The 72,089-nt window shown below is 39.5% G+C and overlaps 4 protein-coding genes and 1 pseudogene across 4 annotated transcripts; 1 reads left to right on the plus strand and 4 right to left on the minus strand.

The window, feature by feature from the left end:
- Nucleotides 1–6,558: 6,558 nt before the first annotated feature.
- On the minus strand, nucleotides 6,559–7,537 carry LOC110556165 (putative olfactory receptor 2W6). Its single transcript, XM_021649818.2, has one exon. It carries the CDS (start codon nucleotides 7,499–7,501, stop codon nucleotides 6,575–6,577), a length of 927 nt encoding a protein of 308 aa, XP_021505493.1. The 5' UTR covers nucleotides 7,502–7,537; the 3' UTR covers nucleotides 6,559–6,574.
- Nucleotides 7,538–35,781: 28,244 nt separating this feature from the next.
- On the minus strand, nucleotides 35,782–36,723 carry LOC110556169 (olfactory receptor 2B6). Its single transcript, XM_021649824.1, has one exon. The coding sequence runs from the start codon at nucleotides 36,721–36,723 to the stop codon at nucleotides 35,782–35,784; it is 942 nt and encodes a 313-aa protein (XP_021505499.1).
- A 9,250-nt stretch (nucleotides 36,724–45,973) lies between these two features.
- On the minus strand, nucleotides 45,974–46,925 carry LOC110556162 (putative olfactory receptor 2W6). Its single transcript, XM_021649815.2, has one exon. The coding sequence runs from the start codon at nucleotides 46,910–46,912 to the stop codon at nucleotides 45,974–45,976; it is 939 nt and encodes a 312-aa protein (XP_021505490.1). The 5' UTR covers nucleotides 46,913–46,925.
- An 11,905-nt stretch (nucleotides 46,926–58,830) lies between these two features.
- LOC110556170 (proteasome maturation protein-like) lies at nucleotides 58,831–59,250 on the plus strand (annotated as a pseudogene).
- Nucleotides 59,251–62,759: 3,509 nt separating this feature from the next.
- LOC110556164 (olfactory receptor 2B2-like) lies at nucleotides 62,760–63,701 on the minus strand. The gene has a single exon (XM_021649817.1). The coding sequence runs from the start codon at nucleotides 63,699–63,701 to the stop codon at nucleotides 62,760–62,762; it is 942 nt and encodes a 313-aa protein (XP_021505492.1).
- Between the last annotated feature and the right edge of the window lie 8,388 nt (nucleotides 63,702–72,089).

Below are 72,089 nucleotides of genomic sequence, written 5' to 3' on the forward strand. Positions count from 1 at the left end.
ATACCGCAACCAAGAAAATTTATAAAATAATTCATTGAATTTGAGTTTCACGGATGCAGAGGGTAGTGGAACCCATGGCCATCATGGCTGGGAGCATGGAAACAGGCAGGAAGACATCACACTAGAGCAGTAGCTGAGAGGCTGCATGTCGAGACAGGGCAGAGAGATGGAGGCAGAGAGAGGGAAAAGCCAAGAATAGAGTGGGCATTTAAAGACCTCAAATCCACCTGTCCGAAAAGGCCATGACTCCTTCTACAAGGCCACAACTTCTAATCTTTCCCACCAAATGGGGACCAACTGTTCAAACACATGAATCTATGAAGTCATTCTTATTCAAACCACCACAAGCCAATGAACTCAGCTATGCTTAATCTATAGTTTTGTACAATTAGCTAAGAAACTACCAAACATCTTCCCCATATACCATCTGAGTGCCCACCAGCAACACAGGAGTTTAAAGTCCTGCAGAGTTCTATCATGTGATATTGTCAGTGCTTGGAGTTTCAGTCACTGTATGTAGTGAGGTTTTATTACAATTAGGAAATATACATTTCTTGAAAAAACTAGGTGGACTGCCTGCTGATCTTTGATTCTCCTGCTGTTCCCCCAGATTCAACCCCCATCCCCATCATTCTCATCCCCAGCACTGCAGCAGAAAGAACACTTGTGGCAGGCTTTCCTGCCTCCCATTCCAAACTCCTCTGGATCCCACTGATCATCCCCTTCTAACCTCCCCCCACCATTTGCCCCAGTTCCTAACCCAAGCAGGCACCCCTGCTAACCCAAGGGCCTTTCTATCCACACTTCTCTTTCTGTTCTTTCTGTTTCAACCCCACTGAAAACCCACTGTTGTCCTCCTTCATCTCCCTCTCTATAACTTCATCCTCAGTGGATCACAAAGATCTCCAACCATCCTTTCCTTAGCTCATGTAATTATCCAAGCTTCCAACACCAGCAGGCACAACCTGAGAGCACACCAGCTGAGCATGCCAGGGCCACAGAAAATTTCTTACCAGGCAGTACATAGCTGCCACAGTCTCTTAAAGTTCAGGGAGGAAGCAGAAACCAAGGAACAAAGCATTCATCAGAGACAAAACTAGATATCATAACCCAGACCTATAATCATCCCAATGCCTAAGCACCAGCATAAAAACAATCAGTAACAGACAGGAGGCCAGCAACACTACCACAAGAGGCACTGAGTATTCCAACATAGCTAAAGACCAAGAAAAGACCTTAAAATAGCCTGTATAAAAATGATGGAGTTTCTAAAAGAGGAAATGAATAAATTCCTTAAAGAAATACAGGAAAACATAAACAAAGAGTTTCAATACCTGAAAATGGAAATACATCAATGAAGAAAACCCAAACTGAAGCAGATATAAAAAATTTGGGAAATTTGGACAGGAATCAAATAAGAAAGCTTGACCAACAACAACAACAAAAAGTAGAAGAAAGAATACAGGACAGCCTAGCTTTGGCAGTGAAGGAAGCCTAAACAGAAAGCTGGTGATTGAATATGGGGTCTATATTCCAGCCTCAGCGAGCAACAGAACGTGGCAGCTTCAGCCATGTGGCTCTGGCTTTAGAGTCAAGTTTAGAAGACAGGGCATTTCTCTTCCCTGTCTCCCTCTATGACCAAGGACTCTTTTGAAGCCAGGTGTGTGTAAGGTCCCTGCATCGAGGCCTATAGAGGCCATTGTGTGAAACTGTGAAGGTGAAGCCTGGAATGCCTTGCAGACTCCCAGGTGTTGGAGATGCCAGAGTTCTGGTATACCTACCAAGAGAAGCTCCTAACAGGAAGTGGATCCAGCCTAAGAGAAAGAAATGCATTGCAGTCAACAAAGCTGAAAGGAGTTGGAGATCTGAGGAGTGTTTTGACATAAGGCACAGAGATGAAAAGTTTAGTTTTCGTAGCTGTTTTTTGGTCTTTGGTCCAGTATTTCCTCACCATGCTCCCTTTTCTCTGTTTTGGGACAGTAATGTATATCCTGTGCCATTGTATGTTGGAAATATGTGATCTGCTTTTCATTTTGATTTTATAGGGGATTATAGTTAAGAGATTTCATGAACCTTGTAAGAGACTTTGAATTTTGGACTTTTAAACAAGTGAGACTGTTATAGATTATGGGGACTTTTGGAGTTGGACTGAATCCATTTCTGAATTATGTTATGGCTACAAACTTATGGGGGCCAGGGAGCAAAATGTGGTGGCTTGGATAGGAATGGCCCCCGTAGACTCACGTGTTTGAATGCTTAGTTCATAGGGAGTGACACTATTAGGAGGTGTGGGCTTATTGGAGCAGATGTGGTTTGTAGAGGAAGTGTGTCACCATGGAGTGGGCTTTGTAGTCTCAGGTGTATCTCAGTTCTCTTCTTGCCTGCTGATCCAGATGTAGAATTCTCAACCTTCTCCACCACCATGTCTTCCTGCACACCGACATGCTTTCCACCACGAAGATAATGAACTAAACTTCTGAAATTGCTCCAGTTAAGTGCTTTCCTTTATAAGAGCTGGCATGGTCCTGGTGTCTCTTCACCGCAATAAAATCCAACCTAAGACACCAAGCAAGAGTACTGACTTGAGAACGTTTTCATATTTACTAGCTATGTGTGAATGTGTGTGTGTGTGTGTGTGTGTGTGTGAGAGAGAGAGAGAGAGAGAGAGAGAGAGAGAGAGAGAGAGAGAGAGAGAGAATTATTTTTCAAGTTATTATTTCCTTGACAATTTTTGTTATTTTTATCATGTTATTTTATTGGTTCTTACAGTTCGGTGGTATGAGTCTTTTTAAAAAATCTAGTGCATGAAATTTCTGTTCCATAGGTTTGAGTATTCTGTGTTGTCATTTTCATTCAATTCTAGGATGTCTTTAGTTTTCTTTTTGATTTTTATCTTGACCTGATTTCCATTTAGTAGTGAGATTTTAGCTTTCATGAGTTTGTATACTTTCTGCCAGTTCTATTGTTAATATCCAGCTTAGTTCATGGTTGTCATATATGACTCAGTGTTATTTCAATTTTTAACAGCTGCTGAGACTTTCTTTGTGTTCTAACATGTGGTTAATTTTTGAGAAAATTCCTTGGATTACTGAGAAAAAAGTATATTTGAAGAAAGGGGTTTCCTATACCTGTGTTTTTCACCCTCACTCTTGTTCCCAGAAATAAAGACTCTGAGACATAAATATATTTATGAAAGCCTAGGACAATATATCTAGCATATTGCCTGACTTGCTCATAACTAATATCCCATTTATTCTATTCTAAGTTCTATCATGTGGCTGGTTACCTTTGTTCAGGTTTCATGCATTTGTCCTCCACAGTATCCTTGGGTGAATGCCCATGTGCTTCACTTTATCCCAGTATTCACTTTCTCTACTGGAACTCCTCACTCCTATTTCCTGCCTCAGCTATAGGCAATCAGCTGTTTACTGAAGGTGAAGAATCTATACAGTACACAAGACATTGTACCTACACATATCCTTTTGTGTTTGGATGGAAAGTTTTATAGATGTCTGTTGAACCATTTGATTCATGGGGTTATTTAGCTTCAAAATTTCTCTGTTTAGTTATTGTTCATATGATCTATTGGAAATACTGAGGTATTAAAGTCACTGACACTATGATAAAATAAATATGTGATTTTTAATTGCAGTGATGTTTGTGATGTTTCTTTTATGAACTCGGGTGCCCTTGTGTTTGATGCATAAAAGTTTAGAATTGCAATATCCTCTTGTTGGATTTTTTCTTTAATAAGTATGTTGTGTCCTTCCATATCTTTTCTGATTAGCTTTGGTTTGAATTCCATTTTGTCAGACATAATATAACTGCACTTGTTTGCTTCCTGGTTACATTTGCTTGGAATACCTTTTCCCCATCCTTTTACCCTGTGTTGATGTCTGTCCTTGAGGTGAGGTATATTTGTTAGATGCAGCAGAAAAATAAATCCTGTTGTTTTTTTTCTTTTATCCAAGCTATTGATCTATATCTTTATGTCTGTTTTATTAGAGAATTGAGATCATCCATATTGAGAATTATTAACAAGCAGTGTTTATTAATTCCTGTTATTTTGTTATTATTTCATGCCCTTATCCCAATTAATTGTTCTGAAATAGTTTATACTTTGTATCCTCTTGGGTTTAGTTAACTTTATCTTCAGACTGAAGGTTTTCTTCTAGTGCTCTGTATAGAGCTGGATTGACAAACATAAATTGCATAAATTTATTTTTAGCATGAAATGTTTTTCTTTCTCCTATGATTATGATTGATAGTTTTGCTGGGTATGGTAGTCTGGGATGGCATCTCTGATTTCTTAGTGGTTGTAAAATACTCTGTCTAGACCTGTCTGTCTTTCAGAGCCTTCATTGAAAAGCTGGATATTATTCTAATGGGCCTGCCTCTTATGTGCTTGTTGCTATATTCATAATAGCCAAAGATCAGAAACAGCCTAGATGTCCATTAATGGACTGATGAATGGATAGTGAAAATTTAGTACATGTACATAATGGAATACTATTCAGTTATTAAGAAAAATGAAATCATAGAATTTTCAGGTAAATAGATTGAGCTAGACACAGTCATACTGAGTGAGGTAAACCAGACCCCTGGAGACAAATATTTTATTTTCTCTTATACGTGGATAATACCTCTTAAGCTTTATATATGTGTGTTTGAATTTGTATAATCACAGAGGTTATGCAGCTGGTAAGGAATCATGGAGGAGGAGGAAATAAAGTATAGTGTTATAAAGAGATCAAGAGGAAAGTAGACTATGAGGATTAAGTGGGGAGGGGAAGGGAGTAGATAGGGTAAGGAAGAGAATATGGGGAAGGACATTTAACATTAAAGGCCACTTGAAAAGCTGTTTGAAGACCCAGCACTGTAGAAGCTTCTTAAAACATATAGGAAATGACAAGAATTGAAGTGGAGTCACCAGATAAGGGGGAGACAATGTTCCAGCAAGACATCTTATGCTAACAAACCAAAGCTTAAGTGCCAAGAGTGGGCTACACCTCGTTGAGTCATTAGGTAAAGGGTGTCCCATGGACCACTCCCTAAACATCTCAGACTACTGCCATGGCTATTAGCTACTCACCCCAACCTAGCAGTAAGGCTCTCTTGCTGAAGATGCAATATACTTATGTTATCAAATGTGGACAAACCGAGCTGATGGTCAATGGAAATCTCAATCCCCATTGACTAGCATTCACAGTGCTGGAAGATACGTTGCACAGCACCAGAGGAGTAAGGTAGTCATCAGTTTCTACCAGCTATGAATTTTGTGACCTGCAAGACATAGTGGTGTGCTAGTGGCACAGATGTCACAGGAGTAATCAATCCCTTTTTGATAGCTGTAAGACCTACTCCATGAGATGGAATTCATACATGACACTGATAAAATTGCCAAGAACCTGAGACAATGCAATTCATAGAACTACGGGAAACCTACTACTATTATTGTGCTAAATGAACGTAGCAATGAAATGACTCCTGCTGACGTAGCACTGTACTCATAGAGTACAGCATCACTTAGTCCTCTTCAGATAAGCTTCTTTTTGCAGTGGATGGTCCTTAACAGAGAGACTCATGATTGGACAATGTGCAGATAATGAGAAACTTTGGACTCAGCCCTAAATGGGATGTCTTTATCAACCCCTTCTCCTCCAAGTTGGGTGATTGTAAGAGCCAGAGGTAGAAGATGACTCTGAGGAAACAAAGTCTTCCAGACACAACAGGACTGGTGCACATCATATGAAGTTACTAAGACTGTACCAGCACACACAAGAACCTAGACAGGTTCAAACCAGACAAGACCACAGCACTGAGAGAGGAAGTGGCAAGAGCTACCACCTTAACCAAGAAGCTATTTGCAATTTACACCTTCTGGAAGAGGGAAAATCAGTTTTCTTCCTATTCCCAAGAGTAGCTGGCCAACAAAAACTGACTCTATGGTTGTGTGTGTGTGTGTGTTTTGTGTGTATGTGCTTTTGTTTTGCTTTGATATTTTTTGCTTTATTGATTTTCTTTTTTTTTTAAAGTTTGCTTGTATACTTTGATTTTTTGTTTTTATTGTTTTTCCAGTTTTCTTTTTTTTTGAGAGAAAAAAAGGAAGAGAGACAACATGAAGTTAGGTGAGAAGTTAGTTAGAGAGGATCTAGGAAGAGGCGGGGAATGTGAAAAAAATATAATAAAATAGTTTAAATAATTTTTTAAAAATCAGGTGTATGTATGGCATGAAGAGAACTTGCAGATGTTGTCTCTTACCTTTGACGTTCTCAGCATTATCTCTTACTGTAAACGTTTCAAATTTTGATGCAGCTAACTTCATCATTTTGTCTATGTATTCTTAGTATATTTTATCTCCTGTAACCAGATGTAAAGTAAATTAATTAATGAATGAATGAAAAGTATACAAGAGTCAGCTTGCATACTGGCACATGCACTCCCAGCATTGGGGAGACATGAAATTGTCTCAACCAAACCATAACCAAAAGAGTACTTCAGAGTGTCTAATACATTAGCTTAATTTATTATAAGCAAACAATAAATGTATTTGAAAAGTGCTTCCTTCTGTCCATCAGTGCCTCCCAAAAACCTTCTTCAGTGCCCCTTTCACTTCCTTGTTCCTTAAAGTATAGATGAGAGGGTTCAGCATTGGCGTCACCAAGTTATAGAAGAGAGTGAGGAATTTCCCTTGGTCCTGGGAAGAGCTATTTCCGGGCTGCATATACATGTAAATGATACTTCCGTAGAACAGGGAGACCACGGTGAGGTGGGAGCTGCAGGTGTTGAAGGCTTTCCGCCGCCCCGCAGCCGACTTGATCCTCAGCACAGCCGCGGCGATGTAGCCATAGGAGACAAGAATCAGCGTGAGGGGCAGCAGGACAATAAGGATGGCGAAGGTGAAGGCCAGCATCTCCACCGCGCGAGCGTCCACACAGGCCATCTTGATCAAAGCTGGCATTTCGCAAAGGAAATGATTAACTCTGCGACGGCCACATCTGGACAGGGTCATTGTTAGTGGTGACATGACGATGGCATTGATGAGTCCACTCCCCCAGGCCACACCCACCAGCCTCACACACAGCTGTGGGTGCATAATGACCATGTAGTGCAAAGGTTTGCAGACAGCGACGTAGCGGTCGTACGCCATGACGGCCAGGAGGATGCACTCTATACCCCCGACCGACAGGAAGGAGAAAAGTTGGACCACACAACCCGCATAGCTGATGGTTTTGTCTGGGCCCCAGAGGTTTACCAGCATTTGTGGGATGCAACTGGTACTGAAGCAGAGATCCAGAAATGAAAGATTTGCCAGAAAGAAGTACATCGGCGTGTGAAGCCGAGGGTCCAGTATACACACAAGGATAATGGTTGTATTCCCCAGCACAGCCACCGAATATAGAGTAAAATTCACTATGAAGAGTATCATCTCCAGGCGAGGGCGATCAGAGAAGCCTACTAAGATGAAACCGTACTCGGAGCTGTCATTGGACTTCTCCATTGCCTTTCTGACACATCATCGGATCTGTGCACCTGGTAGGAACCAAACGAGGAACAGTCAATCTCTATCTCCTGAGAACAAACAAACAACAATAAAACCACGGAGCACGAGGATCCAGACAGGAACATTTAGCCCCTGAGTCTAACCTTCCCATCGTTCCTGACAACTCTCCAGCAGGAAGTAAGGACTGTTCATCATTGATTCAAATTACTTCATGTTGGGAAATTTTGACCTAATCTTTCAATTTGAATGAATTAATTTTTTTATTTTTATTTTTAAAGGCAGGGTCTCATGTAGCTCACGTTGGCCTCATACTTCCTATGTAGAGAATTGACATTGAACTCTTGGCCTTCCTGTCTTCACCTCCTGAGTACTGAGATTATAGGCAAGTACCACAATATCCAGCTATAACCTTTTTGTTAAAGAGAAAATTTCTCCCAATGATTCATAAGACAAAGTATTTTAACTTTAATATCGTATCCTTGTTTGTTAGATCTTTGTAAGCAGTTACCCCAAGTCAACTCATTTTTCTTTACACCCAGGCAGACAGTCCCCTTTCTTCCACTCTCCATTTAAAAGAACAAGCAGGTGTGTTCTGATTCCAGCCATTGTCTTCTACATGCCTTAAATGAAGACCTCTAAACACAGACCTTTAAAAAGATGACACCCAAGGCTAAATTATCAACCCAAGCTTTTGAAAAACACACAATAATCAACTCTCAGAAGCTATGCCCATCTTATTACTGTGGTGTAAACAGGCATTTGTTTTACAGTGTCTGTGTTATACTTTGTGGTATAATTACATCTGCTAAGTGTTTCAGACCTGCCAAATGATGTCTCTACCGTTCACTTTTTGGTGAGTAACAGCATCTTGGAAACCAAGTTGTTAAAGTGAGGGAATATAGTCTGTCCAGAAATGAAACAGCCACTTGTTTAAGTTTTGTCTTCTATTAGCCTTTTAGGAATATCACCACGATTGTAGAAGTGAGATGAAAAGCAAGGGAGAAAAACTGGGAGAATGTGAGAAATAAAATGCAATTTTAAAACACATTATTCTAATATGCCTTAAAAATAAAACAAAGAGAGCTTGATTCATAAATAACACAGTCAGGATAGTAAGAGACAGAGTCAGGCAAGAGTGAAGACATCTGCTGTCACAGAAGGAAACACGGCTCACGAGAGCCTGTTAGCTTTTAGGTAACCAGAAAGAATGGCGCAGCGAGGAATCCTCTGTGGACACCACAGCATACCCACACTGCTGTCTAAGCGTGAGTGCTCCCCACCACCAATCAGTAAACCAGGAACAAGATAGTAGCAGAACTTGATGGCTATTTGTTGGACATTTTGATTTTTTTAAATAACACATATCTTTGGAGAAGACTTCTAAAATTGATGGTATTATCATAAATTATTTTTTTTCCACAGATAAATATACCAAAGTAAAAACCAAAAACAACATCCCCATTCTTTAGTCCTTTAGGCTCACCTGTTTTCAGCTTCCCCCAACTATTCAGGAATAAAACAAATTAATGTTTTTTTTTCTTATAGCTTATCTTGTTATCTAGGATTTTTGTGCCTATTTGTCCATTTCCTTTAGGTAGAAAGTAATATGATTATGAAGTTAAAGCACTCTAGCAGTAGTTGCAAAGGTCTTAACTTGTCAAATGACAGACTGAAAATCAAGTCCCTAGGTCTTCTGTGCATCATGTTCTAGTCTCTTTTGAAGATGTGTAAAGGCCATTTGTTTCTTTTTCTTACAGTCTGACTAAGTGATAAGACAAATGACATAGCCCTTCATCAGAGAAAAGGTACAACGAGGCAATCACTCAGGCTAGTTAAGTCATGGAGTAAAGAGGCAAGTACAAGAGAGCAGCAGTAACCTTTGTCCTCTGGCTAGGTGCCATTTGGACCAAACACCCAGCCTTCCATGGGCCTTCTGGAGCTGTCAACCAAAGCCCTGCAGGAAAGACTTCCTGAACACCCCTGAAAGTAGGCAAGGTGGATGGGGATGCTCTTATAGCTCTGAGCAGGGAAAACAGAACCAATCTTTTAGCATGAAAGATGGTGCCTATAAGCCGGTGTAACCTGCTTTCTTGAAAACACCATGGGGGCCACTGACTCCTTTGGGTAATTAGCTGGAACTGCAAAGGAGAACAGAAGAGTGAATTCTTGTGGGGAAATGATGAAATAAGATCTGATGAGAGTCAAACAGTTTTGTTGTGGTTGTTATTGTTAATGTCCATTTGGGATCAGAGGTGCTCACCTCTCAAGACTTGACTACTCTTATGGTAAAACATTCTTGTTGACTGGTGGAGCAAAGCCATCATTAGCAACTAGGGATCTGGCATACCTCTAAAACCTTGCATTGGAATATTGAGATTATCCAGTGTTCTGAGGAAAGAATTTTAAATTCACATTTATTTCTAATTTAGTATGGTTTTCAAAAGGTAACCCAAGAGTAGGCTCTTTCCATTGTTCCTGAATGTCTTAGTTTTAGATCTGTTTAGATTGGCACAGTTACCCAAATGCAACAAATGAAAAAGGAATATAGATGATTTGCTTAATTGAAATTCTATCTACATTTAAAGATTTGTTATTTAGATGATGATGATTTGTGTGTGGGTGGGGGGGGCAGGTGGCCCCATGAGGCCGGAAGAGGATGTTGCTGGATCCTATGGAAAGGCAGTTATATCTGTTTGCAAGCTGCTGAATGTGGGTGCTGGAAACTGAACTCTGGTCCCTTGGAAGAGCAACAAACATTCTTTTTTTTTAATTAATTTTTTATTTTTTATATTAATTACAGTTTATATACTTTGTATCCCAGCCGTAGCCCCCTCCCTCATTCCCTCCCAATCACACCTCCCTCCCTCATCTCCTCTCATGCCCCTCTCTAAGTCCACTGATAGGGAGGTCCTCCTCCCCTTCCATCTGACCCTAGCTTATCAGGTTGCATCAAGACTGGCTGCAATGTCCTCCTCTGTGGCCTGGCAAGGATGCTCCTCCCTCAGGGGGAGAGGGGGAGTGTCAAAGAGCCAGCCACTGAGTTCATGTCAGAGACAGTCCCTGTTCCCCTTACTAGGGAACCCACTTAGATACTGAGCTGCCATGGACTACATCTGAGCAGGGGTTCGAGGTTATATCCAAACATGGTCCTTGGTTGGAGAATCAGTCTCAGAAAAGACCCCTGTGCCCAGATATATTTGGTTCTTGTGGAGCTCCTGTCCTCTCCAGGTCTTACTAACTCCCCCTTCTTTCATATGATTCCCTGCACTCTGCCGAAGGTTTCTCTTTATGAGTCTCAGCATCTACTTTGATACACTGCTAGGTAGAGTCTTTCAGAGGCCCTCTATGGTAGGCTCCTGTCCTGTTTCTTGTTTTCTCCTACTTCCAATGTCCATCCTATTTGTCTTTCTAAGTGAGGATTGATCATTTTACCTGGGGACTCCTTCTTGTTTAGCTTCTTTAGGTGTACAGATTTTAGTATGTTTATCCTATCTTATAGGTCTAGTATCCACTTATAAGTGAGTATATATTGGGTGTGTCTTTCTGCTTCTGGGATAACTCACTCAGGATGATCTTTTCTAGATCCCACCATTTGCCTGCAAATTTCATAATTTCCTTGTTTTTAATTGTTGAGTAGTATTCCATTGTGTAAGCAAACATTCTTAAACTGCTGAATCATTTCTCTAGATCTTTAATTTACATAAAAAAAAACTTATTCACCCTTTGGAGGCAAAACATTGATTACTCCTTGAAGGAGGTAAAATTGTCTTTTTGAAGTCATTCAGAATAGCTGTGTCAAGTGAATCCTTGAGGTTGGCACATAGCCTAACAGTGAACAGGATGCATCCTCACTGATACACAATGTTAGTGTTTGCTGGTTTCTTTTAAGCTGATGCTATCTGAAACTCAGGACAGGACCAGCAACCTCATTTCAGAAGTAGAATATGTTTACAAATCATCCGTTGTTAAAATATTATGGTTGTTGAAAAATATATAAGAATCAAGTATGTTTGCCAGTGAGCAAATTGCAATAGCTTAAAAAATTCTGGTAAGTCCCAATAGTTTTTGAAAACATTAAAAATTATTACAACAAACATGTATAACAGAAAATATTTTTAATAATCAAGGAATTTTTCTAATTTCTTCCTTCCTTCCCTCCCTCCCTCCCTCCCTCCATCTCTTCCTCCCTCTCTCTCTCCTTCGCTCCCTCATTCCATCCTTCCTTCCTTCGTTCTCAGAAGCGTACCTGCCTGGGTTTGATTCTAGCACAGTATAAACAGGTGTGGTGAGCACACCAGTCCGAAGCACTCAGGAAGTGGAGGCAGGGGAATCAGAAGTTCAAGGTCACTCTTAGCTACAAAGGTCAGCCTGGGCTACATTAAACTCCATTTCAACACAAGGCAAAGGCAAGACCAAAGAAAAACTGCCTTGGTTTCCATAAATATGTTAAGTTAACTGGAGTTGGAAAAAAGTGGGTTTCGAAATTACATTTATTTATGGTTGTGAGCCTAGCCTTTAATGGCTGAGCCATAATAGCGGAGAACTCCCTTTTTCAGTGGACATGGGGAAGAGGTTTGGGGGAAGAGGGAGGGAAGGTGGAATGGGAGGAGTTGAGGGAGGGAGCTTCAATATAATTAATAAATTGTGAAGAAAAATAAAATATTAGTTATATAAAAATTACATTTATTATTATTATTTGTGTGTGTGTATGTATATGTCAGAGGACAACATGGAGGCATCACTTCTCATCTTCTACAACTTAGTTCCCAGAGCTTGAATTCAAATCATCAGGCTTGACGGCAAATATCTTCACCCTCTGAGCCATCTGGCCACCCCCAAGAAATGGATTTCTAATTTCTAGCTAACATTTTTCTATTAAAAAATGCTAGTATATTGCCACACAAGCATGTAATATATAATCATTACTTGATATTATTTCAATCCTTAAAAATAAATAAAAATTTGAAAATAAATACAAATAATTTAGCTTAGAGTTTAGATTTGATTCTGAACTCATCATATCTTTGCGTGTTGTTCCTAAAGCCAAGGAGCTATTTCAATTGGTTCAGTCATGTTCACTAGATACCATGATTCTATGTTTGAGCAGGAGACAGGCTTATATAGAGTCAGAGTTGTGATTCACAGAAGCACACCCCATACTGAAAGGGATAGCTCAATTATCTCAGAGCACCTAGGAACTTCATAGTGCTGCTGTTTTCACAGATTGTCAGGTGGAGAAAAAGTCAAAGAAAAAGTCAAATCAGAAAAATTGTGGAGCTGAGACTCATCAGCTTTCCATAAAAACAAACAGAAAAAAACACACACACAGATTCTGTTAGGTCTATACAAAGCTTTACTTTTATAGGCTCAAGTGTAGTTCATAAATACAGCACTCTCAACTATTTTTTATACAAGCCACTTGCTTATCAATGAAGTGGCTTAAGATTCCTCTTGTCATTTGTCAAAGCAATGATGTGGACAAATTTGGAAGAAGATATAACAATGCATTGTTTTCTACTTTAAATAACATATAGGTGTTTTTAAATTTTATTTATTTTTTATTTTTTTATAAACCAAACCAAACCAAACCAAGAATCTTTATTTATAGATAAAGTCATATATGTGATCATTAAAAGAATATAAAAAAATTACAAAAATATTTATGATCTTTGAATGTTAAACTCATAAAAAGAAATTGCTGTAATCTTTGTAAATCATATTTAAGCCTCACTGAAGACAGAGTTCTAACTTGTGTTAATCGCTATTTTTACCCTCCTGGAATATTTCCTTTCTTGTAAGTCTTTACATCAAAAAAAAAAAAAAAAAAAAAAAAAAAAAGATGCGAGAGATGGTAATGATGGAACCCATAACCTACATTTCTAACAGAGAAAACCAGGCACACCAAGCAGACACCCTCATTAGCATATCACTGCTGCAACTCTGGGAGTATTTATGCTGCTCGGTTCTTGGAAGGAGTCAGGGAAGGTTAGAATAACAACCGTTCTCTCCATCTGGCTTCTCTGAACTTAGTAGAGGATGGGTATGTATGTTTCTGAAGACATGTGAAATGGCCCCACTAATTCTGAACCTGATCCAGTTACTTTGTCTGAGAAAAAGCATCAGTGTCATTATGCAATGATGCTATGTATACTTAGGCAAAAATGCAAGAGAGCATTTAAGCACTGGGTAGAGTAGCTATTTGGCCTATAGTACCAGGCTTTGCAGTTCCTCAACATCTTCTGCAGTATATAGTGATCAAAGATTTTGTGTTATATGTAAACAAAACACAATATATGTGTGTGTGGATACTTATACTGTTTATATACTTCAAAATATACGCATATATACATTATGCATATATGCAATATGCTGCAAGTATGTAACATATGTGTGTACATGCATATAAATTCACATATGCATTATATATTAAAATCTACATGTATACTGTACTAACTGTACATATAGTATACTTAGTATTTTTATTTTAATGTATTTATTTGTATTTCACATAAAAACAAAAGAAAATCATAATCTTATTCATGTTCCAACTGGTAGTTTGTTTTCCTCTTTCTCTCTTTCTCTATATATATGTGTTTGTGTGTTCAAGCATGCTTGCATGCAGGTGTTCCTTGTTCTGGCACATAAGAACATAATAAATATTAGAAAAGTAAACTGAAGTCATTGTTAACTCCCCATGCTGACAGTTTATTTTTTATTATTTAAAATTTATTTATTTTTATTTTAAAATTTTATTTATTTTTTTATTAATTACAGTTTATTCACTTTGTATCCCAGCTGTAGCCCCCTCCCTCATCTCCTCTTAATATCACCCTCCATCCCTCCTTCATGTTCTCCCATGCCCCTCCCCAAGTCCACTGATAGGGGAGGTCCTCCTCCCTTTCCATCTGACCCTAGCTTATCAGGTCTTATCAGGACTGACTGCATTGTCTTTCTCTGTGGCCTGGTAAGGCTGCTCCCTGCTCAGGGGGGAGGTGATCAAAGAGCAGGCACTGAGTTCATGTCAGAGACAGTCCCTGTTCCCCTTACTAGGAAACCCACTTGGATACTGAGTGGCCATGAGCTACATCTGTGCATGGGTTCTAGGTTATCTCCATGCCATGTGATAGTTTAAATCAAAGTTAAGCCTCTACCAATTGAAAGGCTGGGAAAATGGCTTATCAGGTAAGAATGCCAGTTACAAAGCAGGGAACCCGAGTTCAAACCCCCAGCAATGAGGTTAAAGACTCGGGCATGAGCACACACAGATTTCTACAATGCTCTTGGGATAAGAACAGGAGGTTTTGGGGGTCATGCTGAGCCTGTTCAGCCCCAGGTTCAGCGAGAGATCCTGGTGCAAGGGAATAAGCTGGGGAATAATAAAAAAGACTCCCAGCATCCTCCTCTGGCCTCCAAATAAATAGAAATGAGAGAAGTTCATTTTTGTTGTTGTTTGTTATTTTTTTTTATTATCACAAAATTAACAAATCCAAATCCAAGTCACTGTGAAGAAAAACCCAGGGATCTAAGTCATTTGTTTTCCCTTTTTCTCTAAGTGAAAAGAAAGTATAGTCACCCTGTAATCACACTGAATTGTGGGCTTATTTATTGGTAGATATGCTCTGAAGTGGGCAAAAGGGAAGTTAGAAAAGCAAAGAACGGGAAATGTTTGTGATGGAGTAAGCTTTTCTCAGATCCTCTCCACTTCTACAGAACAGAAACCCAGTTTCATTTACTCATGTGTTTTCCTCTAAGCATCTCGGAAACCTTCAGGGACCCTAGGTGCTGAAGTCGATGGGTAATATTTAAAATGAGAGCAGGAGGGGTGGGAGAGAGTGATTTTCAACTTCTGCAGTTCTTTATAGAAGTTGCAAAGAATGAGCCCTGGGGGATCTTGTTAGGAGGATCGTTAGAGCAGGTAGCGACAATTTTGTTTCCCTGAGTCCACAGGGATCTAGCTCCTGGAAGAGTGAAACTTGTTAGCACATTCTTTCCTAATGCGTGCAACTATTAAAAAGTTTCAGAAGAGTTTCATGATAATTCACAAAGTGAAGCTGTCTCCAGGGTCATCTTAGGAGAAGCAGGCAATTATTCAGAGAACTCAAGTGAGTTGGCTCCTGTCAGCATTTTCCCTTCAGTTACCTCTCCACTGCTCAGCAGCCCTGGAGACTTCCTTAGGAGCAGCTGTGGCACTAAAGCACAAACATAACCGGAATAAACACTTCCTCTCTTGCAGGGGGAATTTCATTACTTACTGTAAGTACCTAAGAGAGCTATTCTCATAGTGACCTTACTTCTTCTATATTTCCCTTCAGAAATAATTCCCTTTGAAAACTTGAAATGTAGTATTACCCTGTGCATGCAGTAATTGTTCATCCACCACATTTTCAGTGAAAAACACTTGGTCCGTATATGCTATTTATCTACCCTTAAAGATGTCAGAGTCCAAAGGAAGGTAAAAATTAAGATGTTACAACGTTGTGTCAAAATGAATATCCTGCTCCCAATAGACAAAAAGATAAACTTATGCTATCGAGTTTGTTAACTACTTATTGTTTTTCCGCTTTGATGTTTTCACACTCTATTAATAGCGTTTACTGATGCATTTCTAATGTTCATCAAAATGTTAACACCCAGTAATTCCTCAAAAATTGCTGATTCCATTATTATAAAAAGTGATTTAAAAGTAATAACATATATATATGTGATTGATTTCATTTTATTTTGTAAAAGTTTGGATAATTTTTTTTTTATTATAGCAGATAATATAGCTCAGTCCCCTGAGCTAACTCCCTGGATGAAGTAGATTTTAAGGCAACTATTACAGCACCAGCTTGACATTGTCACCATATGGTAATGATCTATATCTTATGTTTTCTTTATGTATCTCCATTGCTCATAAGCAAATATTTTTCAGTTTACTTTGGCTGTTATGTGACTGTAGCTTTGTAAGTGAACATATACATATAGGTGAAGATGTATGTCATATAGTAAAAAGAAGACTCACATTTAGTAATGTTTCATGATCACAGAAGAACATATAGCCAAGAAAAATACAGAAGGTTGGGTATGATGCTACACATCCATAATCCTAGTCCATGGAAGACTATTGGTATAACTGTTGATGTAACGTTCTTGTGGAGTGTATTCAATTTACCCTTGTTCATTCAAATGCTGATTTCTCTACCGCACTATCTGGTTTCAATCCATTGCATTGTGGTGTTTATTCTAAGCATCCCCTGTCTCATGGTTGTATAAACATGCCACCATTTGTTTTCTGTAATTGTCAATTAAACAACCAGCCAGTGTTGTGCAATGGAGAGAATAGGGTGGGACATCCTGGTCCGGAGGGGAGGAGAAGGAAGCGAGTGGGAAGAGTTGGAAGCGCAGAGATCAGTATGAGGGGACTTGAAACCACAAGGAGAGATGAATCAGACCTAACATATAACTAAAAGCAAGTATAATGGATGAAATCTGAATGGGGGTGCAACTATGTGGGCTTGGAGGTTTTGGATGGGGTAATTATTGCCCAGCGTTGTGCTCTAGGTTAATTAAGTAAATCCTAGTCCCTGTGGGGTGAACTGGTTATACAGCTGGTTTAGAAATAACTACTGTTTAACTAAAAGATACACCAATATTAAATATTAATCACCAACAACAGAAGATAGAGCAAGAGGACTAGGACTTAAAGGTCAGCTTTCCCTACATGTTGAATTTGAGGCCAGTTTAAACTACATAAGACCTCAGTGATATATAGCTTTGGTTGTCAACTTGACAGGATCTAGAATTATTTTAGAGACAAGCCATTTGTCTCTTAAATAGGAATTTATCTAGAGTTGGTTAAGTAATGTGAGAAGACTCATCTTAAATGTAGGTCGTACCATCCTTGTGTGCTGTGGTCCTGGACTGAATGAAAAGGAAGAAAGGAGCCAAGTACAAACATTCATTGTTCTCTGCTCCTTAGTTGTGGACACAAATGGCTGCTCCTGCAACCATGACTTCCTCCCACCATGGAGGAAATAATTTCCTTTGTCAGGTATTTATCACAGAAACAGGGAAAGTAGCTAAGCTACCCTGTGCCAAGATAGAAAAAAGTAGAGAATATGGATAACAACTTCATAATAGCAGAAATTTTAACACACTTAGAAGAATATACGCATCAGACTCTATTGACTACCATCAACAGTCCATATAAAGAAATACACTACACAGCACATAAACTGAGTTGAGATGAATGACTGTCACATGACAATCAGTGAAAAGTGGGGAAATTTTTGTATTGGTAGCATGAAACATTGCAATGGAGCTGTGGGAGTTTGCGGATAGGGCAAGTTACTGATGAGGTTTGAGCTGGAGAACACCATAAAAATTGATGTTGCAGTCTTAAGGCTTGTGAGGAGAGGAAGTCTAGCAGTTAAGAGACAGCCTGGGTCTTTACCTGTGGTAATAGATCAGAGTCAGAGGTAGAAAACAATAAAAATTTAATAAACGTAGATATTGAGGAGAAAAGTGTCATGAGATTATACATTTGATGCCAACAGTTAGAATACTGGCCCACAGAAGATGCCTGTGTTATTAAGCCAGGCCTGTTTACAGTGATGCCACGTATTCAACCACAAAGTAAGGAATTAACAAAGGAAAAAGGGATTTTTTTTCATGCTATAGACAAATGAGGAGACAAGACAGCAAGTCTCAAATCAGCCCTGTTGAAGACAGAGTTTAGGGACGTTTATGGGTTGAAGTGGATTACCTAAAGCCTGACGAAATGAGTAGAAGTATGACAAAAGCAAAGTAAGTCAGTAGCCCAGGCACACTCAGTCAATCCTCAGGAATCTTTATGAGTTGCCTGTTGAAAAGATGATGGTCTTAGTATGCTGCCAGGACAGGGTTTTGACCTTATAGAATCAAGAGTTCACCCATCAGGTATTGTTTTTCCTGCTAATTAGGGTCGATTCTTGCTGATAGTATACAAGACAGCACTTACTGGCTGCTGTGGAACAAATCACCCTAAAGTTTAGCAGCTTAAAACAAACTGCATGCATTATTTCATAGTTTCTTTAAGGTGGGGCATCTGGGCACTGACCTGCAGTGTTCCTTTGGCTCAGAGTCTCTTACAAGGCTACAATCAAGGGTTTGTTTTCTTAACACTAACTGAGCTTCCAAGCCCACTAGCTGCCCCATGTCAGGCTCCAGAAGACTTGCTGTAAGCTGATCCATTACAGCATGTATCCAGAACTCTTCTACGACACAGCACCTGGATTTCTCCATAGCGGATGATTCATGAGTGAACATTCAATAAGAAATTCAGTCTGTTTGGAAGGTAACACCTATTTTATTTATTGGAATGATGGGAGCCTCTGGTCTGCTTTGATATTTAGATCTCAGCAGAAAGACTGCTTTCATCCTGGCCTTCACTGGAATCAGTGATAAATTTCCAAATCTATCTCCTTTTGTTTGAGACAGCAGGTGGGATATCCTGTCAAAGTCACACCCTTTGCTTGACTTCCTTGTGAATTTACTCATCATGCTGAGGTGCTTTTGTTCTGGTTTAAAAGGAGTCTGGAGTAAAGCAAGGCGTCTAGCTTCCATTAGTGCCTCTCAGAAAGGTTCCATGTGTTGTGTGTTGGTTTATTAATTTCAATCCTCAGTCCCGACTCAAGAACTGTTTGCCTCTGCCAGTGGGCTCCGGCACTGGAAATAAGTCAGTAAGCTGACCTCATATTCAAAGGACAATTACACAGGGAGTGATAACCAAGAATATGTGTCATATCAGAGAATGCCTGTCACATGCAGTGGCTTTTCTTCTCACCTGCTGATTCTGGCCACAAGAAATCTCAGAAGCCTGGCAGCAGTCACAGCTTATACTTTCATTAAGACACCTTTTCTTTTCTTTTCTTTTCTTTTCTTTTCTTTTCTTTTCTTTTCTTTTCTTTTCTTTTCTTTTCTTTTCTTTTCTTTTCTTTTCTCTTCTCTTCTCTTCTCTTCTCTTCTCTTCTCTTCTCTTCTCTTCTCTTCTCTTCTCTTCTCTTCTCTTCTCTCCTCTCCTCTCCTCTCCTCTCCTCTCCTCTCCTCTCCTCTCCTCTCCTCTCCTCTCCTCTCCTCTCCTCTCCTCTCCTCTCCTCTCCTCTCCTTCTTTAATTTTTTTTTCCAGGCAGGGTTTTTCTGCATAGCCTTTGCTGTCCTGGACTCACTTTGTAGACCAGTTTGGCCTCGAAGAGATTGGCCTGTAGGTAGTCATGTGGGGCATGACTGGTGTGAATTGGCCCAGCCCACTGAACGCTCTGCTACCTATGAGCCTGTGGTACTACTGGATGGTGTGAGAAAACAGATTGAACAAGCTATAAGGATCAAGCCAGTAAGCAGCATCTCTCCATGGATTCTGTTTTGGTTTTTGTTTGCAGGTTTCTGTCTTTAGTACCTGTACTGAATTCCCTTCATGGTGGACTACAACTGCAAGCTGAAATAAGCCCTTTGCTTCCCAAGGAAAGGTCATGTTTTTTTAGCAAAACAATAGAAATCACAACTAAGACACTTTGCAATAGCATGCCATAGACACAACAAATCAATGTGATGCTTGTTCTGTAGGAATTTTGACAACCCAGATACATTAATGTAGCACTAAGATAAATGAACATATTGTTTCTCAAAAAAACCAAGCTGTTTCAGGACTACAGATTTTAGTGTGATTATCCTATATTATATGTCTAATATCCACCTATAAGTATGTCTTTCTGTTTCTGAGATACCTCACTGAAGATGATCTTTTTTCTTCCCACCATTTGCCTGCAAATTTCATGCCTTCCTTGTTTTTAATAGCTGAGTAGTATCCCATTGTGTAAATGTACCACAATTTCTGTATCCATTCCTCAACTGAGGGACATCTAAGTTGTTTCCAGATTCTGGCTATTACAAATAGAGCTGCTACAAACATGGCTGAGCAAATGTCCTTGTTCTGTACTTGAGACTCTTTTGGATATATGCCTAGGGGTGGTATAGCTGGATCTTGAGGTAGCACTATTCCTAATTGTCTGAGCACCAGATTAATTTCCAAAGTGGTTGTACAAGTTTACATTCCCACCAGCAATGGAGGAGGGTTTCCCTTTCTCCACATCCTCTCCAGCATGTCTTGTTACTTGAGTTTTTGATCTTAGCCATTCTGATGGGTGTTAGGTGAAATCTCTGGGGTGTTTTAATTTGCATCTCCCTGATGACTAATTATGTTGAACATTTCTTTAAGTGTTTCTCTGCCATTCGGTAATCCTCTATTGAGAATTCTCTGTTTAAGAGTAGGGAAGATGTTCAATCCTCATTCAGAAGAGCAAATGTGATGGACATCAGAAGCAGGAGAAGACAGGGAACAGGACAGGAGCCTACCACAGAGGGCCTCTGAAAGGCTCTACTGATAGAGTTATCGAAGCAGAGGCTGAGACTCATAACCAAACTTGGGCAGAGTGCATGGAATTTTATGAAAGAAGTGGGAGATAGAAAGACCTGGAGGGGACAGGAGTTCCAAAAGGAGACCAACAGAGCCAAAAACAAAAACAAACAAAGAAAACAAACCAACAAACAAACAAACAAAAAATTGAGCCCTGGGGGGCCTGCTGAGACTGATACCACAACCAAGGACCATGCATGGAGAGGACCTAAATCCCCTGTTCAGATGTAGCCATAGACTCAGTCTTCAAGTGGGTTCCCTAGTAAGGGGATCAGGGGCTGTCTTTGGCATGAATTCAGTGGCAGGCTCTCTGATCACCTCCCCCTGGGGAGAGCAGCCTTGCCAGGCCATAGAGGAAGACAATGTAGTCAGCCCTAATGAGACCTGATAGGCTAGGGTCAGATAGAAGGGAAGGAGGACCTCCCCTATCAGTGGACTAGGGGAGGGGCATAGGAGGAAAAGAGGGATAGAAGGATGAAATTGTGAGGAGATGAAGGAGGAGGCCACAGCCAGAATACAAAGTAAATAAATTGTAATAAATAATTAATAAACAATTTAAAAAACCCAAGCTGTTATTATGGAAAAGTATAGATGCTTAATGAAAGCTGAATATTCTACAATCTTTTACTCTCTCTATCTTGGCCAGATATGGGTCTCTGTATTAGTCACCATCCACTGCCAATAGAAGCTTCCCTGATGAGCATTGAGAGATGCATTAATCTGTAGATATGACAAGTCACCAGGAGTCAGATTGATAATAGTAATAGATTTTCTTCTCCTCAAGTCTTACAACCTCTCTAGGCACAATAATAGTGTCAAGTATGGGTTTTATAATGTGGAGTGGTATCTAAATTCAATCAAAAACTAGTTGGCTTATTGCAATGATGTTTGTGCTGTGATTGCACCAGTATGTATGTATTGCCAGGACAGACATTGTTCTAGCTTTCAGGGTTCATGGCTGATGAATTTGGAAGCATACACAGTACCCTCAGCAACATGAAAGCTAACTAGTAAGGGTGAAGCTTCTTGGTCAATATTAACTTAATATATCTCCATACTACGTGACTCAAATATGTGGAGTCTTTAGTGACAGAGTAGCATTAAAGTGGTAAAACAGTAGCATTGTCAATAACATCATTCCCTCCTCAAACTCAAAGTTCATTGGGGAAGAGGAGTTGGAAAGACTGTAGGAGCCAGAGGAAGTGAGTGAATACAAGGAAATAATGCATTCTGGACACAACTGAGCAATTGTTCATATGAACCCGTAGAGGTTATGACATCATGTAAAAGCTCTATGTGAGCTCAAGCCAGAAAAATCTCAGCCCTGAAGGGGAGATGGACATAATGTCCTGCTCCTCCCAAGCAACTACTGGCAACTGATAGCTTTCTGGGAGAGGGAAAATCAATGTTCTCTAAGAGTTTTGCCACTGCTCTCTCCAGAGTTTCCCTTAGTCCTGCAGCTTGCCTGCCTAAGCCTCTCCTCCTAGCCCAATTCCATCTTCTTGGGACTTGACCTCCTTGTATGGATCCAGGTTCATCTCCCTTCATTTGTGACTCCTCACTGACCTGCATAACCCACTCTACCAGGGACGCCATTCTATCACAATTTCCTGGGAACCAGAACTGCTTACTGTCAGACTCCACAGTCACCACACTTGGCTGGGATTTAGGGACCCCACAGACACCATACATGGCTAGGACCCATGGGCAATAGTAACCATAGACTGGAACAACCACCCAAGAAAGATGAGAAGAGATATCTATACAAAGAAACAAATCAAACGTAACTCCATCTGCCTAGATTCCAGCACATTAACATCAACAAGACTATATGCCTCTTCCAGAAGCCAACAACTCTTTCTAAATAGGCCCTGAGAAAAGAAATTTAGCTGAAGTACAAACCAAAGATTTAAAAATAGCAATTATAAATATGTTCAAAGACCTTAGAGACGCTATGAATGTCGCCTTAATGGCGACCATGAAAACACAAACTGCTGAATGAAATAAAAACAACAAGTCAAGTAATCCAATTAAAAAATGGGGAACAGAGCTAAACAGAGAATTCTCTGTAGAGGATTGTAGAATGGCAGGAAAACACTTAAAGAAATGTTCAACGTCCTTAGCCGTCAGGGAGAGGAAAAGCAAAAGGACACTGAGATTTCACCTTACACCCATCAGAATGGCTAAGACCAAAAACTCAAGTGAGAACACATACTACAGAGGTTGTGGAGAAAGGGGAACCCTTCTCCATTGCTGGTGGAAATGCAAACTTGTACAACCACTTTGGAAATCAATCTGGCACTTTCTCAGACAATTAGGAATAGTGATTCCTCAAGATCCAGCTATACCACTCTTAGACATATATCCAAAAGAGTCTCAAGTACACAACAAGGACATTTTCTCAACCATGTTTGTAGCAGCTCTATTCATAATAGCCAGAACCTGGAAACAATCCAGATGTCCCTCAGTTGAGGAATGGATACAGAAATTGTGGTACATTTACACAATGGAATACTACTCAGCAATTAAAAATGAGGAAATCATGAAATTTGTAGGCAAATGGTGGGACCTAGAAACGATCATCCTGAGTGAGGTATCCCAAAAGCAGAAAGACACACATGGTATATACTCACTTATATAGACCTATAAGATAGAATAAATATACTGAAATCTATACACCTAAAGAAGATAAACAAGAAAGAAGACCTGGGGTAAGATGATCAATCCTCACTTAGAAAGACAAATGGAATGGACATTGGAGGTAGGAGAAAACAAGAAACAGGACAGGAGCCTACCACAGAGGGCCTTTGAAAGACTCTACCTAGCAGTGTATCAAAGCAGATATTAATACTTATAACCAAACCTTCGGCAGAGTGCAGGGAATCATACGAAAGAAGGGGGAGCTGGTAAGACCTGGAGAGTACAAGAGCTCCACAAGGACCAAATTTATCTGGGCACAGGGGTCTTTTTTGAGACTGTTTGTCTGACAAAGGACCATGTATGGATATTACCTAGAACCCCTGCTCGTATATAGCCCATGGTACCTCAGTATCCAAGTGGGTTCTCTAGTAAGGGGAACAGGGACTATTTCTGACATGAACTCAATGGCTGGCTCTTTGACCCACTATCCCCCTCCACCCCCGAGGGAGGAGCAGCTTTGCTAGGCCACAGAAGAGGACACTGCAGCCAGCCCTGAAGAGACCTGATAAGCTAGGGTCAGGTGGAAGGGGAGGAGGACCTCCCCTATCAGTGGACTTGGAAAGGGGCAGGGAGGAGATGAGGGCGGGATGGTGGGATTGGGAAGGAATGAGAGAGGAGGAGGCTATGGCTGGGATACAAAGTAAATAACCTATGATTAATATAAAGATAAAAATTATTATGAAAAAACAAATCTGAGACATAAAAGCAGAATTTAACAAAAAAAGGAAATTTTAAAGAAAATTAAAAATGAAGTAAAACTGAAAATGAAAAACTTAGAAACATTAGAGGTAAGCTAATTAGAGGTAAACACAAACATTAGAGGTAAGCTTCACCAACAGATTAGAAGACCCAGAAGACAGAATTTTATGTCTTAAAGATGAGGTAGACAAAATGGATACCTCAAACAAAATGTTAAATTAAAAAAACTTCCACATACAAAACATGCAGAAAAACTGAGACACTATGAAAAGAACAAATCTATGAGTAATAGGTACAGAGCAACGGTTCTCATCCTTCCTAATGTAGTAACCTTGTAATACAGTTCTTCATGTTGTGATGACTCCTGACATTAAATTATTTCGTTGCTACTTCATAACTGTAATTTTGCTACTTTTATTAGTCATAAAGTACATTTCTGATATGCAGTACATCTGATACTCAACCCCTGTGAAAGAGTTATTCAAACTCCAATGGGGTTGCAACCCACAGGTTGAGAAACACTAGTATAGATGCAGGAGAAGAAACTCTGGACAAAGGCATAGAATATATTTTTTAGCATAATCATAGAAAAATTTCCTAATCTAAAGAAAAAGATGCTTATCAAGGTACAAGGCACATATAGAACACCAAATAGGACCAGAAAAGAAACTCCCCACCATACATAATAGTCAAAATATTAAATGTGTAGAACAAAGAAAGTATATTTAAAGCTACAAAAGAAAACGGCCATGCACACCAGTAATCCCAGCATCAGGGAGGCAGAGGCAGGTGGATTCGAGTCCAGCCCAGTCTACAAAGTGAGTCCAGGACAGCCAAGGCTACAGAGAGTATCCTTGTCTTGAAAACAACAACAACAAAAATTGTTTACCTGATCTTGATTTAACTTTGGTAAATGAAATCTATCAAGAAAATTGTCCATTTCCTTTAGATTTTCCAATTTTGTGGAATATAGGCTTTTAAAGTGAGAGCTAATGATTCTTTAGTTTTCTTTAGGGTCTGTTGTTATATCCCCCTTTTCATTTCTGATTTTTTTTTAATATGGATACTGTGAACCTTTTAGAAGAGTGGGGGTGGAGGAATAGAATGACAGAGAGGGAACAGGAGTTCCACAAGAAGACCAACAATTCCAAATAATTTGGTTCAGAGGGGTTTGAAGAGACTGAAGAACCAACCAAGAACCATGCATGGACTAGACCTAGATCTTCCATATATATATATATCCAATGGGCAGCTTAGCCTTCATGTGGGTCCCCCAGAAACAGGATGGGGGGGTCATCCTTGACACTGTCTCTGTTGCATGCCTTTCTATCACTTCACCCTGGCATGACTGAGAACGAGGAAGTATACAGTCCTAATGAGATTGGATGTGCTCTGGCTGATTTGTGTGTGGGAGATGTCTCCTCTTTTCTGAGAGGCAGGGGAGGAGGATAGGGAGATGAGAGAGGGATGGAGGGAGGAGAGGGAAAAAGAGGAGAGAAGGGAGAGAGCTAAGATTGAGATGTAAGGTGAATAATTAACTAAATAAAAAAAAGAAAGAAAAATGTTAAAAAGGAGGTGGGAGGGGGAGAAAAGGACCAAGTCACATATAAAGTCAGGCCCATTAGAACACCTGATGTTTCAGTGAGGTCTCTGAAAGCCAAAGGGCCACAATGGATGTTGTATAAGCTCTAAGAGAACACAGCAAAACTACCAATCACAAGTAATGGAGAAATAAAAACATTTCATAATAAAAATAAATGTAAGCAATTTTTGTCTACCAATTCAGTTCCACAGAGGGAACTAGAGAAAATACTTCAATCTGAAAAAAAAGTTAACTATACCCAAGACACAAGGAAGAAATAATCCCAGAACAAGTAATAAAAGAGGAGAAAAACCCTACACTGCCACAACAAAATAATGGAAAATAATAAACAATTCTCATTAGCAACTGTCAGTATTAATTATCTCAGTTCCCCAATAAAAGACACAGACTATCATGTTGAATTAGAAAACATTATACATATTTCTGCTGCATCTAAGAAACACACCGCACCACCAAAGACAGACATCGCTTCAGGGTAAAAGAATGAAAACTGATGTTTCATGGGGAACCAGGAAGCAAGAACATATAGCTATTTTCATGTCTGACAAAATAGACTTCAAAGCAAAATTTATCAGAAGAGATTGGAAAGGACACTAAATACTCATACCATGAGAGTATCATAATTCTAAACACTTATGCACCAAAGTGCACATGGCCACCCAAATTCATAAAAGCAAACCTACTACAGCTTACATCACATATTGACCTTCACACACTGAGAGTGGGAGTCTTCAATACTCCATTCTCACATAGACTCTCACACATAGACAGGCGATCCAGGCTAACACTGAAGAGAAATGCTGGGATTAAATAATGTCATAACTCAAATAAACCCAACAGTTATCTACAGGATATTCCACCCAAGCACAATGGAATTATACTTTCTTTTCAGTAGCCCATGGGACTTTCTCCAAAACTGACCACTTGTTAGGACACAACAGCAATTAAAACTGAATAACCCCCTGCATCTTATCTGGCCATTATGGATGTAAGCTGGCTATCAACAGCAACAGAAATAAAAGAAAGTGTTTCTCATGGAACAAACTTATGGAAGCCGAATACCTTGCTATGGAATAAAAATTAGGTAAAGGCAGAGACAAAAATAAAATTAGCAAATGGGTCCTCATGAAACTAAAAGGATTGTGAACAGCAGAGTGGCAACCTATAGAATTGGGGAAAAACTTTAACAATTAAATACATTTTATAGACAGTATCTACAATACATGAAAAAATTGAGTATCAAGAAAATAAATATCCCTATTAAAATGGAATACAAATAGAGGGAAACACTTGTTTCTTGCTGTTGGAAGTGCAAAACTCACATATCCCCAATGGAAATTCGTGTGACTGTTCCTTAAAAGTTGTGAATAGATCTACCACAAAATCCATACATAGCAGTCTTGGGCATATATGCAAAAAATTCTACATCTTCATACAAATATACTTGTTCACCCGTGATCATTACTGTGCTATTGATAACATCCAGAGATTGGAAACAGCTTGGAAGTCTATCAACCGATGAATGGAAAACGAAAATGTGGTGCATTTATACAATGGAATATTACTCAGCAGTTGAGAAAAACAAAATTATGAAATGTGTAGGTAAATGGATAGAGCTAGAGGCAATCATTCTGAGTAAAGTAACCAAGACTCAAAAAGACACACTATATCATTTCTCTTGTAAGATATATAACATGTGGATATTAGCTTTTAAGGTTTAGATATGTGTGTTTCAATCTGAATAACCACAGAGGGTTTGTAGCTAGACAGAACCTGGGGGGAGAAGGAATCTTCCAAAAAGGGGGAGATGGAGTACAGTGTTATAACGAAATAAATGGGAAACAAGATAGGAAGATTAAATGGTGAGGCGATTAGAATGGGTAAGGAGGGAATATGGAGAGGGATGTTAACATTAAAGTCCTTTTAAAACACCACATAAAAACTTACTGCTGTAGAAGATTCCTAGAATATATACATGTATAAAAGAAAATTAAAAGTCATTATTTAGTGGGTAAGACAGTGCCCCAACTAGACATCTTATGCCAACTAGTAAAGCATTCAGTGTTAGAAATGGGCTACATCTTGTTGAGTCTTTGGCCAAAGGCTGATAGATGTCTGATAGATGCCCCTTAAAATCAGACTATAGCCAAGGCTATTGGTTACTATCCATAACCTGATGGTTAAGACCTTGTTGCTGAAGACACAACTTTCTCACGCTATCGAACATGGAGAAATAAAGCTGGCTCCCAACTAGAAGCTTGACCAATATGGACTGGTATTCATTGTTCAAAATGGCACATTGTATAATACTAGAAGAGAAAAATAGCCATCATTGTCACCCAGCTATAAAACATGTGATCAACAACAGAGACATACCCATAAGATATAGTGGTGCAATAGTGGCACAAATGTTATTGGAGTAACCAACAACTTTTTTTTTTTTCTCTCCATAATGTAAGATACACTCCATAAGATGAGCCCATACATGACACTGCTAAAGTGACCAGGAACCTGAGACTAACTAGGCTATGGACCTAAAGAAAAACCTACTACTATTCTGCAGAAGGAGCATAGCAATAAAATGACTCCTAATGATTTATTACTAAACCCATGGATCAATACATTCTCATCAGAGAATCCATTTTTACTTTTATTTTGAAGTAGATGGGAATTAACACAGAGACCCACAACTGGACAATGTACAGAGAGTGAGGACTTTGAAGTACTCAGTCCTAAATGGGATGAGTTTATTGAATCCTTCCTGTCAAATCTCAAGGACCTTTACAGAAGAGAAGGCAGAAAGGACAAGAAAATTAAAAGAGTCACTATTTAGTGGGGAAGACTATGCCCCAACCTGATATCCTATGCCAACAAGTAAAGCATTCAGTGTTAGAAATGGGTTACATCTTGTTGAGTCACTGGTTGTAAGGGCCAGAAGTGATGGGTGACAGACACACACACACACACACACACACACACACACCAAAGCAAAACCAGTGTTTTTCAAAAACAACAGGACTGATAATGAACAACAAAACAACAACAAATGAACAACAAAACAAACAAACAGACAAAAAACAATGTGCCAGGATATAGAAAATTTGCACAGGCTCAAACCAGACAAAATTCTTGCATTGAGAAAGGAAGTGGGCACAAGGTCCCACCTCTAGCTAAGAAGCATTTGTAACTGATACTTGCTAGGAAAGGGAAAATATACTTTCTCCAGAAGAGTGTCATTGGGCATGTCATCCATACTCTAGGACAGACTCCATTCCCTGAAGTAGTTAGCTAACACAAAATAAACTCACTTGGATCCATGCTTTATGTTTTGTTTGGATTTTTGTCTTACTGATTTTCTTTTTATAAGTTTTAAAATCAGTTTTAATTTTCATTTTTTCCTGTTTTTTTTTTTTTTGTTTCTTTTCTGTTTTAGAAACATGAAGTTGGGTGGGTAGGGAGATGTGAAGTATGGGGGGAGAGTTGTGGGAGAAGAAAAATGTGATCAAAATATATGAAAACATTTTGAAAATTGAAAAAGTAAAATCTATGAAAAAATTTAAAGTGTTGCCACTGATAAGTTGACCATGCCCCTTGCACTGGAAGGCAAACATTAATTAATGTATGGGCAGCAAATCTGGACTTGACAGATGAATTAAAAACTACACAAAGTTAGCTGTGGTTGGATCTGAAAGGAGTTGAGGGAGAGGATAACTACAGTCAAAACTCAACTCACTGTAGTAAAAGCTGGTAACGCATACTCATATATAAATACAAAACATATGTACATGTTATTTCCTAGATCAGTGGTTGCATATCTTACTTCCTAAGGTCTTGTTAATTTCACTCATCATCACTATGGTTAGCACAGAAGTTGTGCTTGGTATTGTCAATTGATCAACACTGCAGCAATCTATAGACATTCTGCAGGCTCTCTCCAAGTTCTGAAAGAGTCAGATTAGAGTGCTTAAGTGGAGTTAATAGAGATGAGTTCTGTGTACTGTATGTCTTTGATGATACTGAATTTTACTATTACCCCCTTAAGAAGCAAATTTGTCATAAAACCTATGATAGTGGAAAATGGCAGAACAGCAAATTCAAAGCAATATCTTAGACTTCCCGCTGTGATAGCCTCATCCCATATATCAAAGATCTAATGTGAGGGGCTGGAGAGATGGCCCTGAGGTTAAGAGCAAAGGATGTTCTTCCTAAACGGTCCTGAGTTCAAGTCCCAGCAGCTGCATGGCTGGTCATAATCATGATGAGATCTGGTGCCCTCTTCTGATCTACAGGTACACATGCAGGCAGATTACTATATAAACATAAATCTTTCTTTAAAATGACCTAATATGGGTATTACTCCAAATATCATAAACTCCAATTATGTACCTCAGACCTCAAGGAAATGACTCCTATGCCCCTTCAGAACATGATCAGACAGACTTCAGTCAGGGTACATTTATCTACCATGGGGAAGGCAGAGGCCAACTTGTGGGAGTTAGCCATGTCCTTCCCCTATATGGATCTTACAGATACCACTCAGGTCATGAGGCTTGGCAGCAAGAGACATCTCACCGGCCCAAGAACTGCATTTATTACCCTTCTCTCCAAGCCTGAATTCCAGTACAGGTGGCATAATGACATTTTGAGTCTCTTGCTATAAATGACAACACAGTCCTCAAATCTCAGAAACTTGAATCTATAAAAGAATGAGGTAAATATAATACACTAATACAGGCCACCCCCTAAAAATGATATCTAGTTTTGACCTTATTATATCATTACATTGTTTTCTCATGCATGGAAAAGAATCAACCTATAAATTAGTTTCTATCAGTTGAACAACTGCATGCCCTTGTATTCATTTCTGTAGCAGTAAATGAACGTATGTACACACATTTATATACTGATATATGCACATTTTGCAGAAACCTGATCTTTTCTCTATCTTTAAAAATACATTATAAATATAATATAATTTTAGGTGGTATTTAGATTTTATTGTATACACGAGTATAACATTTACCATTGTAACCATTTTAAAGTACATGCCAGTGTCACTGTATATTTAAAGTGTCATGTAACAACTTTTTAAAAAAACAACATCTTTCTCTGAAACTCATTATATCATGGGTATGTGGTGTGGTTCCTTGTCATTTTGATTTTCAATTAACTATAAAAAATTGTTTCATGTTTTGTTGCTATGTATATGAATGCTTTGGAGAGCTGCTTGCTCAGCTATTTTAGCCTTTTAAATTTTGGAATGTACTTTCATACAGATGACTTAGAAAGCTTTGGGCATAAGGTCTTTATGATATATATATATATATATATATATAATATGTAATATTTATCATGAATATTACAACATTTTTCCTAACCTATATTTTTTTCATCATTTCAAATTTATTTACGCTTTTCTTTTCTTTCTTTCTTTTTTTTTTTTTTTCAATGCAGTTTATTCAGGAACCTTGAACAATCCTCGGACCCTGGGGAAAGCCAGCCCATAGCTTAAATAGCCTCTGGGTAGCCAACCTCAGCGTGCCACGTGGGCAATGCAGATAGGTCCACATACATGGAAGCAAGCCAGATCCTCAGCCTTAGCCAAATGTGGAATTGTTCGTGACAGAGAGCACTCACCATCGGGAAGGTGGAAGGCGGAAACCAGCTCCATCTTTAAGGCATAGCATTCCGCAGCTCTCTACAGTTCCCCCTTTTTGTTTTAGACGCATCAGGCAAGAGTAGAGGTCTGATATCTGATATTAGAAATAAATTGGGACTTTGTACCGATGTTCATTTAGGTGTCATCCACCCAAAGAGCATCAGACCCGTCTGATACCTTTTTCTCAGAGGCGGGACCTGGGGCATCAACCCGTATGCAATCAGACATGCTCTTCTCTGGGTCCAAAGCAGCTGACCCTGAGTGCAGTGCTTAGCCTCGCATCCTGAGCATAACATTTTAGCTTTTTATGGTATCCAACCATGCTTGGGGAGAATGTCCTGCTTCAATGGCTGTAAAGGCCTGAATGATCATGGCTGCATCACACTGTTGTGAGACTCTAATCTTGCATATATACCACAGGCAAACCAAGGAGACCAACACCAGAAGGCCTGCTAACGCTCCCGTGCCCGCCCATTCCATGTTGATAATCCTGTGGCTAGTCCTGCATCCACTCTGGTAGAATTTACTGTGACAATGGCCACTCTCAGCTGCTCCATCGTAGTATCAAATTCTCCAGTCCAATTACCTAAAATATAGCTCGACAATTGTTTAGACAGATTTGCAGCACAGGAAAAATTCTCATGTTATATGCTAGCATATTTTCATTGACAGCCAAGTTGAGCGATTTGCCATAGGGTATCAATTTGCTCCTGCACGAGGTCGATCCTCTGATTGAACACCATCAAGCTTCCTTTTAGTTGAGCATTAATTCCTTTATGTACAACTAAGGCATGAGCTACATTGGCTAAATGATTATTCAGGGTCTGAGCAGTCTGCCCAGTATGACTCATGGCTAATGCCCCGGTGGTAGCTCCAACAGCCGCCAATGAGATGGTAGTAACAATGGTGGCTGTAGTTCCAAGATCCCTTTTCTGTCTGAAGAGAGTCATAGCGTGAGGGGCTTCAACGGGCACAGGCACCCAGTGAGGCATGCGAGTAACCAGGGCATACCTAAATTTACTAGCATTCCAGCATTGGGCAAAAAAGCAAGTATCATTACCACAATTACTTGGCTCTATCTGGCTAATAATGAATAAAAATGGGGGATATAGACAAACAGGTGTGGGCTTATAGGAAATATTATGAGAAGCCTTAACCTCCTCGTTGGAACATCCTGCGTCAGTTCTAGAATTAGCAGTGGTGGTGTCCGAGGTCTGAATAGGTTCAGGAGACCATTGCCCCCAGGGGCGAGACGTGCTTCATGCCAATTGACTAACTCCATGTTTTCCTCCACTTTTGAAAGTCATTTAAGGTTCTTAAATTATTTTTTTTTCCTTTTTTTAAAAATTTTTCATCAATTACACTTTATTCATTCTGCTTCCCCCCATAAGCCCCTCCCTCCTCCCCTCCCAACCTATATTTTTAGCAAAGTGTAAGTTCTTACTTTTGGTTATAACTACCAGTTTTCTTTCATACATTGTGATTTTCATGATGTATCTAAGAACTCATAACTAAAGACATAATGGCATAGTTTTAAAATGTTTTTCTCCTAGAATTTTTATTATCTTTATATTTAAATTTAGATCTATGGTTAATTTTGAATAGATAGCTTATATCTAGTTTCATATTCTTACAAGTAACTGACCAATTACTCTATCACTGATAATTGAAAGAAGTGGGAGATAGAAAGACCTGGAGGAGACAGGAGCTCCAAAAGGAGACTAACAGAGGCATAAAAACTGAGCCCTGGGGGCCCTGAAGAGACTGATCCCCAACCAAGAACAATGCATGGAGAGGACCTAAAACCCTGGCTCAGATGTAGCCATAGACTTAGTATCCAAGTGGGGTCCTTAATAAAAGGAGCAGGGACTTTCTCTGACATGAACTCAGTGGCAGGTGCTCTGATTACCTCCCCCTGGTGTGGGGGGTGGGCAACCTTGCCAGGCCACAGAAGAAGACAATGCAACCAGTCCTGATGAGACCTAATAGGCTAGGATCAAATAGAAGGGGAGGATGACCTCCCCTATCAGTGGACTGGAGGAGGGATATAAGGGGAGAAGATGAGAGAGGGTGGGGTTGGGAGGGGAAGAGGATACAAATTGAATAAATAGTAATAAATGATACTACTACTAATAATAAAAGAACAAAAGAAAAAAGTGATAATTCCTATATCAATCGTCAGTTGATTGTACATGTAAGAATGTATTCCTAACTCTTATTATGGCCTGTTGATATGTGGTTTATTATTTTCCCAACACCAGGCTGACTTGATTTTTGCAATGGTATATTAAGTAAATTGAGTAAGAAAGATGAACGCCCTAACTTTCTGCATTTTTCATATATTTAATATTATGTTTATTTTCATTTTTCTGTTTAATATTTAGAATTACACAGTTTCCAGCTCTGAGATATCTTACTGAGATTTGATTGCTGTTACAGGGAATCTACAAGTCAAGTTGGGAAGCTATGTTTTAGCAATATTGGGTCTTCCAAAAATTCATGAGTATGGATTATCTCAATGACACAACCAATCAAGGGAAGCCAATGAGCATTTATAGAGCTTTCCTCACAATATCAAACCACACATCCCTTTCAAGCATTAATGAACATTTACAAATATTTAGTCCAAGTAAGTTGGTTAAATCCAAATGCCATGCACTGGGTAGTTTAGAATGACAAAGTTTTTCTCTCACAGTCATAGAGGTTCAGAAGTTCAAGGTAGAATCACTATCTGATTTACAAATGATGTCTTTTTTGGGGTTGGAAAGTGGAATAGAGAATGTTTGTTTATGTGTGCTTGGTTTTTGTTGGGGATGATGAAGGTGTCTTAAAATTAGACTGTGTTGATATTGATTCTGTTCTGTGAGCATACTAAAATCATTGAAATAGTCATAGTAAATGAGCAAATTTTATTGTGTGCTAATTATATTTCAGAAAAGGCATTTTAAAAGAAAAGAAAAAGTCACATATTAAGAGAAAATAGCTATTTGATATGTTTGACAAGGGACTAACTGAACTAGATAAACCAAATTAACACAATCATACATAAAAAGTGAAATATTAAAAGAGACAACTAAGAAAGTCAGAATACTATATGAGTATGTTTTAAAAACATGTACACCATTAAGGGAGAAAATCTAAAAAAATGGAAATATTTTTAAGTCCATTCAAACCATGAAAGTTAAACCAAGATAAGATAAATGATTTAAAGAAACTTAGGAAAGCAAGGAGATTGAGATAATAATAAAAATGCCTCCTGATTAAAAAGATGTCAGGCCTATACGAATTCACAGCAGAACTGCAGAGGACTTCCAAAGGATGTCTGCAACCAACACTTCTTACAATCACTGAAAACAGGAAAAGATGGAGCACTTCCATCTACAAAACCAGTATTATTCTAAAACCACGACATGGTAAAGACCCCATGCAAAAACTACAAGCCAAGATACCTCATGAACCTAGATGCAGAAGTAATTAATCATAAAATTGCAACCCAAATTACAGGCATATATCAAAAACCCACCATCATCAAGTTAACTTTGTTCTTCAGGAATGGTTCAACATATGAAGGTCAACAAATATAATAAATACATCAAAGAACTTCAAGACAAAATTCAAATGACCATTTCAATAGATGCGAAAAATCCCTTTGGCAAAAGCCAATTTGCTTTCATAATAGAAGCCCTAGAAATATCAGGAGCAGAGGAAGCATGTGCAATGCAATCCAGGTTGCATACGACATCCACAGCCAACATCATCCTAAAGGAGAAACACTCTAAGAAATCTGACTAAGTTCAGGAAGAAGATAGGACTGTCCAGTATCCCTACTCCTTTTCCATATAGTGCTTGAAGGAGCTATGGAAGCAGCCAAAGGAGCTTTCTTCTGATGAACAGAGAGAGAAAGATGTTCCATCTCTTCTTACATTCAGCAAAGGGATTAGAATGTGATGTTTATAAGATGATTTAAAGAATTAGGTTCAGGGAGGCTGTTTTTTTTTTTTTTTCAGTGTTTTCAACAATAATCTAAACACAATTATCAATAAATGTTCACAGCCTTGGCTTGGATTTAAACCATTGCAGAGAATCATCCTAGAGTATAGTCAAAGGAAACCCTTTCTCCACCAGCACAATAGAAAGTGAAGAGGAGCCTGGGAGTGTTCTTTAGTGTATCTTTTCCATATTGCTTAGTTCTTGGTTAAGAAGAATCTCTTGATCAACCTTTTAAAGGCTTCCTTTACCTCTTTGTTCCTAAGGGTATAGATAAGGGGGTTCAGCATCGGAGCAATAATTCCGTAGAAGAGGGAAACCATCTTCCGTGGGTCCTTGGAGTGGGCTGAAGGTGGAAGTAGGTACATGGAGATAGCTGTGCCATAAAACAGCGATACTACTATTAGGTGGGACCCACAGGTCCCAAATGCTTTCTGTCGACCTTCAGCAGATTGGATTTTCAAGATTGCACGGGCAATAAAACCATATGATATAAGGATGAGAGTCATAGGTGTTAAATGGAAGACAATACTCCCAAAGAAGAGCTCAGCCTCATTTGGTGTTGTATCAACACAGGCTAACTTGAGCAGTGCGGGCACTTCACAGAGGAAGTGATCTATGACATAGTGACCACAGAGCGGCAACTGGAGAGTTAGGGTGGTCAGCCACACTGAGTTCCCAAAGCCAATGATCCAGGACACAGCTGCCAACTGCAGACAGAGCCTCTGGTGCATGATGACTGAGTAATGGAGAGGCCGACAGATGGCTACAAACCTGTCAAAGGACATGACCGGCAGCAGCACACACTCAGTGGCCCCCAAGGCCAGAAACATGAAGAGCTGGACCACACAGCCGCCATAACTGATTACTTTCCTAGTGCTGTGTAAATTTACCAGCATTTGTGGAACTGTGCATGTGATGTAACAAAGATCTATGGCTGATAGATTAGTCAAAAAGAAGTACATGGGAGTGTGGAGTTTGGGGTCCAAACGGGACAGCAGAATGATGTTGAGATTCCCAAAGATGGTCACTATGTAAGAAGTCAAGAAGACCACAAAGAGTGGAAACTCCAGCCATGGCTGATCTGAGAAACCCAAGAGAACAAACTCTCCTGTGATGCTCTCATTTGCCCAACTCATGATCAGTGTTTTAACTTATGGTTCCTGAAACATACAAATTCAGGAAGTCAGTTCACACATTTTGACTGTTGTATGTTTAACATTTATTGGCTTTTCCAGTTCTTCAAAACCAGATGTTTATTAACTCTTTAAATTACATATTCTTATTTTAATACCCTTTCAAAGATATTTACATAACTGGTGTTACTGTAACATAAGAAATTACACAGTTCAAAGCACCGTTGAAGCAGTTACCTAGGTATTTCTAAAGTTTCTGTGCCTGCACCCACCCCTCTCAACTGAAAGCTACAATTTAAAAAGCAAATTCCTGACTCAGATAAATTTGTAAGGTTTGTTCTTTGATTCTTTGCCATTGGTTAATTTTTCTTTGCAGTAATTCCCACAGAGCGACTAGTGGGAATATTCAGTCATAATCTCCATTACATTTTTTCACTATCAATATTACAACCTGCTGTTGTTAACCAGAGTTCAAGTTATACAACAGAGCTATACTAATAACAGAGCATGACACTGGCACTAAAAGCAGACATGTTGATCAATAAAATAGAGCCAAGGACCCACACCTAAACCCACACTCTTACAACCACCTAAGTTTTGACAAAGAGAACAACAGTGCATATTGGAGGAAATAGAACATATTCAACCAAAGATGTTAGCTAAACAGGATAGTTATATGTAGAATGAAACTTGATCTTTATCTCTCACCTGTACAAAACTTAACTCCAAATGGACCAAGAACTTCTATGACATACTGACCCTGAAAGAAGAGAAAGTAAGGGATAGCCTTGGACTCATTGGCATAGGAAAGGACTTTCTCAACAGGATCCTGATGGCACAGACATTACATGAACAATTAATAAATGTGACCTCCTGAAACTAAAATGTTTCTACACAGCAAAGGACACCATCATTGCAATGATGAAGCAGCCTGCAGAGTGGGAATTTATTTTACCAGGGTTACATCTGATAGGTTACTATCTAGATATACAAAGAAATAAAGAAACTAAAGAGTAAGAAAATAAAAATGGAAAAGCAAGGGAGAGATGAGGTAAAGAAGAACAGATGGATGGAAGAAGAAAGAAAGGATTGAAAGAAGGAAGGAAGGAGGAAAAATATTGCTGTTGGTAGGAATTCTGGTGTGGACTGTCTGGATAAAGAGAGATGTCACAACTAAGGATTTCCTGAGTTTCTCCAGTGCTGTAAAATACCCTCAAGCTTGTAGAACTGAGGTGACACTATGCTGCAGTTTCTGCAAAGACCTCCAGCTTTATTCCACTATTTTGCTCTATCAGTAATGAAACTCATCAACTTTAGTAATGTTCTTGTTTAGATGAAGAGCTGCAGGTTCTCCCTACCTACAATACTGATGAATGAAATATTCTCAAATATTATTCAGAAGTTGTCTCATTATAAAGATTCATGTACTGGTCAGTGGCCTTTTCAGTGGCATTTAATTGCTAGAATTCAGTCCCAACCTGATTCTCTGAGAAGCTCTGGCTGATAAGAAGACAATTACTTTTCACCCATATTAAGTTTCTGTAATTACAGAAGCAATGTTCTTTCTCCTGTCGTTCTGAGTCCACTGTGTGGTGACATTTGCCAGTGGAAGTAATATCTGCCCATGATGCTCAGCAGTTAGGGAACTAAATAGGGACAGGTCATTGCTGGGAAGGACAGGAAGTTGTAAAAATAAAGGGCTGAAGAGGGAGAATACAGTGCCTCTAAGAGTTATATTGAACTTTTCTCACTTTAGGATCAAACTTTCCCATTCTGGAAACACTTAATCATCTTGATTAAATTCATTATAAAAATGACATTTGTCTGAGTAAAAAACTGAAGTATCCTTTTGCATTAAGTAAGTTTAAGCATCTTGAATTGCTAGTTTTATCAGTGTGTGAAAAATGAAAGGACTTGTTAACACCTGAAACAAGCTCAGAACCCCATGTCTCTGAAAGTTCTAACACGGAGGCTGCCCAGCTAGTATCTACCTGGTAACTGTAGTTCACTGTCTAAACCTAGAGCCTGAAGGGACACACAAGCAATTTCTCTGCTCCTGAATGGGGTTCTGTCTGCAATCTTTGCAGAGACAGCCTTTCTCAACACTCTCAGCAAGAAAATAATTAAAATCCCATGTTGAGCTTCTCTTTTCCAGCTGGGGTATAAGGATAAGGATAAGATTTTTTTTTTCTTCCTCCAACATCATAGTTCAGCTTTAAAAAATAACAAAGTTGTTCGTGTTTTCTCTATTTGCACCAAGACCAGGCTGTGGGCAACACTAAATTTATAGGATCACAGTTGCCGTTTTATAAACTGTAGGTAACAATTGGGTTGGATCATGAGGCTTCTCTGCTCCCAAGTCTGTTTTCCAGTAGAGAACAAACAAGTGCTGCCAGGTACCCACTGTAAGAAAAGTGAATGGAATGAAGAAGCAAGATGGAGTCAAAATTCTCTAAATGCAGTCATGGAATGCAAGCCATACTACACAAGATCAAGCACTCAAATTTCAGTTCATTTTTTCCCAGCATGTCTTACACAGTGTTTTAAGAAACTGTTCTACAAACCTCACTTGGAGCCTTAGATCAGGATGGTTTGTATGTGTTTGTTAGTTCAAGGAACTTTGAATTAGAAATGGACTCATTAAAAGCATGCAGACCCAACAAGGTCTTCATAAACTCTTCAACATCAACCTGATATGGCGAAGTGTGCTCTGCCCCCTCATTCTGCTCTCCAGGAACAAGTCATGAGATCTTCACTCAGGAGTAAATCAGAAAATATGAGAATAGGAGTCCTGCAGGCAACAGGAGCCTTCATTTTCAGGCATTGCAGTGCGGAGGGGGCATTCCCTGCCCTTTTCAGAGTCCTCCCCATCAGGACTGCACAGGGAGACTAGAGGAAGATTCCTCATGCTGCTCTGTGCTCCTGCTTCTTCAAAAGGGAGCAACCCTTCCTTCTTACAGCCAAGGATGATACCCAGTGGGGCTCTCTGAATCACCCTTCCTCTTGCTCACATTCTGTTCTGCCATGCTCTTTCCCTGGGGACCTTCTCCCCAACTGTGTCCAAGACAAAAGGGAATGACAATAGGGACTAAAACATTTTATGTTGCAAATATTCAGTTTTGTGCCATCAGGGTAGGAATTTGCTTCCCTTTGTAAAGGAGCCAAGAGAATGCTGTAAAGCCACAGAGAACTGTGCATTTGCTCTGCAATTGGATCTGTGATCCATGTTTATACAGTGGTCATTCATGAATTTCCTCTGGAAATGATTTTATTACCTCAGTTTATAGGAGGATACTTTTGTTTCTTACATAGCCAAATGATTATTTTCTTTCACAGATTTTGCTTAGTTAAGCTTTCTCCAAGATCACTGCCATTTCTTACGGTTTTGTCAAGCTTAAAATTCTTGATTTATATTTTTCAATAATCTTTTCTAATCAAGACTTATTTTATGTATAGACTCATGTCACTGTTTTCAAAGAATAAGTATGAAAAAAATAAAGCATGAGTGTCTTATTACTTCAGCAACCGTAGATAATATAATAGAAAAGGATGACCATCTGAATATAGAACTCAGATTGCAAATCTACATTAGCAGGTTTTAATTTTCCAAACAGTCAAGGAAATATAGGTAAGTAATAATGAGAAGTCATCTGTCACATAAGGAAAAGAAATCAGCCACACCTCATGTTACCAGTGTTACTGAAGGGGAAAAGACTACTCACAAAATATTGTGCCCTGGCCTTGCCCAAGTAAATAGCACAATCTTTATAAAGCATGTCCAGTCCCCTAACAATTTTTGCTTATGGAAATGTAACTTGTAAAATGAATTACTGGTATGTAAAGATGGTATAAAGAAAACTTTGTAATGACAAAATATGGAGAAAAAGATTTTCTCTGTAGCGAACGGACCTAGTTATAAATATTAGGAGCCAGAATTACTCAAGTGTGATGTTGTTGAGTGAAAAAAATAGTGATAGAAGAAAAAAAAAAATAGGACAATGTCAGTTATGAAATAGTGACCCAAATGGTCTAAATGCAATCTTAAGTGTTTTATGCCTATGCCTATACAGGTTTGTGTAAGAGAAAAGTTAAGGGTTCTTCTTGGATACTTGCTAGGGCACTCTGAAGGGGACAGAGGGTTATGTCAGTGGAAAGCAAAATGAGAAACAAATGGACTCATCCCCTCCTGCCTGATAGGAAGCAGTCAACCACTAGATCTACACAGAAATCCCAGGAAATAGAATTGAGAGGAGAAGAAAAGGTGTTTAACAAGCCTTTAATTTGCAGAATGGAGCAGGACGAATAAGTTTTAAATATTTAACAGTTCTTTTTTTTAACATAATTTTTTTTATTGAATCTTTGGGAATTTCACACCATTTACCCCAATCTCATTCATTTCCCAGTCCTTTCATACCTGCCTTCCACCTTTATAGTTCACCCCCCCCACACACACACAAAGTAAATAAAAATAAAGATTAAAAAACAAAACAACAACAAAAAACCAAAAAGCCATCTCTGGGCAATGACCTGCTCTTCTACCAAGTGCAGCCTTCTTTGCATGTACCAATCCACTCCTCCATCTTTCGCTATCCATCACATATTCGTTTGTTGTAGTGGCATCGGAATTTGTGGTGTGTCACATGGCATAACTTTACTTGCAAACAGTGATATCCATGAGTCATTAGTCTGGTTCAAGGCTTCTGTTATACCATCAATTACTGGACCCTGATAAAGACTCATGGACACCCTGCGGTTGCTCTGAGTCGTGGAGATCCCGAAGCTTCGGATCTGCAGGACAGGCCCTCTACATGCTCCAGCGGCTCGTAGATGTTGGCATAGATCTGGGCGGTAGCTGAGTTGGTCAGCCTGACAGCTCTCTTGCACCCACACCATTAGGACCAGTTTTCCTGCACCACTCTTGTGAGGGATGTAGCCAGCACGCTAATATGAGGAAGCCTGTGAGGGCCACAGCCATCCAAGACCAGCTCTCCTGCATAGCTCTAGTGAGGGGCGGGGCAGCTCTGCGCACATGCCTCAGGTGTGGCTGGCGGGAGGCAGGACCAGCTTTCTTCTCTCACGTTTCCAGGGTTTCCCACGCTCACACCAGCAGTGCCAGCAATGTACTGGTTCTTAAATGTCCAGAAATCTAGTTTTTAAGGACCTAGAAATGGGAATGAATCTTCAGGTTTTAAAAATAATAGCAATATGAGATATTACTAGTCAATTGTTGGTCTTCATTCCTGAGCCAATACAGCCCTATTTAGGATGTCTTTTCCTATACCTATTTGTAGGGTAGGACTTACATTTTCTCTTAGATGCAGTGTTTCACGTTCACATTGGAACCATTTCTCCAGCTGCAGCTCATTTTTGTGAACTGTGATAGATGTGAGTGTATTTTTGTTCTTCTGGTGGATATCCAGTTTTCCAAGGACCTTTTGTTAAACATGTTTCCTTCTCCAGCTCATGCTTTTGGCATGTTTGTCAAATATCAGATGGCTGTAGTTACGTGTACTCATGTTTTGGTCATCTATCATATTCCATTAGCCAACATATTTCTGTTTGTGCCAGCACCACACTGTTTTCATTATTATAGCTCTACAACATATCTTGAAATCTGGAATGGCAATCCCTCTATTATCATATGTTTTGCTCAAGATTGTTTTGCTTATGGGGTCTTTTCTGGTTCCATATGAATATTGATTTGCTTTTCATTTTCTATTTCTGTAAAGACAGAAAACAGACATCACCAAGAAATGTTTATTTGAATAAAACTATATTTGCCCTAGACAGGGGTGGACAGTGCAAGAGAGGTCATCTCTAAAATCATAGGAGATGGATTTTTAATTTTTTCAAACCTTTCCTGTATTATCTACTTACACAATCCCCTTTTCTTTTTAATTGGAGTGGCTTTAAAATATGCTATTTAAATTTTTTACTGCAGTTTTATTTATTGTCTATATATGTGTGTAGGTATATATGTATTATCCTGTGTACCCTACGTGTGTGTGTGTGTGTGTGTGTGTGTGGGTCAGAGGACAAATAGTGGTCGCTGGTTCTCTCCTTCTATCATATAAATCCTGAATATTGAAGTCAGGTCATCAGATGTGGTGGCAGGCACCTCCACCTGCTGAGTCATGGTGAAAGACCCATATTGTCTATTTTAAAGCTTATGTCCCCCCATGTGTATTCTCATCCATAGCAGCTTGAAATGGAAGATTTTCGTTTTCTTTTTACCACGACTGCTAAGAATCCGTGATCCAGTCATAATGTCACATGGCCTGGTCTCTGATGCCATGTGCCTCCCCTTCCTCCATGGCTTCAAAATCTTCCTAAAACTTTTAAGTAGTACTACACCATTTTTAACATTGTTACTCGGATATGTTTAAAAGCTTATAATTAAAATTGTGGCCATAATCCTATTTCATGGTGAGAAAAAAAATCAGAGAGAGCACACACAAGCTTCCAAGCTTTCATCCGCCGGAACAGCCACATGTGTGTTCAGGCTTGTGCTTTCCCTCTTAGACTGTGGACTCTTCCCACCACTTACAGCCAACCATTCCCTTTCTTGGCTCTTTTCCCCCGCCACATACTTAAATCTCTATTCTTGGCAATTTTCTTTCCTATCTATGTCATTATTTTGTTACTAAGTCATACTTTCCTTTTTATCTTATAAATATATTATAATTTATCTCATCTTAAGAAAAATGGTCTCTCTCTCTCTCTCTCTCTCTCTCTCTCTCTTTAATCTTACCACTTCTTTCTACATTTACTCCCATCCTCTGCTCTTCTTTGCAGTTTTTTTTTTTTTTTCACCAGATGGTTTACTTTGGTTGATTGGCCCTCAGATGTTTCCCCTCTTCCTACACACATTCTCCTCTCACAGTCCATGCAGTCCCTCTGCTTTTGCTCTTTGCTGGTTCTCACAGGACTAAGCCTAAGGGCTGGTTTCCAGGTCCCACTTCTTTTCGTCCTTTAGCTTTATTTCACGCTATCGCTCCCGTTTTCCTTCTGTAAACACCTTCCTTTCCAGGGTGGTTCCCGCTCCTAATTCCTTCCCACTTTCTTCATCTTTTTTTCTTTTTCTCTCATTTTCCTCATCCTCGTCCAAAGGTTGCACAGATTGCTCCCTCTGCTGGGAACGCTCCCATCAATGTCCGACCTGGTGTCTCCTCATCTCTATCACATAGAAGTTTGCCGGGATGCACTTTCTGAGGCTTTCCTCAATGTTGCCCTTCCCTGTAGCCAATGGTCCCATGCTCTACTATGCTTCTAAATACACAGCTATCACTGCAAAGAGGTTCCCCCTATTTGCTCGTCTTTTCCTTCTTATTAGAGAATGGAAAGTCAATGCAGTGATGAGGTGTGTGACATTTTAGTGTTTTGTTTCAGTACCTAGAACTTGTTTTCAGGGCTTTTGCACCTCCTAACAGGAGGAGAAAGTAAACGATGTGGCAAGTAGTTGACAAGCTATTTCTCACAATTCTACACGGAAAATCAAAGCAAATGCAAACACAAGGATGCAGAGGCATGCAAGCTAACTCATTTCTCCCGGAGGAAGTTTAAGAGCAGAGAAAAGTAACATGCAAAATTATGCACAGTGGGCAGAAACCTGAGGCATTTGACCCAAATGCCTGTGGATTTAAAATATCACTTGGTAAGGACGACTCATGATTAGTGAAAGAAAGGACTCATGGGGCATAACATAAAATGCTTCTATATTTTATTTTTGGTGGTATTCTACAGTGCTCATGAAAGGACAGGACAATCAGGGTATTTTAAATTTATTCTACTCTATGCCCAAAGTAGCATTCTTTGCACATTATTATATAAATAATCGGACTGTGAACATGTTAGTAAAGCATATTGATGTTTTCCTCATGAGTTCTCACATTGTTAGTCCCTACAGCCTATTACAGTGATCTGAAATATCTTAGATAAGAAAGAGGTAAAGCAAAATAAGTCTCATGGGAAATGAATTCATCTGGAGTTCCATTAGAGAGCTTGAAAAATTAGTGTATATATAGAAATATCTACTTTATCTTTTAAGTTCTTCCTTGCCATACTGTGTGACATTGATGTCCATGTAAATAATAGAGCAAATCAAGAAGAGTTTGTTTTGGCTTAAAGTGTAAGAGGGGTTAATACTCCGACATGGAGGGGGAGGGCCTGGCAGCAGCGCCACAGTGCGGGAGTGTGTGTCTGGGCTCCTCACGTCTCCATATGTCAGAAGGAAGAACAGGAAGCAGAATGTGGACAAGGAAGTAGGGTGAGGCTGTAAAGCCTGAAACCCAGCTCTCAGTGATGTACTTCCTCTAGTGAAGCTCCGCTTCCCGGAAGGTTCCCAACTTTCTAACACAGTACCACCAACTGGGCATGCAGTGTCCAGGCACAAGAGCCTGCAGCAGTATCTAAATTGCTACAGTGTCCGCTGCTCACATTAATCTCCATGACAGCAGGGAGGCCCTGCCGTTGGTAATGTCAACACGAACAGAGCAATATGCAGAGAATGACCAGTCACAGGTCTTACAACAATCCCCGCAATTCGTCTCATGTCTTTTCTTCCTCAGTTCAAGTCGTGTTCATAATATATGTGAACATGGAAAACTAAAACCAATCATTTGAAGCAAGAAGACCCCTCTGCCTTCTCTTGGCATTGACAGGTAGGTGAAATGTTAAGAACTTTCTCCTCTTAATCTTGCTTTACATGCTTTCTCCTTTAGTCTCTGTCGCTTGAAAGTCAAACATGAACCATTAAGGTCACTTTTGTAGGTGACTCAAAACACATAGGCTCTGTGAGCCAGTTGTGGTGCTGGAGATGTTAAAACTAAATAGTTGAACTATTTGTTTTGGCTCTTGGGCAGGCATTTGGCACTAGAAAAGCACATTTCAATTTTCTAGAAAAAACAAAACAAAACCACAAGTGTTTCTTTTGCATTACTTATAAGATCTTCCTTTTCATGTTTGTTAAGGACCTACTAGGCACAGTCATTGTGATTTTTAAAAAGTGATGATGCCGTTCCCAACTGGCATTTTGCAAGGATATGTTGTTATCTTACCAGGTTAGAATTCCTTGGTGATGAATGCTGAGTCAAAGAAACTTGAGAAGACACAATTTCGCAGGAGTATCATATCCTCTCACCCTATCCTTTCTTGTCAAGTATCTCTTCTTCTGTAGCCCTAGACCACTCCTTAGGTCTGACAGTTTGCAAAGAAGGTGGGTAGAAAGGCAGTCCCCAGATGCAATCATTCCTTGCTATACATCTGTGCTTCCCTTCCCTAGCACTTTCTTTATGGCCTCTTTGACATCTTTATTCCTCAGAGTATAGATCAGTGGGTTAACACTGGGAGTGACAATGGTGTAGAAAAGAGTGAGAAACTTGCCCTGGTCCTGGGAGTAAGTGTTTGCAGGCTGGAGGTACATATAGATGATGGTACCATAGAAGAGAGAGACAACGATTAAGTGGGAGCTGCAGGTGTTGAAGGCTTTCTTTCGTCCAGCCGCTGACCTGATCCGAATCACTGCTCGGGCAATGTAACCGTAGGAGATAAGGATTAGGATAAGTGGTGCCAAGATGATGAAAATAGCCAGGGCAAAAGCCAGCGCCTCCAAGGCCATAGTGTCCACACAGGCCATGCCAATCAGTGCTGGCATCTCACAGAGGAAGTGGTCCACTCGCCTGTGCCCACAGCGGGGCAACATCAAAGTCTGGGGTGCCATGATGAGGGAATTGCCAAAGCCGCTCAACCATGCCACCGAAGCCAGCTGCCCACAGAGACGAGGGTGCATGATGACGGTGTAGTGCAGGGGTGTGCAGACAGCAGCATAGCGGTCATACGCCATGACGGCCAGGAGGACACACTCTACCCCTCCCAAGGCCAAGACAAAGTACAGCTGGATGGCACAACCCACATAGCTGATGGTCTTGTCTGGACCCCAGAGGTTGTAGAGCATCTGTGGGATGGAGCCTGTAGTGAAACACATGTCCAGGAATGAGAGGTTGGCCAGAAAGAAGTACATGGGTGTGTGCAGCCGGAAATCCAGAGCCGAAAGCAAGATGATGGTCATGTTGCCAAGAAGAGTGAGCAGATAAAAGGAGAGAACCACCACGAAGAGGATCAGCTCTAGGCGAGGGCGGTCAGAGAAGCCCACGAGGATGAAGCCTTCAAAAGAACTTGTGTTGTCCTTTTCCATCACCTGCAACCACGTGTTACCTAGGAAGAGAAAGACCAGTGTTGGTGAAGGTCGCAGATACGATTTCTTAAAATAGAATGAGTGGTAAAATGGTACCGTGGGAATCTCTTCAGAAATGCTGGCTATCTGATCTAAAGTCAGATATAAATCATCCTGGATATAAATCATCATTTGGTCTGAAAAACATCAAATTTGTGTTTTTAAAGTTCCAGCTTGTGTTGATTTGTCAACATTTTGAATCACTATTTTTCATCAGCTGGCTGTAAAATATTGTTCACAAAAGGTGATTGATGCCATATGCCTGGTGGTGAATACCTGTTACCTGAGCACCCCAGAGGCAGACACAGGAAGGTCAGGAGTTCAAGGCCAGTGAGTTGTGGGCCAAACTGAGCTATATAGAAACCTGTCTTAAAAAAGACTGATTCTTTTACAAAGGAACCAACACTTAAATTTTTTCCATTATTTTTAAAAATAGGGTAATTCCAAATTGTCCTACTAGTCCATACCCTGTAGAGAGGCTAGGGGCTTGGTCCTAGAAGAGAGATATGGATGTCCTGTCAGGTGAAACCTCATTCTGAATACTGTCTCATCACTCCTAAGAAGTCTAGAATTCAATCCAAACCCAAGAGAGTAGAAGTGACTGAGCAAAACGTTGGAAAGACCTTATCTTGCCATTATTCATATCTATACCCATGGGTCTCATCCATCCTGCTGCATGAAATATGATCCTAATACCCAGTGTCAGACAAGATAGCAAATAATGTACATCACCACTTGTGCATTCTTCATACTGTTTTGCCTCTATAATAAAACTATAGCTTACATCAGTGTGTTGTGGCATTAGAAGACTTTTCTCCCATTGGGAAAGCCTTTCCACAAAGACTGAAAGGACAAGAAAAGCCCCAGAGCCCATCATGAGTGAATATTGAACATCTCCTTAACAGTCTTTTCCTCTTCTTACACTTTATACTTAAAGCGAACCTTACTTCTAGAAAACCTACATTGAATATTTTCTTTATCTGTCTTGATTTCATCACACTAAAAGATTTTATATCTTATATATCATTTTATAGTCTCAGGTTTTTGGCAGTGGTTTTATGTCTTAGGGCAAATATTCTGTGTGATGCAAGTTAATCAATATTTCTTTCACATTTTTCTAAGCAGTTAGTAAAAAGTTACAGGATTGTGAATTTTATTAGAAGCTAATATATTTGTTGGGTACACTAGAGAACAAAAATATTTTGCCCATTAAATGTTGACACGTATTAGAAGTGGAATTTTATCAAAGTTATAACAGAGTGGAGGCTTCAGTGAGTTTCTCCAGTTGTAATGCGTGGGTGTGATAATTTGATAATCTCTAGGTAGACAGTGCTTTGAGAGTTGAGAGGCCGTGTTTATGATGAGGATAGCAAGGCTTTACTGCTTCCTCTTGAAAAATAGAAATTTAGAACATTACAATAAATTGTTGGGGAATTGTTGCATGGATAAGAAAGAGTGCATCAAATTCTGGGATTTAGAGGGCTTAACACGTTTAAAAAGCTATAATTGTGACTACAGGAAATAGCAGTTAATTCTGAATGGTAGAATACATGTCTTTTTTTTTCTATTAGCTTTGGTGTATCTTTTTAAGTTGTAAACATCTTAAAATATAAAAGAAAATAAATTATGTAGTACAGCAACCACACTAAATATGTACACACCAAAACTTGAATTAAAATGTTGAGACTTCATCTCATGTGTCTTGACCTATTGCATCATGTTTAATAACAAGTGTTATTTATAAATTCAGTAAGGCAAGAAGCTATCTTGGCAAAGATGAAGCAAAAAAAAAATCATAATTTTGTTCAGGGAATGAGACAGTTGTGACAGCCTTGAGCACTCCAGAATAAGTCTAATGAAGTCTTGGATATCAGGAGGAAGTGACTGTGACTGTCACTTTAATGACTTTATTCCATGACTACAGTTCTTAGACCTTTCCTATGACATTCACACAGACATGAGTGTTTATTGACTGTAAAAAAGAACATAAACCCTAGTCCTTTCCTTTTCCTTGCTTCTTAAATCAACCAGAAATCATTCAAATATGATTGTTGTTATCAGTGTTCCATTCTAACTCATTGACCCAATCACTTGTGTTTTTCCCTAGCCCTTCCTACAGGGGAGGATGGCTTTCTTACATTTCAGACAATAAACAGCAAATGACTACATCTTTTATTGGTCTAAAATGTTATTTTAAATATCTATGTGTCTATCTTTACTTGAACCTAAGGAAATTACTTCTAAACATTGGTTCACCTTAGAATTTAAATGTTTTTGCATTGTTTTGAAAAACAGCACAAGTATTTACATGTTTTGTGGCTTCTGGATCCATGACCAGATACTAAAAATTTTACATATTCTATAAAAAATCAAACAATGCTCTAATATCAGTCACTATCTAGTTACCTTGTCAGGCACTGGCATGGAGTTTACTACTTAGGTGCTTCAGAGGAATGAATTGAAAAGTCCCAGAGTTAAGAATGAGACGGATATTTCAGACTAAACCCACTGCTCATTTTGTGCATTCAGTGGCCACAAAGCTATAAGACTCAATATGAATATGTTGTATTCCTTTTACAGGTTCTCCATGCTGAAGCTCAAAGTCACAGCACCACTCAGTATTCGTTCCTGAGAGTTCTCACATGATACAAGATTATAATCAGTATCCTTATCCCTAGGATTTTACAACTCAGCAGGTTCAAAATTTTCTAAACTTATTTTGGGGAGAACTCCACAGAAGCACTCACAAATCTTTCTCTAGTCTCTACACAGACTAGAGAAAGGTCTCAGGATCAACAACTTACCAAACTTAACAGCACCCTCAGAACTGCCATGACCACAGCTCCTTCTCTTTCCTGGGACTTAACCTGGAAGTCAAGTGGAATTACCGGAGTATAGACAAGAGAGGAGAAAGACGGCTTTAGGAAATCTATAAGAAAGGAGCTAAATCAAAGACCAATAGTACCTAGCATAGCGGAATTGGCCTGGGTGAAGAAAGAATGTTGGTGAGCACAACGGATTCACGTTACTCATGCTGTAGCATGAAGCCCATCTGCAGTCTTCCAGCCCATATGAGGAGCCAGGAATAGTGCAGTTGAGGGGGCTCTGATGATCACCCGCATGGGTGGTGCGTAAGGATCTAAGCACTCATGTCTAACAAGCAAGAACATCTTCTGGGTGTCTAAGTTGATATAGAATCGGTTACTCTATGAAGGACTCCTAACATTCCTACCCAAATTCCCTTAGCTAATTATTGCTAACAAGAATTGGGAGATTGTATGGTCTCATGGGAAATACTGCTGTTCTACTCTCCACCCCCACCCCAGCCCACATCAAATTTGGTGTGTGTGTGTGTGTGTGTGTGTTGAAGTGGAGAGAGAGAGAGGCAGAGAGAGAACCAAGTCTTCCTGATGGATGATGGAGTCTATTTTAATCAAGACCGGTAGCTGGTAACAAGTATTAGGCACAGGAAGTGACCACCCCATATTTGATCCTGAATGGAACCTGGAGAGTCAAGGAAAAGAAGCACAAGGCTACACAAGTGTCATTTTCCTCTTGTGGAAACAGTGTATACTATTTGCTCACTCATGCAATTAAAGAAGCACTGCCAATTAGGTATCCTCACCAATTCATTTATTTAAATTTCTTTTTTATTTATTACTTATTACAATTTATTCACTTTGAATCCTGGCTGTAACCCCTTCCCTCATCTCATTCCAGTCCCACCTTCCCTCCTTCTTCTCCCCGTATTGCCCTCCCCTAGTCCACAGATAGGGGAGGTCCTCCTCCCTTACTTTACTCTCTGACCCTAGTCCATCAGGTCTCATCAGGACTGGCTGCATTGTCTTCCTCTGTGGCCTGGCAAGGATGCCCCCCGCCCAGGGGGAGGTGATTAAAGAGCCAGCCACTGAGTCCACATCAGAGATAGTCCCTGTTCCTCTTTCCAGGGAACCCACATGGAGACAGCTATGTCTGAGCAGGCATTCTAGTTAAATTTCTATGCAATTTTAAGATCCATAGCAACAAGTTTAGTGGAATGTTTTCTATTTAAAACATATCTATTAAATAGGGAGATAGAGGGCTGGAGAGATGACTCAGTGGTTAAGAGCACTGTCTGGTTGTGAGCCTAGCCTTTAACGGCTGAGCCATCTCTCCAGCCCTGTGGTAGCTCAGTAACCAATTGGTTTCCCAAAGTGAGGGGAACAGGGACTATTTCTAACAGGAACTCAATGACTGGCTCTTTGGTCTCCCCACCCCCGAAGGGAGGAGCAGTCCTGTTAGGCCACAGAGGAGGGCTTTGCAGCCAGTCCTGAAGATACCTGACAAAACAGGATCAGATGATTGGGGAGGAGGTCCCCCCATCAGTGGACTTGGAAAGGGGCACGGTGGAGATGAGGGAGGGAGGGAGGGAGGGAGGGAGGGAGGGAGGGAGGGAGGGACTGGGAGGGAATGAGGGATCGGGACACGGCTGGGATACAGAGTTAATAAAATGTAACTGATAAAAAAAAATAAAAAATTAAAAAAAAGCACTGTCTGCTCTTCCAAAGGTCCTGAGTTCCATTCCCAGCAACCACATGGTGGCTCACAACCATCTATAGTAAGATCTGATGCCCTCTGCTGCGCTGAGGTACACCTGCGGGGAGAACACTGTATAAATAATAAATAAATCTTTAAAAAGAGGGAGACAGTTTAAAATGAGAAAGATTTCATTTGATATCTAAAATTAACACAAAAATATATTAAAAATAATTTCACTTCCCTATTTGTAATTTGATGTAAAATGGTTAAAGTGATATAAAAAAATTATGATCTGAGTGATACTAGAACAGATTAACCCATTTCAGTTAAAAGGAAGTACATAACAGTGTTGGATCACTTTACTGTCAAGGTCACAAGGAAACCATATAGGGACAAATGCAAATTACAAGCATGTATTCTGTACTTAGCAGTCAGTGACCTTTCAGGGAGATAAATTTACATATCTTTCCTTAGTGTTGGAAATCTTAGTTGGTATAGAAGAGATAGCACCTTTAAGGGTGCATTGTACATTTAAGATATATTTAAATTTTAATAATTTTTATTAGTTACCTACTAATTTTACTGACTATTTCTGGGTACTTTTTTTCACATAGAAATAGAACCCATATGAAAATTACCATGCTAAGCGATTTATCTTAAATATAAACATTACTAAAGTAATGCAATTTAACCTTAGCATCACTAATCGTACTGAGGAGAAAGGAATATTTTGACTGGGCACAAATGATGGTATCACTGTAGATATTTTTATAATCATGGTATAGTGTTTTTGTTGTTAGCAGAAACTGAATACAAAGGTGAACAGTTACAAGTAAATCACAGGAATTCTGCTTTTCAGCTTAATTCTTGGCACACGTGACCCGCTTCACACTTAGATCTACCTATTGGCTTGTGTAATCATCTCTTAATTTAGAATTTTCTTATGGAAACTATGACGAAAAACCTAGAAAATTTGATGCTCTCAAAATTTTTCTGAGATAATTAGTCCCTCTGAGAGATGAAAAAGAAAAGAAAAATGAGGTCCACAGGGGCAGAAACAATGGAAGTAGAAAAATGGTTAACCAGGAGAAAATGATTCAGAACAATCTTGTTTTTATTTTTTCCACTTCAGCCTTGTTTTTTTTTTTTTTTTTTTTTTTTTTCACACTTAGCCTCATTTCAAACACAGTCAAGTTTATAATTGATAGGAATAGTGTAGCATGCAAAAATGGGTATGGAATAAAGCAATGAAGCCCAAAGATTATGTGTTAACATGTTAATACAAAATAATGTTACATCGTAGAACATCTCAGAAAGGGGAGCAGGATCTCTGTCAGTCATCTCTCTTCAGTGCAGCTGTGTTCAAACATGTTCTGTTTTGTTGCAACTTAATCTGTCACCACAGTAGCATTTATGAAGAGAAGACATTACTAAGGCAACTTTGATTATGTGTAGTCAAGGATCCATTCATTCTTTGAATCTTATTCCTTGGACCTGTTCTTGATGACTTTCGCCTCATTGTGATTTGCCTGGCCACCAAGTTTTAAAACAGTACAGATGTTGTGTGTCTTTCCCTAATCCATCTCACTAAGCTGCTAAAACTACTGTGGCATCTGCCTTTCAGAACTGACTTTCCTTCATCTCTGGTACTGGGGCTACAACTGCACCGTTACAAATGCTTCTTCATTTAAAAAGACAATTCTAACTTTTTGCTGTTTGAGAGAGGGACTCTTCCTGTAGTACAGGGTAGCCTTCAACTCCTGGCAGTCTTTCTGCTTCAGCGTCCTGAGAGATGGGGTTACAGGCATGTACACTACAATCAGGATCATTTGTTCAAAATTTTACAGTCTCACTGCTTCTCATCATCCTTCACTTTTCTACAAAAGGAAGCTTTTTAAAACACAAGCATTTTTTAAACTTTAAAAAAAAAAAAATAATTTATTCACTTTATATCCCGATTGTAGCCTCCTTCTTCTTCTCCTCCCAGTCCCAACCTTCCTCCCTCTTCCCCACTATTCCCCTTCCTTAGTCCACAGAAAGGGGGAGTCCTCCTTTCCTACCATCTGACCCTAGCAAGGACTGCCTGGATCCTTGTCCTCTGTGTCTAGTAAGGCCCCGTCGCCAGGGGGAAGTGATCAGGGAGCAGGCAGGAGTCCATGTCAGAGACAGTCCATGTCAGAGACAACCTCTGCTCCCCTTACTAGGGAACCGACATGGACACTGACCTGCCTATGGCTACATCTGAGCAGGGGGTCTAGTCCTCTCCATGCACGGTCCTTGGTTGGTGCATCAGTCTCCGCAGGACTCCGTGAACCCAGATTTGTTGGCTTTGTTGGTGTCCTTGTGGAGACCCTGTCCCCTCTGGGTCCTTCTATCTCCCCACTCTTTCATAAGACTCCCTGGGCTCTGTCAAAGTTTGGCTGTGAGTATCAGCATCTCCTTCAATCCCCTGGCGGGTGGAATCTTTCAGAGGACATCTATGGTAGGCACCTGTCCTGCTCCTGCTTTTCAACTGCTTCAAGTATCTATTCTGTTTGCCCTTCTGAACGAGAAGTAAGCATCCTGCCTAGGGTCGTCCTTGTTTTTTAGCTTCTTTAGGTCTGTGGATTTTAGTATGGTTATCCTATATTATATGGCTAATATCCACTTATAAGTATATTCCATATATATCTTTCTGGGTCTGGGTTACCTCATTCAGGATGATCTTTTCTAGTTCCATTCATTTGCCTGTAAATTTCATAATTTTCTTGTTTTTAATATCTGAGTAGTGTTCTATTGTGTAAATGTACCACAATTTCTATTCTTTAGCTATATTTTAAATATAAATAATATATTTCTATTATTTATCTATTCTTCAGCTGAGAGACAGCTAGGTTGTTTCCAGTTTCTGGCTATTATGAATAAAGTTGCTATGCACATAGCTGAACAAATGCCCTTGTTGTATGGTGGAACATATTTCAGGCATATGCCCAAGAGTGGTATAGTTGGATCTTGAGGTAGTGCTATTCCCAATTTTCTGAGAAAGTGCCAGAATGAATAAGATATCAGAAGATGGAAAGATCTCCCATGCTCATGGAACAGTAAGAAAATATAAGTATTGCCAGCCCATCCATATATAAAGTTGTGACATGGAGGTCCTTGGCCTAGAGAAGTATGCAAGTATTCTGAAACACTGAGTTTTATTGGGAAAACATTTACATTTCCAGCTTTATCTTAGGACTTAAATCTCTCTCTCTCTGGGAGGTGGGGGCAGTTCGTGCACACGCATACACACACGTTTCTAGCTTTTCTCCTTCTTTAATACCAGCATTCCAGGCAACCTGGCCCGCAGGCTTCCAGGGACCCTCCTTCCATCTTCCACAGGAACACTGGATGACAGACGCGCACTACTGACTAGCTCATATGGGTACTGGGGTTCCAACCTCAAGTTCTCTTGCTCTCGAGATAAGCCCTTTATGCAGCGAGTCCAGATCCTATCAACTTCCTCTTGATCTTATGGGTTACAATTATCATTAACAACAACAACAAAGTAGGGTCAACTCTAACCCCTTACGTGTTTAATATGTTTATATCACTTTTTGATGTACAATATGTGCAGATCTATTTTTTGAAGGCTGCGGTTTTATTTTTCTTTACAGACAAATACCACCTCATAATGTCCACATAGTATATTTTCATTATCCACTCATCAGTTGAAGATAAGGCAGTTGTCTCTACTTCCAAGTTTTTGTGTTTTGAACATCAATGAACACGGTTGGGCAAATATCTATGGTATATCATGTCTAGTCCTTTTGGCATGGTATAGCTGAGCCACAGGAGAAATTTATTTATTTATTTTTTAGGTTTTTAAGAATTCTCCACACTGATTTCTACCATGTTTTCAGTGCCACCAACAATGAATGAAGGTTCCCCTTTCCCCATATTCTTCCTAGCATTTGTTGTCAGTTGTTTTCTTGACCTTATCCATTCATACAAGGGTAAGGTGTCATCTCAAATGGTTTAATTCTATTTTTATATAATTGTGAAGGATGATGAACATTTTAATCTATTTCTTAGCCAGTTTTTCTTCTTTTGACAATTCTCTGTTCAGACCCACAGCCCATGTTTTGAATGTGTTGTTTGTCTTCTTTGACTGTATTATGAGTTCTTTATATATTCTGGATAGTTATTTTCTGTCAGAAGTACAGTTGGCAAAGACTGTTCTCCCACTCTGTGATCAGACTAGTCACTCAGTTGATTATTTGTATATTGACTAAGTGGGGAAAACTTTCAGACATGTGGAAGTCCCGCTTGTCAATTGTTGGCTTTGATTTCTGGGCAAAATCAGAAAGTCCCTTCCTACACACATATTTTAAAAAGATACTGCCTTTTTTTTCTATAATTTTCAATGTTTCAAGTTTCACACTGGGTCCTTTGATCCATTTGCAGTTAATTTTTGTGCAGGGTGATAGATATGGATCTATTTTTATTCTTTCACACGTGGACATACAGTTTTCCCAATACCATTTGTTGAAAATGCTGTATTTTCCCTTAGTGTTTAAGTCATATTTGGCATCTTTGTCAAATATTAGAAGGCTGTAGCTATGTGTTCTCATGTTTGGGATTTCCGTTTTGCTCCATTAGTCTATATGCCCATGTTTGTGCCAGTACCATACTGTTTTTATAATTATAGCTTTGTGATATGTTGAGATCTAAAATAGAAACCCCTCCAGCATTGTTCTTTATGCTCAGGTTTACTTAGGTTATTTAGAATCTTTTGTAGATCCAGGTGAATTTTAGGACAAGTTTGTTTTTTTTTCTATATCTGCGAAGAATAAGATTAAAATTGCATTGAATCTGTAAGTTGCTTTCCATAAAGTGATCATTTCCTAATATTCTACCATCCATGATATGAGGAGTCTTACCATTTTCTAGTGACTTTCTCAAACTCTTTCTTCGGAGATTTACAGGTTCCTTTGTCAAAGTCTTTCACTTCCTTGGTTACATTATTTCCAGATGGAAGTAGAAAATATTATATTGAGTGAGGTGACCCAGACCCAGAAAGACACACATATATGCTCTCTCATTTGTGGTTCCCTGATGAGAGAGAGATGACTATATAGCCTTGAGCAGCTGCCCAAACCAGGGAAGTAAAAAGGTACCAAGATGGAGGGGGAACAGTGGGCAGGAAGGAGAAAGAATGTTAGAAAGGAGAGTAGCAGGATACAAGTGATATAAATGAGAAATGGAAAACCTCGGGCTGACGGATTTAACTGTGGAAAGCCATTACAGGAGAGGGAGGAAACAGGAAAAGTAATACTAAGAATGTTTGAAAAAGCCATAAATCATATTTTTATTTACCTAAAATTACATACAATGCCTAAAATGCATGTTTATGTATACATCTATAGATTAAATGAAGCTATACTCTTTGGGTTGACAATGCTGCCTTCACAAGCTAAAGCTAACAAAAAAACTCAGCACAGGCATGAGGAATCCCTTTAAGAGAGTCAAGAAGTCCAGTATAATATTTAGAGGTTGAAGGTAACCTATTACTGAAGATACTGTCCACTTCAGACACAGAGTTCAGAGGATCTGAGCTGGATTTGACCAGGAAGCTTCTCTGTAAGGACTAGCTTTCATAGTGCTGGAACGTGCTATCCAAGGTGCCAAGTGGAGAAAGCAACTAATAAAACCCACCCATGAAGCCTATAAACCACAACAATTACTAGCATGGCAAGATATCATCAAGATGTGATACTTATATCTTGGTGACAACGATCAGCTCTCTAATTGGACTTAAGTCTTGCTCAACAAGAAGGAAATCATGCCTGGTGCTCTAAATCTATCCAAAGATCCAGGACCAGCAGGAAAAGAGAATCTACTACTGACATTTTACTAACCCAGCATAATTCTTAACAGCATTCTACTTACGTATCCTTATATCCAGATAAATGGAATTTTAATCCAGTACATGGCTGTTCTGGTAAGGGATCACATCCAAAGATCTTCTAGGTCTCTATGACCTGGCTGCAATACAGACACTCCCTAGATTACAGTATGATCTGACTGGAATACAGACATGCCTGAGTACTCACCTTTAATCCCCAACAACGCAGATAAGGTTAGTTTATAGAAGAAAGCAGCCATGTTTGAAAGTGACATCTAATTGAGGGACAGACAAAGTAAAGAATCACAGAAAGTTCTGCCAGACTGAATCAGAGATAGGATATACCCAACTCACATAAGAACAGCACAGGAAAGAAAGGCTACTTAAGGGTAGAGGGAGGGAGGGAGGAAGGAGAAAGACAGAGACAAAGACAGAGACAGAGAGTACTGTATGGTGTGGTGTGTGTGTGGCAGTTTTTTAGAGACAGGTTGCAGAGAACAAGCTAGACACAGGTGAATACAGAATGAGCCCAAGAATGAGAAGCAGCAAAAAGATTAGGATGTATTCCAAAGTTAATATAAGGCAAAGTAGAGCAGTTCAAGCAGAAGTGGAGAGAAGCCAGATTGAATCAGTCAGCTTAGAAGATTAGATTATGTAGAGACTAGAAGCTTCCAGGTTTAGGCCTAGGGATAGCTAGAACAGAGAAAACAAAACAAAACAAAAACCTCTCTGGACTCAGCCCAGGCCGTGTATTTGCACAGCTTGGGTACAACTCTCATCTCATCCTTTGAACAGAGGAAATAAAAGAGACATTTACACACCACTCATCAAAAAGTGTCTTTTTGTCACAGACAGAAACCATTACAGAAATCCACACTGTTAAAAATGCAGAGAGCAGAGAACAGCTGATCCTGGGGTACACAGACCAAATGGGTACATCTGCAATACAACTTCTAGACTTAAGGCCCAGGAACACTGACGAAGAGAGGTTGGGAAGACTGTAATCCAGACTACCCAAATGTATTATGTGAGATTGTGACTCCTGGAAATGACAGGGCTGCCTCACCCATGACAGCTGGACAATGTGGCTTCCCGAACAAGGACAACACCTGCAGAAGTGGAAGGGGGAAGTATCAGGAGGCTCTCCCTTTAAACAAAGAACTACAGGCAAATGAGGAATGCTGAAGGGGGTCTGCTCTGTAGTTGGTTACCCAATATCAGGTAACTAGTCAGTCCTGAAATATTTTGTGTATAAGAAATGCTAAACACATTATAAGATTCAACACGTTGTATTTATATAATGTTGCATTGTATAACACATTATAATATATACATTAAGGAAAGTGGGTCAGGAGAGAACGATGGGTGGGGAACATGGAAATTGCTGGAAGGAGAAAAAAGAAGGTGAGTGATGATATAATTATATTTTAGTTTGAAAAACCAAGACAGATGGACTATAGCAGGCTCAGGCTTTCGCGGAGTTTATTCCAAGATGAACGCCAGAGGCCTTGGGTCGCAGCTGAAGGACTGACTGTTCCGGTGACAGAACTCTCAGGAAGTGTTCCTTTTGAGAGGCCATGATCTTCTTCAGAAGGGGTTTTCTTGTGTGAAAAAATGAACTCTTGCCCAGTTACCCACCTTTCTTATCAACAACAACAAAAAATTAGCTCAGCCAAGACAAGATGAACTCCTCCACCCTGAGGATGTCCAGGGTCTGAAGTTACAGATGGAATCCATGGAGGTGCGCTAGGTTCAGCCTCTTCCGTTTCTCCCGCGCTCTAACCTCTCACCGGATATTTTGAGGGGGAATCATGAGAGCATTGGTTTCAAGGCTATTCCTAACGATCCATCGCAAATTGAGCTGATGAGCGAGTCACACTTGATGGTGGAGTATGAGCTGGACTTGCCGTAAAACACGGCGCTGCGCAGGGGCGACGGGAGTGCTTCGAGGTCGCCTCTGCTGCAGTCTGATGTACACCGCATTCAAGGACTGACAAGATCTCCTGGAGAGATAAATAATAAATAAGCAAGGAGAGAAAGAAAGAACTTTAAAACATGGGTTGTGAATTTCTTATTCTTTATTTTTTAATAAATAATAATACGAGACCCGGAAGTTTCACTGTTGGATAGTCAACAGGGAGAAGAGCCATTGTTCATTGTAACACTGCTTACAGTACAAGAGATGGAAGAGCCAGAAGTGCCTATCACGTGATGAATGCTGAAAAAAATGCTGATTAACGTTTTTCAGCATACACAATGGAGCGCTATTCTGCCACTGAGCCTTCTTGCCACAGACAGAACTCGAGATCAATTATGTTAAGGGAAATGATCCAAATACCTAAGGACAGGCAACGCATCGCCTCATTTGTGGAATACTAAACACTGGATTGAGAAAGCAAGAGTAGAACACTGTTACCAAACACGGGAGTGATGGATGGGTGTTAAACTATGGTTAGATAAGAGTAAGATGTTCTGGTGTGCTGTTGCGTAGGAGGGTGACTGAAGATAACGTCATACTGTATATTTCAAAAAGCTAGAAGAAAGGGTCTTGAATGTTCTCATCACACACATTTGGGATATGTTCAATCTGCTTTGAGCATCACTCAGTAGCCACGTCTTATAAACGCCACATATTACCACATTAATATGAAAAATGTATTTTTGTACATTGGCTAAAGTAAGTTTAATTTATAAAGGGTATTTCTTCTGGGTCTTTGGAATGCAATGGCAGTCTGGGTCTTTTCACTGGGCTTTAATGACAAGGGGTAAGTTTTTGTACAAATGCAATAAAAACATGACATACTTGCATGACACGATTGTTACCTGTATCCTAAATTACGCAGATAAATGAAAGTGATAAACCAGACAGTGTACTTGGTGTGTTTGTTGAAGTTAAATTCAAGTAGATAAGTTCTACCGCTTTTAATAATCCTGTCATCCATGTGGTGCTGATTAATGCTCATACGACTTTTAAAATTATATAAATCAATCAGTTTTTTGTTGTGCCTGCTCCAGGCTGAAAGCAGAGCAAACGGGGACAGGAAGATGGCTTAACATACAAACTTAAGATAGGCTTAAGCTTTGTCAAGTTGACAGAAACCAACCAGCACAATGCTATCATCAGTTCGTTCTCCCAGGTGAGGTTCCTATGGAATTTGTTGTCAACCATGTTTCAGAATGTTCTAGTGTACAAAGCGACACAGATATATCTATATTAATTTTTGTTCAATTTCACTGGCTTATTTCTTGATTTTGTTTTTATTTTTCTTACATCTTTAGGACAATTTTCTCTCATTCCATTGTCCTTTCTTGTATCATTTGTCTTTATGTGTATTCGCATTTTCCCTCCTCGTTATCTCATATGTGCTCACAGAGGCCAAAAAACCAGAAGAGGTCACCAGGTCTTCTGGAACTGTAGTTGTGGAGATATGTGAGCGGCCATGCGGGAATCAAAGAGCACTGGTTGCTCGTCCAGAGGTCTGGAGTTTATTTTCCGCCATCCACATGGTGTCTTATAATGACCTATAACTCTAGCTTCAGGGGATACAATGGCCTTTACGAGCTGCATGCACACCGTACTCAGAAATATAAGCAGAAAAATACCAGTACACATAAAAAAATAAAATAACATCTCTTCAGCACCTTGCTGAGTTCTGAAGCCATATGGAAGATGTATAAATCCCAATATGTTCTACTACCTCAAGGGATTTAATAAGGATTCAATAAGCCTTCTTCTTCATAAGAAAAAGTTAATTAAATAAGGAATGGCATCATTGTGTGGTGAACCTTCGATAAATCATTTAAACCACAAGTAGTACTTTAATGATTAAAGGAGAGAAATGTATGTACAGGGGAAATTGTTTAAAATCTCAAAAAAAGTTTGATTCATATTTTAAAATACAGCCATTTTTGGTAGATGGGATAGAGTAAGACTTTTTTTTTTTTAGAATTTTGGAACTTTTATTCCTCTTTAGTTAAAAAATGCATATTTACAAACTGTAAACAAATGTTTGCGAATTATAGTTTAAAATGCATATTTACAAACTGTAAACGAATGTTTGCAAATTATGAAGAGAATTGAGAATAGACTTTTAGCACGGTCTCCAAAATAGTTCTTAAAATTATTGTAATCTCTCTCTCTTTTTCTCTTTTGTGAGTCAGTCTGAGCTACTCCTGGTTATAAGTGACTCCGCTGATAAAATAATTCTGTAGTACACGAAAGGTTGGGTGTTGATTTGTGAGACTATGCTACAAAATGAAAAAAAAAAATCAATGAGCAATATCCTGTAACAGATCTTTTCTTTTTCACCATGTCATCCAATTACAGAGATTCGGGACTCATTAAAGTAAGCATGATTTATTTCCTATTCTGAAATTCTAATTTTCCAAATAAACCCAATACACCATTCTCGTATTTCAGCATGTTAAATTTCGAGGTGAAAGCACATGGATTTATTTTTTTGTTTGTTTTATTTTGTTTTTTATTTTTTTAAGCAGAGTTTCAGTAGGTACTCCTTGCTGTTCTGAAATTCACTATGTAGTTTGGATGGGTCTCAGACTCAGAGAGCTGTCTACCTCCAGTTCTCAAGTACACAGGTTAAAAGTGTAAGCCTTCATGCCTGACAAGAAACTTATTTTAAAATTATTCTTATACTACTAGCATTAATAGCTTGTGCTCATTTAATTAATTCTTATTCTGAATAAAGAAAATATGTGTAACTACATTGCTATTTTGTTTTTCCTAATTAATCAACCCAGTTAACAAACAATACAGGATATAAATCATTAGGTTGTCACAAATCATAATCTTTTAAAAACTATTAAATTATAAGATGAAAGTCTTGAGAAATTGTGTCAGTAAGAGTAAGACTTTAAGGAAAGTAGAAACTACAAAAATAAAAGAATCGAAGATTTGATTAAAACTGTAAAAATTATCATTGTAGCGTTGGGTATAGTGCAGGTTCTTAATGTGGAATTTCACTCTAGTCTCATAACTGTACTTCTGATTAGGGAGCAGTAACCACAGAATTCCGCTAGATCTAGAAATGTCTGTAAAACAGTAGAGTTCTGATTTTTGTACATAGGTGAGAATATTAATGTGTATTGAAATGTGTTCTTTCTGGGGAAAATATCCAAAAACTTTTTTTTTTAGATCCTGAGGCGTCTAAGAAACCTTGCCAAGCACAAAAATAATATGAAGCCTGAAAAATGCTTGTGGGATTAGCAGTTTGGCGGAATCATAAACTGTCGCTTCTCAGGGCTTGTGAAATGAATACATCCACGAGGCAGAAAGTTATATAGTTCTCTCTCAGCAAGATTTTATTTTATGGAAATCATCGCAATAATTCGATATAGAACAAAACAAGATAATTTAATAGGCTGAACTAACTTCTACTAATGGGGCTATTATTTGGGCATCACTTATTTTTTAATCAAGCACACCCTTGTCATCAACCTCCTGAACGCGCCCTTTACCTCTTTGTTCCTAAGTGTGTAGATGAGGGGGTTCAGCATGGGGGTGATGATTCCGTAAAAGAGGGACACCATTTTCCCCCTGTCCTTGGAGGCAGGGGACGGTGGCTGCAGGTACATGTAGATAGCAGTGCCGTAAAAGAGGACCACCACAATCAGGTGGGAGCCACATGTCCCAAAGGCCTTTCTCCGACCCTCCGCTGACCTTATTCTCAACACTGCTTGGACAATAAAAGCATAAGATATGAGGATGAGAGTCACGGGGATTAAAAGGAAGACAACACTCATGAAAAATAGCTCAGCTTCAATTATCGTCGTATCCACACAGGACAGCTTGAGCAGGGCGGGGACTTCACAGAGGAAGTGATCCACTTCCTTGTGACCACACAGTGGCATCTGAAGGGTCCACGTGGACTGCAATACTGAGTTGCTGAAGCCACTGCCCCAACATGCAGCTGCCAACTGGAGGCAGCGCTTTTGGTGCATGATGACTGAGTAATGCAGAGGCTGACAGATGGCTACAAACCTGTCAAAGGACATGACGCCCAGGAGAAGACATTCGGTGCATCCTAAGGCCAGGAAGATGAAGAGCTGGGCCACGCAGCCACCGTAGCTGATCACCTTCCGGGTGCTGCAAATGTTGACCAGCATCTGTGGCACTGTGCTTGTGGTGTAGCACAGGTCCAGCAGGGACAGGTTAGTGAGGAAAAAGTACATGGGGGTGTGGAGTTTGGAGTCCAGGCGGGATACAAGAATGATCATCACGTTCCCAAAGATGGTCAAGATGTAGGACACCAGGAACACCACAAAGAGCGGGAGCTCCAGCCATGGCCGATCTGAAAACCCTAAGAGAATGAACTCCTGTGAGGCGCTCTCGTTCGTCAGACTCATGCTAAACAGCACAGCCTCCGGGTCCCTGGAACACAAGCGGTCAGGAAGCTGGTGAACGTGTTTACTGGATGAGCCAAATAGGTATGACGTGATGGTGCTGGAGTTTCATGTGTTCAAACACTGCTCCAGTTAGTGTGAAAAGTGAGTGCGTCTGTCAAACCTTTCAGAGGTGTTCATGTCTTCCTAACAGTTTCTACCACAGTGATGTCAAGGTTACAGCACTTCATCGGTTCCTGCAGTCACAGATCTTCTCCTTTGGTGTTTTGCTGTTCTGTGGATGGATGGCCGTTCCCGGGTCTTTCTACCTGGGTATCTGCCAGCGAGGGGTCGGGGGTGGCTACAGATATGGCCCCTGTTATCTGAATTCACTTTACTCTCTCTCCAGAACCAGTGAGAGTCTCTGGTTGTAGGCATTAAAAAAAAAAAGTTAGCCTCATTTCTCCACCATTTCTGCCCTTCCCTCAAATGTATAGTATCTACCTGTCAGTTAATTTTCAGGCTCAACGTCAGGAGACTTACCCTCTTACTCTCATGTCTCAGAATCTACCTACACAGGACTGTCTGCTCAAGGGACATCTGAGGCTGGCAGGCCTGGCTCATCCACCCCCAGCTCCCTTCTGTACCTAGTTTCTCTGTTCTGAGAATTGGTCTTGTCCTCTGATCTTCAGGTCCCTCATTACTGTAAGATAAAGGTGGGAATAAAATTTCTGACCTGTTGAGAATCACCTCGCTCAGCCTGATTCTGGGTGGGAAGAGAGGGAGGGGCGTGAATCAGAGCAGCCACAGTGCTGGCAGGACTGACGTGCTCAGAAGATTCATTTGGACCTTTTATGATGCTCACTTTCCCAGAGTCCAGCCTTACAAGTGGCTGTGTTACAACTCCAACAGTCAACTTCAATCCTGGGGGTCAAGGAAACACTTCCTGAGTCTGGGTGTTATGTTTTGTGTAAACTGTTGGCAGTGCCTGTGCAGTCGCTGTGCTAGAGTTCTGGGATGGTTTGGGCAGAGGTGAGTCAGAACCCTAAATATCTTGGAAGTAGTAAAATAACAGCTCTGACATCTAGAGAGCTTGTATCCCAGTGAAACCTCCTCAAGAAACTAAGTTTTCAATTTTATTTTAACAAAATGAGAATGCATTTTTTTCCAATTTTATCCATATTTGTTAAAATATTAGCAATGACTATTGCTAATACCCGTTTGACAATTTTTCTCTGTAGAACATTTAGCCCCTCTCATCTGTTAGATACTCATAAAAATAAGATTATGAAATAATGTTCCAATGTATCTTTTGTGTATTTGTGTGTGTGCTAGTGTGTGCTAGCTTGTACACATGGGTGTTACAGCATACAGATGAAGGTCAGAGGACACCCTCCTCTGCTGTCGGATTTTACCTTGTTTGAGACAGGGTTTCTCTTTGGTTGTTCATGTTGCATATGGCAGGCTAGGTGACCCTCACCTAACTGAGGTGGTTCTCCCACCAGGCTTTCATCTTCCTAGAAACACTGGGACTCCAAAGAGCACCAAGTGCTCAGCCCAAAGCGGTTTCTGTGATTTTGAACTCAGGTAGGTCCTCAAATTTGTGTGATGAGGAATTTATTTGCTGAGACATTTTCTCCGTTCCTCAGCATGTTTTTTGAGATATGGTCTCATTTATTCCAGGCGGGCCTCAAAAATCACTCACATTTCCTTTCTATGACACATTGTTATTTTATGCTTTCTCAGATCAGATCATATTCTTATGAGAGGGTCATTCAAATATAATTTTTTGAAATATGTAGATAAACAATAGGAGTCTTCCCCCCAACACAAACACACAGCTAATAAGGAAAAGTTTTATATAAAATTACTGTTTGGAAAAGATGAACCACGAAGGCAGAAATTTGGGTATTATATGCTCCTCTAGCTTAGGTTGCTTTCCCAAGAGCCCAGATTTGCTTGAGCAGCAAACCGAAGGAAAAGCTGACCTGCTGACCATGAAGCCCACGGTCCCCAAACATCTTCTAATGCTCAAATACTAATGTAAGAGTATTTAGTAATTTCTCATGTATTCTACTTACCTCTAATTTAAGCATGAGAGACAGAACAGTTTGTTCTGACTTCCAAGAAGTCTGGCATTCAAACAGAACTAATTTAAAATGCACAAATAGGATGCCATTTCCATATACTGTTAGGTGAAATGAGTTGAATCCTTTGGTTCTGTTTGCTGGAGGTCCCAAGCTCTCCAGTCAGAGTGAACCGGCTGGTGAGAAGGATGCCCGGGTCACCCCCAGGAAGTGTGGCACCGGAGTCATGTTGATAAGCTTCAGTGAGCTAATCGCTATTTTTGAAACAGAGATTTTTCCAACTGATTTTACAAAAAAAGTAGAAAAAATACATTTCCAGCCAATACTGGTTTTGGCCTCTGGTAAAACTCTTAACACTGTTCCGTCCTTTATACTCTCCATTAGGGATTAGCCAACCTCCTGATCCAATGGAAGACAGGGAGGAGATCTATGAAGAGATGTCACTCTTTCTTTCTTGTTCGGTTCTGCATAAACCATTCTCCAGGGACCAAGTCCTTAACTTTCTAACATTACAACAATGATGATGGGGACCAAAAAAAAAAAAAAAAAAAAAAATTCTTAACAACTAAAAACTGAATTTTGTGCTCAATAGGGATTTATTTACACTTGTAAATTATTATTCAATGATTTCTATAAAGGCATTGGATTACCTCTTGGTGTTTTTTTTTTTTCCCTTTTTCTTCATTTTTTTTTTTTGAGACAGGGTCTGGATATAGCCTAGGCTGCCCTAAAGCACACGATTCTCCTGCCTCAGTCTTCCAAGTGTTGAGATTACACGTGTGTGTCACCACATGGATTCATAGGGGAATCCATTGACCACATCTGGCCAATAGTCAGTTATATTAGGAAGAAGAAAACTCATTTCATGTTCCCTAAGATGCCATCTAAAATCGTGCTGTCTCAGGAAAGAGACCCCCTTTTAACTTATTTTTAAAAATTTTTTTATTATCTTTTCTCTGATGTATTTCATATAATAAAACTTCTGAAACTTCTATATATCTATATATCTATATTCGGTATGTCCAGAATACCTTTTCTTTCATGGCTTCATTAGCTCTAGATGAAGCTACTTTTAGCAGAGGATTGCATATACCCCTTTAAATTATTTTGCACTACAGAATTTAGCTCGATCAGAATATAATGCATTCGTATTTTCATTTTTATGGTGTGTAAGTTCACTTCAAATTATTTTTTAAACGGGTAGACTCAAAAGACATGTTTATAATTGTTTTTCGTTTGTTTGCTTGTTTTATGGGGAGAGGTCGTGTTTGGGGTTTTTTGAGACAGGGTTTCTTTGTGTAGGCCTGGCTGTCCTGGACTCACTGTGTAGAGCAGGCTGGCCTCGAACTCACAGAGATCCCCCTGCTGCTGCTTCCTGAATGATGGAATGAAAGGTGTGCCCTACCACGTCCGGCCCCATGTTTATCATTATAAAAACAAAACAACAAAGAAGCCAAAAATATCCATACGCTTTTAACAAATTTGGAGAAAAAAATCCAATAGATTATCACACAAATAATGTCAAACTGATGTAGAATAGCCAGGTTTGAGAAGAGCAAGCCCAAATAATTGGTATAAGAAAATTTACCCAATCATCAAGGAAATCTATATTAAAGAAATGATAAAACTTTGTATTCTATTAGTTTTCAAAAGGAGAAGTGAGTGTTGTAGGCTTTCTGAAGAGACATAAGAAAATAATTCCTTTTTATTTATTTTTCTCATTTTTATTAGTTCTTTGAGAAATCCATACAATGCATTTTGATATTTACCCTCTCCCCAACCCCTCCCCAATCCATCTCCCTTTTCTAATCCACTCGACTGTGTCCTCTCATTTTACTTAAACCTATCAGGTCCAATTTGTGCTGCTTGTACATTTGTGAACGTGTGTCCTTCACTGGAGAGTTGTCAGCTCACAGGTGTCTGCACCTTTAAAGAAAACCGACTCCCCCTCTTCCAGAATTTATTAGTTGCCAACAGATCTGTGGCCAGACATGGAACTTAGTGCCTGCCTTCCCTCCCTGTGTTGGAATTTTGTCTGGCTTGATCTTATGCATGCTGTCTCAACCAGCATGGATTCATAGGTAGACCTCTTCTGCTATGTGCACAAAACATGGTATCTTCTCATTCTGTAATATTTCAACCCCCTCTTCTTCAATGATTCCTGAGCAGATGAGCTGTGATGTAGATGTTCCATTGATGGCTGAGAATTCTGCAATCTCTTCTTTTTGTGCCTTGACCACTTGTAAGCCTCTATCTTAGTCTCCATCTACTTAAAAAAAAAAAAAGCTTCTCTGATGAGGGTTGAGGAATACACTAATCTCATTAGGAGCTGGTTTAATACAATGTCCATTTAGCAGAGCAATAGAAGGCTCTGTCCTAAGACCTAGGACCTATTTAGTGACAAGTTTTTGGCCCTGATAACAGTGCCAGGTATGTGTTTCAACTTATGGAGCAGACCTGAAATCCAGTCAGAAAGTGATTGATTACTCCTTGATATTTATGAGACTGCTGCACATGTGGGCATGTTGTGCCTGGCCAGTCATTGTTGTATTTCTCTGAGTTCACATCTGGGTAAGATTAATGATTACTTTTCTCTTCTTGTAGTATGCACAGCACCTTTTAGAACTGTGAAAGCTAGCCGATAGAGATGAATCTTCTAGGTATGTACTAGCTTGATTTCTCTGTGTTCTGTGACTCAAGTGTGTGGTGTCTTCAGAAATACAGTCTTAATGTCAAGTCTGGAGCAACCAAGAACATGGTCAATAGCCTGTAATATTGGGGTATTTGTGACATCTCCTTGCTCAACAACTCAAGAAAAGGCAACTCATTCTTGCCACTGTGGTTTCTAATAGGGGCCTCATTGCTCTGTTATAGGGAAATCTATTTAAACTCTTTATATATGTGTAAGGGTGTGTTTTAGAAAGCTTCTGCAGGTTTCCATATGACTTTTTAAAAAAATGTCTTTAGTGTTATCCTTCCTATATACCATCCTCTCACATCATCCTTAACCCCCTCTACCATCATTCACCTCTAATTCTTTATGCTTTTTATTTCCTTTCTCTTGAAATCCACCCTCCTCTAGTCCCTTACTAATTTTCTGATCTTTATGAATATTCTCAATTGGAGCACACATAACATGAAGATTCAAATTTAACATCCATAGATGAGAGCATATAATGTTTGGATTTTTTGTGTCTGGGTTATCTCATTCTGATGATTATTTCCAGCTTCATCATTTACCTGTGAAACTCACAATTTCTGAAGAGCTGAATAATTTTTGTTATGTAAATGCACATGCTTTCATTTTTCATTCATCATTTCTAGATGTCTAGGCTGTTTCCATTCCTGACTATTACGACTAAAGCAGCAATGAACACAGGTGGTCGGGTATCTGTGTAACGGTATGCAGGGTCTCCTGGGTCTCTACCAATGGATCTTATGGTAGACCTGCTTCCCAATTTTTGAGGAACCTCTGTTCTGGTTTCCAGAGTGCTGTACCAGTTTGTACCCCAAACAGCAGGGAATAAGTATTTCTCTTCCCTACATCCATTCCAGTTATTACTGTCTTGGGGAGGGGCTGCTTAATGTTTTTAATTGGACTAGGATAAAATCTCAAACAGTCTTAATTTGAATTTCCCTGATAACTAAGGATGTTGAACATTTTAAAAGAGTGTTTCTCCTTAAATCAAGCCCACCGAACAAGGACAAGGCAAGGCTACTCACTCTCTCTGCATCTCTTCAACATAGTATCTGAAGTCCTAGCTAAAGCAATAAGACAATTAAAGGAGATCAAGGGAATACACATTGGAAAGGAAGAAGTCAAAGTATCACTATTTGTAGATGATATGATAGTATACATGAGTGACTCCAAAAATTCTACTAGAGAACTCCTTTAGCTGATAAACTCCTTCACCAAAGTGGTTGGATACAAAATCAACTAAAAAAAAAAAAAAAAATCAGTAGCCCTCCTCTATACAAAAGACAGAAGGGCTGAGAAAGAAATTGGAGAAACAACACCCTTCACAATAGCCACAAATATCATGAAGTACCTTGGTGTAACCCTAACCAAGTATGTGAAAGACCTGTACGAAAAAAAATGTGAATTCTCTGAAGAAAGAAATTGAAGAAGATAATAGAAGATGGAAAGATCTCCCTTGCTCATGGATTGGTAGGATTAACATAGTGAAAATGTCCATCCTGCCAAAAGCAATCTATAAATTCAATGCTATTCTCATCAAATTACCAATACAATTCTTTACAGAACTTGAAATTTTCTCAATTTCATATGGAAAAACAAACAAACAAACAAAAAAACAGAATTGCTAAAACAATCCTGTACAATAACAAATCTTCTGGAGGCATCTCCATCCCTGATCTCAAGCTGTACTATAGAGCAACAGTAATAAAAACTTCATGGTAGCAGCATAGAAACAGAAAGATGGATAAATGGACTCAAATAAAGAAATAAACCTACGGATACTTGATTTTTGACAAAGAAGCCAAAACCAGCATCTTCAACAAATGGTGCTGGTCTAACTGAATGTCTACATGTAGAAAAATGCAAATGGATCCATATTTATCACTGCGCAAAACTAAAGTGGATCAAAGACCTCAATATAAAACCTCAGACACACTAAACCTGTTAGAAGAAAAAGTGGGGAAGAGCCTTGACTTCATTGGCATAGGAGACAACTTCATGATCAGAACACTAACATCAACAATCTATAAATGGGACAATGGTGGGAAGTAGAAAAGATCATCTTGAGTGAGGTAACCCAGAAGCAGAAAGACACACTCACTTGTAAGTGGATATTAGACATATAATATAGGATAAACATACTAAAATCTATATTCCTAAAGAAGATAAACAACAAGGAAGACCCTAGGGAACCTTATTCAGAAGGACAAACACGATAAACATTGGAAGCAGAAGACTGGCAACAGGACAGGAGCCTATCACAGAAGGCCTCTGAAAGACTCTACTGATTGAACTCGAAGCAGAGGCTGAGACTCATAGCCAAACTTTGGGTAGAGGGCATGTAATTTTATGAAAGTAGGTGGAGATAGACCTGGAGGGGGCAGGAGCTCCAAAAGGAGACCAACACAGCCAATAAAACTGAGCCCTGGGAGCCCTGCAGAGACTGATACCCCAACCAAAGACAATGCATGGAGAGGACCTAACACCCCAGCTCAGATATAGCCCATAGACTCAGTATCCAAGTGGGATCCCTAGTAAGGGGAGCAGTGGCTTTCTCTGGCATGAACTCAGGACAGGCTCTCTGATCATCTTCCCCTGGGGGGTGAAGCCTTGCCAGGCCACAGAGGAAGACAATGCAACCAGTCCTTATGAGACCTGATAGGTTAGGGTCAAATAGAAGGGGAGGGGGAGCTTCCCTCTCAGTGGACTAGGGAGGGTGCATAAGGTGAGAAGATGGAGGGAAGGTGGGATTGGGAGGAGATGAGGGAGAGGGCCATAGCAGGGATACAAATTGAATAAATTGTAATAAATGATAATATAACAAAGTTTAAAAAGAGTGTATCTCATCTATTTGCATTCCATCTTTTGAAAACTCTTTGCTTAGTTCCATGGTCCATTTTTAAATTGGCTCATCTATTTTCTTCATGTTTAGTATGCTTCTTTTGTAGTTGTTCTTTGTATATTGTAGATACTAACCCTCTGTGAGAGGTTAGTTTCACAAGATTCTATTTATTAATTTTTGGTCTTAACACCTCTACTATCAGGGTTGTATTCAGAAAGTTCTTTCCTGTGCCGGTAAGTTCAAGCATATTCCCTACTAACTCCTCTATCAGATTCAGGGCCTTATGCCGGTCCATTTGGAGTTCAGTTTTGTACAGGGTTAGAGATAAGGATATCGTTTCATTCTTCTACATGTAGCTATCCAGTTTGATCAGCATCATGGTTGAAGATATTATCTATTCTCCAGTGTGTATTGTCAGCTTCTTTATCAAAAATCATGTGACTGTAGGATTGTGCATTTATGTGTGGGTCCTCAATCTTATTCCATCACCCATCAACAGGTATGGTTTTTTTGCTGTACTATGTTGTTCTTACTACCACAACTCTGGAGCTCTGTTGTGTAACTTGAAATCTCTTCTGTTGTTCAGGATTTCACTGTCCTTGGTCCTTTGAATTTCCATATAAAATTTAAGATTTTTTTTTCAATTTCTGTGAATAATTGTATTAGAATTTTGATGATTATTGCATTGAAATCATTGCTTGCTTGAATGGTTGCTTTTGGTAAGATGGCCATTTTCACACTGTTATTCCTATGAATCCATGATCACAGGAGGTCATTTCCTTCTG

This window comes from Meriones unguiculatus, chromosome 19 (assembly GCF_030254825.1).
Source record: "Meriones unguiculatus strain TT.TT164.6M chromosome 19, Bangor_MerUng_6.1, whole genome shotgun sequence".
NCBI classification, from domain to species: domain Eukaryota; kingdom Metazoa; phylum Chordata; class Mammalia; order Rodentia; family Muridae; genus Meriones; species Meriones unguiculatus.

Coding starts and splice junctions, on each gene's coding strand:
- LOC110556165 (XM_021649818.2), bottom strand. CDS start 7,501: ATGGAGAAGTCCAATGACAGCTCCGAGTACGGTTTCATCTTAGTAGGC.
- LOC110556169 (XM_021649824.1), bottom strand. CDS start 36,723: ATGAGTTGGGCAAATGAGAGCATCACAGGAGAGTTTGTTCTCTTGGGT.
- LOC110556162 (XM_021649815.2), bottom strand. CDS start 46,912: ATGGAAAAGGACAACACAAGTTCTTTTGAAGGCTTCATCCTCGTGGGC.
- LOC110556164 (XM_021649817.1), bottom strand. CDS start 63,701: ATGAGTCTGACGAACGAGAGCGCCTCACAGGAGTTCATTCTCTTAGGG.